General features: G+C 30.7%; 2 protein-coding genes across 3 annotated transcripts; both read left to right on the top strand.

Moving 5' to 3' along the window:
* The first annotated feature begins 32377 nt into the window (after positions 1–32377).
* On the top strand, positions 32378–33123 carry LOC129285520 (protein NSP-INTERACTING KINASE 3-like). The gene has a single exon (XM_054921257.1). The coding sequence runs from the start codon at positions 32379–32381 to the stop codon at positions 32889–32891; it is 513 nt and encodes a 170-aa protein (XP_054777232.1). The 5' UTR covers position 32378; the 3' UTR covers positions 32892–33123.
* LOC129285519 (receptor kinase-like protein Xa21) lies at positions 32932–45938 on the top strand. Of its 2 annotated transcripts, XM_054921255.1 has the most exons (6): positions 32932–33058; positions 34008–34374; positions 40665–40808; positions 41204–41422; positions 43599–45356; positions 45470–45938. In XM_054921255.1, the coding sequence occupies exons 2-6, from the start codon at positions 34209–34211 to the stop codon at positions 45829–45831; spliced, it is 2649 nt and encodes an 882-aa protein (XP_054777230.1). In that variant the 5' UTR covers positions 32932–33058; positions 34008–34208; the 3' UTR covers positions 45832–45938. The 2 variants fall into 2 exon arrangements, with proteins under 2 accessions (XP_054777230.1, XP_054777231.1); XM_054921256.1 differs by lacking the exon at positions 32932–33058 and having other exon boundaries at positions 33377–34374; positions 43764–45356.
* Positions 45939–72089: the final 26151 nt, after the last annotated feature.

The raw sequence follows: 72089 nt of genomic DNA, 5'->3' as shown, positions 1-72089 counted from the left end.
TAAATTGATTGTAGTGGTGTTAATGTTGGAAGGGAGGCTATTAAACTTATAGAAGGTCTTTTAAAACCTTATTATATTTTATAAGGTATTTAGAAGAAGAGAAATTTGGAAGGATTACATCTTTAGATTTAGGAATTGTCAGGTAAGTGGATAACGTCTCAATCAATTCATATATTAGCAAATTTCCTTTTATCAAAAATATGATTTTCAGTGATTTACAATTATTAATATATTTTACTTGTAAAAGCTATTTTTGATTAAAAAAATTGTTTTATTTTTTGAAGTCATGATATATACTTAATAGATTGATGAAAATGCTTTTACAAATTTCAGTACTCCTTAGTTTGATAAAGACAATCATGAAAATTGGCTGGTGAAAAAGTCTATCAATCATTAGTTGTGGATTTTTATGTTTAGAAGATTGATGTTTTAAATGATTTATACGAGTTTAATACTGAAAAAATAAATTTATATTTTAAAAGTGATAATTTTCCCCCATGTCTGAAAGTGGATTTAAAAGAAAATTTTATATAGAATACTAGTTGCTAATGGTAGTCTTGTCAGCCCTTGGCGCGCTATAGTTAGTAACTAACTAGTTTGATTTTCATGAGATCTGTTCTCACGTTTGTTATTCGTGAATCTTGTACTTGCGTCTGTTTTGTGGCTTTGATCACATCTAATTAGTTATCCTCGTGGACTGTGTATTCACGTCTGTTTCGTGGCTTCGACCACGTCTAGTTAGTTACCCTCATGGACTGTGTATTTACATTTGTTAATTATTTTGATAAGTCTCCAGAAATATGATTTTTAATTATTTGGTGATTTAATTTCATACTCTATTGGTTTAAATTAATAAATGGTTCTATGTTTATTTATTTTATTTATTTATTTGTCTTCTTAAGAAAGACTTTACTTAAGGCTGTATAGAATCTCTTATGTTCGAAGTTTATAGAATATTTTATACGAAATTTTTATCACTTTAATTTATATAATCATTGTCATTTATTAATTTTACCCTTTTAAATATTATTGATACTATAACGTTATTCACTAAAAAGAATTTATTTGTTCTTAGATAGCGTAATTGATTATGTACCTTTTGCTGACTTTTGAGGGCGCATTGCTGGATTGATTATAAGATCTTTTGAGGATACATTACTTTTGATGTAATGCTTAATTATATATTATATTTTGAATTTATGATTAGTTTCTTCATGTTAATTATAGAAAGGATTGTTATTTGTAATCTATCTATCTATTTGTTGTGGAGGAGCAGAGTTTCACAGTTATGATTTGGGCTATATATGGTAGAAACTTTGGGTGGTCCTAATTATAGGAAAAGTTTTGCTGAAATTTCTTCATGAGGTTTAGGAAGTCTTTTGTGAAAATAAAAATATTATAATAATTTCCAAATCATATTTCGTATAAATTTAGATATTAGATTTGAGATGTCTTAATTAAGACTTAAGGGATGTGTGTCTATATATACATCTCATGTCGATCACGTTTAATTTTTAGGATGTGATAGTTATATTTGAAAATGTTTTCTTTATAAATGAATTTTGTAGAAAGAGTTGGAATTATTTTGTCCAAATGAATATCTGAAAGTAACTGTTATGTTTAATTTATATGTAAGAGATAATATATTGATTTTAGACCCGTGTATGCTTGATTTGAAATGTGGGATTAAATCAAAACGTTGGTTGCTAATAGTAAATCTATTAACCCTTGGCATGCTATGGTATATCTAGCTAGCAGGGTACTTAGGAGGTGCTAACCCCATGTGATGGCCAACACATGTGAAATAGAGGGATGGTTATTCATGAGTATAGTACTCACGCTTGTTTTCATGGGCCTTATGCTTGTGCTTAATTTCATGAGATTTATGCTTGTGCTTGTTTTTGTGGCTTCGAGCCATGCTTATTGGTTATTTACCCTCGTGGATTGTGTGTCTACGCTTGTTAATCGTTTTGATTGAGTCCTACTAAAAAGTGAATTTTGAAAATTAATTTTTCTTAAAATTTGATCATTTGAAGCAAACTGTTACTTTTATCATATTTGAATTTTATATCAAACTACATAGTTCTCAAAGTGTTTAAACAAGTTGATACTTAAAGTAGAACTTGGAATTTTAATAAAGTTGTAATTGAATTCATGTATTCATAGTTTTTTTTTTTTTTACATTTACATAACTATTGATATATGTATAGAAGGTATGTGCTATATTACTTTCAATTGATTACTTTATTAAGTTTATAAGGAACTCATTGATGTACCTTCTATTATTTCCACCAACCCTAATTAGGATATTATTATTGAAAAATTATTTTGGTCTCAGATAGTGTAGTTGACATTGTACATCCTACTAACCACTGAGTGATTTTTGCAGAGCAAGGTAGAAATTTGTTTTGTAAATATATCTTTTTCATGTAATTATGAAATTTATGTATTATATTTTGGAATATGATTAGGTGCTTCATATAGGTTGTAGTTAGGGTCCTTATTTAGTTATATACTCTGCCTATTAGCTGGATGGAGCTTTGCTCCTAATTTTAGTAATATTTTGCTTGTAAAAATTGTATTGTAGGATTTTTGAGAGGTTATACTCATGGGGGAGGCGCTGCCAAAATTCTTACAAAAACATTAAGGCTTAAGGGATATGCGTTTTGTTCACATGTCTCGTGCTAGTCACTCCTACATTTCAGGGTGTGACAATCCTATAACCTTTGCTCCATGAGTATTAGTTCTAGATCTTCTAACTTCCTCAACTTTATCATGGCATCAATTTCTACTTTGCAGCTTCTCTTCCCTCACAATCATCTCCCCTTGAAGGGAAGTGGAGGAGGGCGAGTAATATGGTTCAATTTCAATGAAAGTGATGTTGAGAGTGGTGTAAAATTTTTTATTGAGAGGGTCATAGCACTTTTTCGGGATAGGGATCCAGTTTCTCCCAAAGAGCTTTCAAGATATGCACATACGCCATACAACTAAATACGAGTGGCTCATGATTTGGAACATGAGGAATGGATATAAGGGTTTGAAGTTTTTGAAGAGGGTTTGAAAACCAATGGCACTAGATGGAATCTGATTAATTAGGTAAGTAGCAGATCTTACCGCTTTACCCTAATAGTATGTGGCATGTTGGCATTAAACAAAGAGGCTCATGCTACCTCAAGGATTCAGTGGTTCTTGTATTCAGCCAAGCCATTTTGTTGCAGCATGTAAGCACAAGATGTCTGATGGCAAATACCTCTATCAGCTACAAACTCATGGAGTTTATCATTCACAAATTTAGTAGCATTGTTAGTTTGCCAAATACCAATTTTCCTATCAAATTGTGCTTAAATCATTTTATTAAAATCTCAAAATGCCATAAACATATAACTTTTATGAATAAGTAAAGACACCTAAGTTATACGAGTACATTCATTAATAAAAGTCACAAAGTAACAGGCATTGGAAAAAATGGAAACTTTTGTGGGACCCCAAACATCAAAATGAATCACCATCAAAGGTTTTGTACATTTATGGGGACTAGAAAAAAATGATGTATGGTGACTTTTAGCCAATGCACAAGTCTCACAATGTAGATGAGAATTATTCAAATTCAAAAATAAACTAGGTTTCAATTGCTTTAAATACCCAAAAGACAGATGATCTAAGCGTCTATGCCATAGCCATGCATCTACTTCAGCCTTATTGTTGCAATTAATAGAATTTGCAATTGGTTTCTCTAGAGAGTCATGTTCAAAGTAGTACAGATTGCTCACCCGAACACCATAGCCATTATCTTCCTGAAAGGGATGTCTTGAAACACACAAAAGGAAGGCTAAAATGTCACAGTACATGCAAGATTAAGAGTAATTTGGCTAATTGATATTAAATTATAATCTAATAAAGGAACCAATAAAACTATATCCATAGTGAAATCACGAGAAAGTGACACTGTCCCTGTCCTTTGATGCATGCCTCTCCTTCGGTTGCTGTGTTCACCACAAGAGCTGTATAAGGTTTAAATCTTCCAGGTTTCTTGCATCCATGGTAATGTGATTCGAGGCATTTAAGTCAATAACCTAAGAAGTGGATGAAGAGTACTTACCATGGTTAACAGCATTAGCAATAGGTGTTTTGGATTCATGTGGATGTTTCTCCTCCATGAGAACATTTACAGAATTTGCATTGACTTTCCTCTGTGGCTTTTTTGTAAAATCCTACCAATTAGGGTACCTAATAAGTTCATAACAATGTTGTTTGGAGTGGACTGTCTCGCCATAATGTGTACGCGTAAACGATTCACCCGTTCGCATCTTTGACTTCGAGGTGCAGTTGTTGAGGCTATTTTGCTAACAAAACATAAGTGTCACTGAGATGCCGTGGTGTGTTCATGGTCTAAGGCTGTTGAGCCTTTTAGCATACATAGGCATACGTACGTTCTAAATCAATTTGGGTTCTTTTTTGAGTATTTCTCCTCAACCTTGATCAAATTCAGTATCAAGACTGGCAAGAAATATATGAACGTGTAGACGAGTCATGGTAGTGTGGATGTGGAGAATGCCGCTAATAGAGGTGTCTCGTTCACAAGAGCGATGGTCAATCTCTTGAAACAGGGCCACAAGTTCATTATAGTAGACAGTTAAAGGGCAACCATTTTGGCATGTAGAGAACGTTCGCTGGTTCAAATCAAATAGTACGGTCTTGTCCGATGCATCATTGAAGGTTCGAGCAAGTGCATCCTAGATCTCCCTTGCGATGGTGAGTTGAATGAATCGTTGCATGAGGGTTGGATTCACAGCTTTGATTAACCAGCCACATACATGTTGATTGTCAAAAATCCACATGGTGAGTGCAGGTCATCGGTGGCTGGTTTCTTCATTTCTCTTGTAAGGTATCCTCCTTTATTTATGGCTGTCATACGCATCTCCATCAACTGAGCCCATAGTGTATATTTCTATTTATTGAGAATAATGGTCATAGGGAGCAAATCATGATCTGGATTCATTATAATGTGGTTTGGGTTACCAGAAAATACTGTGGTAGTCGTCATTGTGATGATGCAGAGTGCAGGAGTATTTGAACGAGGGAAAAACTGGGTTAATTTGTGATTTACTCTGATACCATGTTCAAAGTGAGGGAATAATTTTCATATGTATTATTCAAACTAGAAGAGAGATACATATATACATCAAAGAATAACTAATAGATCTTTCTATTATACTATATTTCCTATATTTGCCATGTTCTTTATATTAGATAATATATACAAATAATATCTAAACTATTTTTGAGAATATCTCGCTAACATGATGGCATAAGATGAGTAGATATTTAACATGAAGCTTGAGATTCAGCTTTTTAATAGAAGAAAGAATTGAAAAGATGGTAAGAGGCATTCTTCGAAAGAGGTGGCTGGTAAGAGAGATGAGAGAGAATTCTAGAGAGATAAAGAGAGCGAGCTCTAATATTGGTAAGAGGCATTCTTTGGAAGAGGTGGCTGGTGAGAGAGATGAGAGACTCACTAAGGACGAGGAGGATGCTATTGCAAGAAGTGTTAACAAGCTATATGATTGCTTAAGAAATGAAAGCAAAAACATAAAAGACAATATTAAAATGTTTGAAGCAAACATTGAGATACCTCCGGTAACCAAACAATCTGAGGTAACTAAATCGTGGTCTTAAATCTCTTATTAGGACCTTTTAATGGGTAAAGAGAGCATGGATATAGAAGAGGACTATGATGAAATTTTTAGAGAATGGTTGAAAGATGAGGATGAAGTTTTTCCTCCACTGTAAGAGGAACAACAGAAACTTTTCGACCAAATACCAAAAATCAAAATAGAGGATGACCAGTGGAAGAAGCTGTGTGTGCCATGGAGGGATGCTTTGATATTGACTTTAATGGAAAAAAGATTAAGATTGGATAAGTTAAGGAAAAGGCTGGAGTTCTTGTTGGGTACCACTAATTTCGAACTGGTTGACATAGCAAATAATTATTTTGTTCTAAGACCAGGAAGTGCTCAGCTCTGACTAAGGCTATTAAATGAAGGCCCCTGGGTGATCTAAGGACATTATCTAGCAGTGCAAAGATGGAGTCCGAATTTTAACCTATTTAATAATAAAGTGCAGAAGTTGGCAATATGGGTGAGGATCCCTATCCTACCTATGTATTGTTACACAGAAGATATGTTGTGGGAAGTGGGAAATAAAATAAGGAAGATGTTAAAGGTGGACAAAAACACTCTCGTTAGAGCCAAAGACCAGTCAGCGAAGGTAGAACGCGAAAGATTTGCACATGTTAGCTTAGAGATTAGTCTAAATAATCTTCTAGATTTGTTATTCAAAGGCAAGTTTTTACATTTAAGTATGAAGGTTTAGACGTCATTTGCTTTAATTGTGGTTAATATGGTCACAAGAAGGAGGTTTGTCCCCTACTGGAAAGAAATACGAACATGCATGAAGAGAGCAGCCCACAAGGAACTCCAGAGAAAGTTAACAGTGAGTCGCCAGTGATGTAAGGGCATAACATAAATCCGAGTCAAATTCCTCTTGATGAAGAGTATGGAATTGAGATGATGGAGAAGAAACCATACAGGGCATGGTGGACAAGGCCTTCCCCGTATGGAGGTTCCACACAGCTGCAAAGCAATCGAGGTCAGCAAAAGTAGGTATTACCTATCTCTAACCCTACGGCTGCATCAAGGTATGGAGTACTAGCTAATATGAATGAAGAGGGAGAACCTAGTACAACTAAGAGTTCTTTCATAAAAAAGCCTGTAGCCATAAAATGGAGGTGCAAGGAAGGACAGGGAGGCGTCAATTAATATGGAAAGGAGGCTGAAGGAGTTGTTGGGACGGATGCTCAAAATTGTCAGAGTGAGAAGAAAAGGGAGGAAGTAAAGTCAAAAGGAAACAAAAAGTAGGCCTTAGTCAAAGTAAAAAGGTAGACAATGACTCTAACTTGGGCTTGAATAGTCTAGAGTAGGTAAGAGAACCATTTCATTTCGGTGTAAATGTTTTTAATGGAACAGGTTTAAATACTGTGGGCCTAAGACAAATGAAACGTAGTAATAGGTATGAGGGAAATTCTCCAATCAAGATTAGCGGGAAAAAGAGAGGCCAATCAACTAGGCCCAAGGTTCTTTCACCTTTGTTGAAACGCAAGATAAAAGGTAGATAATGTAATGTTGTTAAAGAGTCTATTTCCCAAAGAGGCCCCCTATTCCTTGAAAGAGATGCTCAAGTACAGAGCAACACAGTGATGAAGCCCGATGTGATCAAGGCTCGTGTTATTCAAATTGAGAAACTAACAAAGAACCCTGATTTTTACTTGATGGAGGAGGAAGTTTCTTAGATAACCTCATCAAGGTTAAACCGTAATTAACTCCAAATCAAGGTATAATCTAGGGTTTAACCTTCAAAGGATTACCAGGAAGCCCAATCTCAACAATTTAAATCTCAAATATGATTTAATAAGTCCAAATTAGAGTTGTGAAATTAAGGCAGAAGCTTGAAAATCAATTGGGACCCAAAATTATGAGTTTTAAAACTCAAAAACAAATTTATCAAAAAATGACACGTGCGCCACGGCTTACGGCTTGTGCACCATGGTGTGTCTCCTTTGCGTCATGTGCCGCAATGTGAGGCACCATGCGCCGCAGCGCATTGTACGAAGTTTCACAGATCAATGCTATCATTTGACAGCACGGGGCGTGAACTTCTGACATATCCTAAATCTCCGTCCAATGTCTAATTGAGGTGGTTTCGATGTTTATACGGAGCTTTCTCCTAGCTTTAGCTAATGGCACCGACTTCACACTCAAGATCATTTTCTATAAAAATTTGGACACAAAACCCATTTTGACCACTTTTTTCACAAAATTTCACAAATGGGGTGTCCCAACTCAACCACTTGTGCCAATAGCTTACACCAACCATCCGACTATACTCAATAGACTCTTACAAACTCATGCAATACACCGCACACAATCAAAAACACTTGTATCATAAAATCACCACTCAACCCCGATTTTCTCAAAACATAAAGGGGGAGGAAAAGTTGCACAAAATAAACAATTTCATTCCAAATTTCTCAAAATACATATGTTTCTACTTGCACAAGTATTTTAGTCCTATCCACGGGTTTACAACTAAAACTCACTAACCTAGGGCACAAAATATACTAATTATACACAAAATCATGCAAGTAGTGCATAAAGCATGTCAAATAATCCTAGTTGGCAATTACATTAACAAATACACATGACAGTAACAAAAGAAAGGCATATAGAGGATTACTCCACAATCCTAGGCCTCTTTATGTTTTTTCCCAAATCAGATCTGATGAGTTATGAGTTAGGTCTTAAAAATATTGAGAATTGAGGGGTGAGTACAACCACTCAGTAACCAAATTTCAGTTAACCCATACAGTTTACATATTAATTGTAAATAGATGCAATTAGGCAAATAAGCACATATAACACATAACTTGGCCACTGTTCACAAAACTAACAACCATGTGACTGGGCTTGCCACAAAACGCTTATCATGTTATTTAGCAAAAACATAACATAAGGTCACAAAAATAACAACCATGTGCCCTTAATACATGCCGGACCACAAAAACTAACAACCATGTGGCTAGACTTATATGCATTATCATATGCCAATCTTATATCCTCTTGTTACCTTCGACACAAAACTAGTGGCTATCACGTGGCTGCGTCTTTCACGAACTAACCCAGCCTTCTACTTGTGAGGAGCTACCGGGCCAGCATGAACTCACTCACTTATGTAATCCGGTTTCCCTTAATACTAACAACCACGGGGTGTCGTACCCTTAATCTAGCCTTCTTATGAACCGATAGAGACTAGTTAGGTTCGAGTTCCATATAGAACAAGTAGGATAGTCCTGAAACAACCATGGGATAAGGGTTACCACTCAATTCCAATAGTCGATGCTAAGGTTAGTTTGCGATTCCAACAGTCACTGCTAATACCACGTGGATATTTAACCAATTTACTCCTCTCCCTAGGTGAACTCCTGCTAATGATCATGCTATGCACATTTCTCACATATTATGCATTTCAATAATAAATTCATGGTAAATAATCTCACATACTCATTTAAATTACTCCACACATTCAACATATTATATACCACACATTCACTTTTGTAACAACTTGCCACAAGTAAACTTTTAAATCACAAGTAAGTGGCATAAATCAACATTTTCTTTCCCAAAATCATTTCTCAAGTTAAACATTGCCAACATGCATCATACATTTAAATCATTCATCATATTTTACAAGACATAATTAATATTCAACCATAAAAGTTGAGTTTTCCCTGATTACCTCAAACCTTTAAGAGGTTAAAGGTTTACCCCTCACTATACCAACTTCCCAAAACTTCAATAAGCTTGAATGGTGCCAAAAATAAACCTCTTACATCCATATCATAAGAATATCATCATTGTCTAACTCTTGGAGCTTAATCAATATATATCTCCACACACTCCATTTTTATCAACTCAAAATCACTATCCATTCATACCCGATGGGCTCATAAGATTCTATTAATGCACCTTATCATTAATAACAACTCAAATCATTATTAATGCATATAAACCTCTTTCAACTACCTCATAAATATTAATTTTTGGATAATAAATGCTCCCATGGACCAACCACTTTCAAAATCATCAATGTGGTGTTCCAATACATTAAACAACTCCTATTATACTTATTTTACCTAATGAATTAGATCCATACTCTTATAGACTAAAAATCCATCTTCTAACTCAAACCCTACTAAAATATCATAAATAAGGGAGAGAAAAGAAGAATGAGGCACCATAAACTTACCTTAGGTGTTTGGAAGCTTCAATCTATCAACAGTAGAACTTAATGCTGTGTCTTAGTAGAGCCAAAGTCGAGCTCTTCATTTCTTCTTCTTTTTCTCTTCTATTTTCGCACAGCACACGAATCAGATATATCTAATTTTTGGCCATACGTCATAGCGCACGCTGCCCTCCACCATGGCGCATGGCACAAAGGAGCTCGTTACATTTAAATTTGTCTCTATGTGTTGCGGCGGACCAACCATGCATCGCGATGTGTGGCGCAGAAACAATTCTTTACTTTTTCTTCCTCTTTCCTTACTTGGGTGGCTTGCTATCAATCCGGACCCACTTCTAGGGCTAAAATCACAACAATTATGCCAAGTTAAGCCCCTCTAACCACACACCTCATTAATTCACTAATTACTCTCATTAGGTTAATAAACTAGGGTTAAATTTTTTTAGATGTTACAACCACTAACTAAGACCTCCTGAAGCACAAATGGGCATTCAAAGTGTAATTGCTCAGAATGATGGAATGATGGAAGGACAGGAACAGTATTTGAAGTGGAGGAAGAAGGGTCGACTAGTGATGTCACCATGGTTTATCGCACAGAGTAAGGTCGAGATGATTGAATCTCGAAGGTACAAGTTTTATTAGCCAATCATTTTTATGTTTATAGAAGTCCTTACTTGGAACTGTAGGGGGCAGCGGCTAAAACTTTCCCTATTAAAATCAAAGATATTCTCAAAGGTAAGAATGTGGGGATCTTGTCTCTTTTCAAAACAAGAGTTAGTGGAAAGAAAGCGGATTCAATCTGTGTTAAGCTGGGTTTCTCAAATTGGCTTCGTGTAAAAGCCACGAGCTACTCGAGTGGTATATGGTTACTCTGGGATAATAAAAGTATATCTATTGATTATTGTTTTCTAATACACAATTACTTCATGTATGGGTTAAGGTTACTGGAGATTATCCACCCTTCTAGTTGACTAGTGTTTATGCTGAGACTAATTACATTTTACGAACCCATCTCTAGGAGAGCTTAGAAGTTCTAAGTAGAAAGATCAATGAACCCCAGATAGTAGTTAGGGATTTTAGTGCTTATCTAACAGTGGATGATAAATGTAGAGGGGAAGCACCAAACCAAATTTCCATGAAATGTTTCAATAAGGGGATTTAGAAGGCAAATTTGTGTGAGCTAGAGACTGTGGGAGACCGTTTCACATGGGAAAATAACTCGGTTAAAGAAAGAATTGACTGGGTTTTTTCTAATTTTGCTCAGTCCTCTTGCTTTTGGAACATAAAAGCTTATCATTTGGGTAAGTATAGGTCTAATCATCATCCTGTTCATATCAAAGACTCTAGCTAGAACCACTAGCATATTGAGAAAGCTTTATTTCATTGCCAAGCTGCCTGGTTCATTTAGGAAGGATTTATTGATGTTGTTTCTAGATGGGAAAGAAGGTAATTGGAATAAAAAAGTCATGAGATTTGAACAGAAGGCTACTCACTAGAACAAATCTCGTATTAGTAATATTCTTAAGAAAAAGAATCACTTGTTAAGGAGATTGGAAGATATTGATGCTGTTAGAAATAAAAGGGATTCCCAATATTTAAAATAGGTTGAAGTGAATCTCTAGAAAGAGTATAATAAAGTCTTGGCTCAGGAAGAACTTTTGTGGTACCAAAAATCAAGATACAAGTGGCTTAACTGGGGGATTGCAACAGCAAGTTCTTCCATGCAACTGCTATCATTAAAAGAAGAAGAAACAAAGTTGAGGCCCTTAAAGATAGTGAGGGGATGTGGTGCTTCGATCAAATTAGGTTGAAAAGTGTGGCTTTGGTGTACTACTAAAGGTTCTACAAATCTAAACTGAATGAACAGCAAGGGCTGAAAATAGTTTCTTTATATCTAAATCTAAGCAGAGAGGAACATCTTACTCTTGCTTGTGAGGTATCAAATGAAGAGATTAAAAGGGCTACTTTTGATTTAAGAGCCTTTAAGGCTCTGGGACCTGATGGTATCCAAGCTATTTTCTATCAACACTATTGGCAGTCTCTTAGTGTTTCTATCTGTGAGTTAGTCAAAGATATTTTTAGGGACCCAATTAAAGTGGAGGAAATAAAAAAAATCACATTGTGCTTATTCCAAAAGGGGAACAACTAGAGAATATGAAATATTCAAACCAATATCCTTATGTAATGTCAGTTACAAAATTGTTTCCAAAGTCATTGCCAATAGAATTAAGGGCCTTTTGGATAAAATTATTAGAGCCTATCAGAGTAGCTTCATTGCTGGATGGCAAAGCAGGGACAACATCATAGGACAGGAAGTGATTAATACTATGATGAAAGGAAAGAGGAAAAAGGAGTCTGTAGCCATCAAAGTAGACCTTAAAAATGCTTATGATCGTCTTGAATGGCCCTTCATCCTTAGTTGTTTGAGAGAGGTGGGTTTTGATGACAAGTTGTGTAATATCATTATGGCCTGCTACCCTACGTACCAAGGTGTTATGGAATGGTGAGCCATCAGTAGAGTTTAAACCATCTAGGGGACTTAGATAAGGTGACCTACTTTGTCCATACATATTCACTATCTATATGGAACATTAGTGATGCAATCTCTAGGGGTGAATGGAAACTAATTCAACTTGTCAAGGATGGTCCTTCTCTTTTACACCTGTTCTTTGTAGACGATTTAGTGCTGTTTGGTGAGCTTCTTGACGACAGGTGCAAGTGATGAATAGATGTATTACCAAATTTTGTGAAGCTTCAGGGGAGAAGATGAATAGAGAGAAAATGAAGTTATTTGTCTCAGCTAACATTCATCTCAACATATCTTTGGAATATAGCAGAGATTTAGGAGTAGGGATAACGGGAGATTTGGGTAAGTATTTGGGTATTCCACTCATAAATAAGAGAGTCACAAACAACTTGTTCAATCCCATCTTAACTAAAGCCAGAAAGCACTTGTCAGGTTGGAAATGCAGATACCTCACCCTAGCAGGGAGGTCGATGTTGATCAAGTCGATAATTTCAACTCTTCCAAGTTACTATACATAGACTATTCTCCTTCCCTCAGGAGTCATCAATAACTTGGAAAAAGCTAGTAGGGAGTTCTTATAGGGTGAAACTACAAGGGCTAAGAAGGTACATCTTATGGCACGGGGAGATATCCAAAAGCTAAAAGAGTTCGGAGGCTTAGGTTTGAGGAATTTGAAATGACAAAATGTGGCTCTTATCTAGAAGCTTTGTTGGGGTGTGGTCACTAAGCCGGAGGTATTATGTGTCACGCCCTAAAAATAGAGAGTGACCGGCACGAGGTGTGAACTATGCCACATATTCTCGTAAGCCTTAATTCATAAGTTAATTTTATTTCTAAAATATAATCAGATCTATATCGATATTAATCATTATAACAAAGCTTCAATGTTTTGTAGAAATTTTGGCAAAACCTTACCTGTAAATAGGATCTCTTGAAAATTCTACAATACAAAAATTTCCATAAAAATCTTATATCAATTGGGAGCTCAACTCCTTCTAACCAACAAGCAGCATATATATATATATATTAAATAGAAACCCTAGCTATAGTCTGTGTAGAGCATCTAGTCATATTTTCCAAGATAAAATACACATAAATTGTCATTACATCAAAAGGAGGGACTTCCAACAACTCTCCACTCAGCACATGTAAAAGTTCTCAAGATCAATTTGCTGATCAACGTCAGCTAAGGTATCCGAGACCAAAAAATAATTTTCCAGTGAATAACGTCCCAACAATAAATAATAGAATATAAATAAAATGGAAAGTTTCAAATAGTTATGTAAGTTAAAGAGACAACAATTTCTATAAAAATTTAATAAACTTCATAATAAAATGACTCTATAAAATTTCAAATAAAATCTCAAATCATTGAATTATAATAGCAAATGATAATATCATTTAATTTCAAGAAAGCACATAATTAAAATAAATATTTATAAATAAATTACTAAATAAAAATCAATGAAAAATAAAATCACTAGATAATTGGATTTAAAATTATAGGAACTTATTAGAATAATTAACAAACGTGAATGAAAATAAATGTGGACACACAGTCCATAGGGTAAGTAACCAAATGCGGCTTATGTCACGAAAATAAATGTGTACACACAGTCCACGAGGGTAAGTAACCGAACGCAGCTCGAAGCCATGAAACAAACGTGAACATACAGTCCACGAGGGTAATACTAACCAAACACGGCTCGAAGCTACGAAAACAAACATAGGCACAAGACCCATGAATAACAAACGTGAGAACAAAGTTCACAAAAATCGAACTAGCTAGTCATTAACTATAGCGCGCCAAGGGCTAACAGAATTGCCATTAGCAACCAGTGTTCTGTATGAAATCCCATTGAATTCATTTTCAAACATGCGAGAAAGTCATTACTTTCACAATAAAATTTGTTCTTCTCAATATCAAACTCGCATGGACTATTTAAAATATCAATCCTTGTAAATATAAAAATTCACAATAATGTTTCATAAACTTCTTCACCAATTTCCAGGATTGTCTTTATTGAATAAAAGAGTACTAAAATTTATAAAACCATTTTTTCATCAATCTTGTAAGTATGTATCATGACAACTTCAAGAGCTCAAGAAATTTAATTAACAACAATAATCAATGCTAGAGAAACATATATTAATAAATGTAAATTTGTTGAAAATAATATTTGATAAAAGAAAATTTGCAAATATATAAATTGATTGGAGCATTACGCACTTACCCGTAGTGCTTCTAATGTTTGAAATTCACTTCTTACAACTCCAATCGAGTTACCCTTCTTATAATCACCCTATAAAATATAATAAGATCTTAATGATCTTTACTTTTAAACCAACTAGTCCCTTTTTTAAAGAGAATCCACTCAATAAGAATTAATAAAAAAAACTTTGAAGTTTTAGTAACAAATTTTTTTACCAAACATCTAATGTGCAACATCCCAATCCAATTCAATGTAACATATAACCTTTAATTCTCTTGCCCAACCATTTTTAATCATCCAAGTATGACTTCTAAAATAATAATATGCTTTATAAAGTTTCAACTTTGCAATTCTCAATAATCCAGAGTTCAGATAAGATCTCAATAACTTTTTAAATAAAATCCTTTGCAAGAAGGAAAAAAACCAATCTAGATTTACAAATAACAATGTCTAAATATTATCATTCATGTCACTAATTTCTTCCATAATCCTTTAGCCATACCAACTTATTTATTCTCTTAGGCTTTGCATCAAACACTTTTTGGTGCATTATTTTTGACCATACAATTAGAATTTTCTAACCTTCTATCTTTTATCCAACAATTTATCAATAATCATACTATCCCTAAAAATTTCAACATTTACATACAAGTTCATAACCAAATTCCTTTAATTTGCAACCTACAAGTTAAATTCATGGATTGATGACACCCAACTAAATATACTTCTCATAATAATTAATGAAGTTTCAAAAAAACATATAAAATCAAGCAAAATTCTCCTAAGGGGCATTTTATCGAACACCTTGTGAGCATGAATCCTTTAGCAATTACCAACTTCCTTTCCCTCAAATTTCATTTTGCAAATTTTCTAATATCAGTAATTAAAATAATCTAACTCTCCCAGTTATATCCTTCAACATATATAATTTTTTTATACTCGAGAGAAATCAAGTTTCCACTTCACACTACTCACGGTTCTGCAAAAAATGGAGGAAAAACTCACAATCTTAACCCATAAGCATGTCACGCAGCAACAAGGAAGTGAGAGATCAAAGCTTTTTACCCCCACAAACCACCAATAGCACAAAAAAGGAAGGAGAAGAACATGGTGAAGAACAGGGGAGGGAAAAATTTTATTTCCTGGATATAGCATTGATGGAGGAAGGAAAAGAGGAGGCTGACAAAAACCTCCAATAGCAATTACAAGATGCTTGTCCATACACCTCCCCTCCAACGACCTCCTCTTCTCACAAATGACATCGACGATGATAGGAGGAAGGAAGTTTTGATTTGTTACAACAGCTAGAAAGGAAAGAAATGAGGAATCACAGCGAACACTCTTAAGCATGCGGCGAGTTGATCGAAATGGGAAGAGGGCGAGGAGGTCTAAGAGAAACGTCGAGCACTCTCACTTTGCTAGAATGATCGAGAGAATGAGGAAGCAGAGGATGAAAATGAGTAATGCCCCTATGTATGTGTCTGCCCTCTTTTATTTATTTTTTTAAATAGGGGTAAAATGGTAATTTGCTAAAGGCTGAAGCAAAAGGATAAAATTTCTCACTATTGGCCCCTGAAGGTTCAAACGGTGGACCAATTAAATAATTGGTTGCATAATTTCCACTAAAACAACTCTTCTTGCTAAATTTGCTCCCAAAACTAATAAAAGTACTCTTAAAATATATTATTACCTCTTGAATTTTTCTTAAGAATTATGGGTACAAGTACTGAGAACAAAATACAAGTATATAAGGGCTAGTCTACTAAATGTTAAATGAAAAACGGGAGCATCTATCATATGGAGAAGTATTACTAAAGTCTGGGAGCCCTTCCAATAGGGTTTAGGGAAATACATTATATCAGGAAATCAGATTTCCTTTTGGCTTGATGGATGGCTGCCTAACAAACAACCCCTATTTAATTTGGTGCAATCAAATAGAGAGTTCATTGATTTAAATGAGATGGTTAGAGATTATATTCTTCCATCAAGTGGATGGGATGTTTTCAAAGTGGTACCTTGGTTACCGAGAGAGGTTGTGGATCTCATTACCAACATTAGAGCCCCGAGTGATGAGAGAGGGGAGGATAGACACATTTGGACGCATTCTACTGACAAAAATTTTTCTATAAAATTTGGTTATCTTTCTCTTATTGCAAGTGAAGGGGATAGCAAGGAGTCTTTGTGGGAGACATATTTGGCGTTGGAGGATACCGGAGAAGGTTAAGATACTCTTCTAGCAAATAGTGCATGATAAAGTCCACTCAACAGATCTTCAGATAAGTAGAGGATTACATGTCAACAAGTCATGTCCGTTTTGATATAACGAAGTAGAGGATACAATGCACCTATTTTGTGAATGCTGGCATGCTAAGAGATGGTGGAGACAATATGTTCATACAGACCTAAAGGAAAAGTTTTTCAAACTACCACGTAAGGAGTAGATAAGCTGGAATATGTCAGAGTGAGTAGGAAACTCTGTTATGAAGATTGTTCTATGGGATGTTTTTTTTTTTTTGCCTATAGTTGTTGGAATATATGGCGAAGCAGATGTTCTGTACTTTTCAATGACTGTGAGGGAGAAACCTATAAGAAGCCTCACGATTTCATCTATAAGGTGGTAGCTGATTACAAACTAATGGGCTAACTATAGTCTTATAAATTCAAGCATGGGATACTTCATGTGCAAGATAAGGCCTCGGGATGCGATAAGCTTGAAAGTAGACGGCTCTACACTTAGAGATGGGTGTAGTACTTGTGGTGGTGTCATGAAAGATACCAATGGATCATGGATAATAGGCTTCAACCAAAGACTTGGGCATGTTCTTGTTACAATTTCTAAAATTTTTAGCATTTATAAAGGCTTGGAGCTATGTTAGTTGAAAGCTTCAGGACTGTGGAGGTCTTTTGTGATTGTGTGAATGCGATATCAATGGTCACAAGGGACAATCACAACTATCATCCTTTCCAAGATATTATTAGCTCCACTAGAAAACTTTTGTATAAAAATGGTCTGTAACTTTTAATTTTATAAATAGGGATGAGAATAAAATGGCTGATTATCTGGCTAAGTCTAGCCATTCCATGTGTCAGTCTTAAACTTTTTTGATTTGCCACCAAATAGATAGTTACTTTTTGGGTGGCTGTAGGTTTGTTAGATGTTTCTTATTTTTTTGTCTAGATTCCTTGTTGTTTTAGGTTGCTGTTTTGATTTTCTTCCTTTGTGAATGAAGTTTCAATACTTACTCAAAAAAAGAATTGAAAAGATGCGGAAAATAAGTTGGAAAGGGTCTGCCACGCAACACTTACACAACTAGCACAATGCCCAATGATCAAGAAAGATTTACACAGCTTGCGCGAAGCCCATTGATCAAGCCAGCACTATAGATCAAGCCGGAACTATTCTTGTAAACAGTATTCCGGATGAGGAGCAGATATTGAACCATGACCTGCTTATGGCTTATACTATTTTGTTATATAAGATATATTGATGATATTAGAGAAGGAAAATAATATGATTTATTATAAATTTTATATTTAATTTATAATGATATATTAATATTAATATTTTTTTCTTTATTACATAATAACCTAATAAAATATTTTTAATTGAAAAGATATGTTAATTTGAATAAAATTTAAGGGAACAGTCAAAATTGAAATTTGAAGAGCACGAAAATGGAAAAAAACAAAAATCTAAACAACAAAATAATAATAGAATAGAGGGAAGTAACGATGACAAAGGCAAGTGACTCTTTTTTCAAATATATCGTCAAAGGCAAAAGCCTAGATTTGAAGAAAATGAACTTTCAAATGCTTGTTTAATTAAATAGGTACGTGATCACTAGGCCTCCTTGCTTTCCTTAGACTCAAGACTGATAAATGAGTCTAAATTCTGAAATATTGAGAAGAAGAGAGCCTCATCATCACATAAAGTGAAGATAAACCACATAAAGAGTCCAATTATGAATAAGGCCCTCAAAGTCCAACTGTGGAGAAGGATCATTGACACATAAGTGGTTTCAGCAAACACATTGAATGATTTAACGTGCCTTAGCTTTCGACCTCTTGGTTGCTTCCTACAATTTATTTTGTTGTTTACATATTATGAATATGAATTGTATGACTATTGAAACATTCCCAGTAGTCCATTTTACAGACCATTGAAACATTCAATATTGCGGCAAGTTTTTGGAGGTTCCAACTTCCGAATAATAATGGTGGGAAAATCTTGAATAGAAATTTGTTCGTTTTGATAGCCAATGTCACACAAAATCACCATCCCAAGATTAATGAAATCAAGCTTTTTGCTTTGTTTCAATGTCACAAAACAACCATCCAAAGATTTTTTTGAAAATGACATGGCACTTTGTGAAGTTAAGGTAGCATTTGAATTGATGGATTTGGATTTTAGATTTCAAATTTCACATTTCAAATCCATGTATTTAAAATTCTTTGTTTGAATAATTTACAAAATTTCAAATGAAAAAGATAAATGAGTTAAGATTCGAATCAAAACTAAAAAATTAGGAATGACAAGTTTATCTCTAATTTTTAATCAAAGGAGACAAGAATGAAATATGAGAAAAGATAGTAGAATCATAGAAGTATCAATAGAGAAAAAATGAAGAAAATGAGATGTTTGAAGTAGCTGAAATTTTGAATAAATGGGATGTAGAGGAAATTTGAAATTACCAAGAAACTGTAATAAGAAATAGATTTGGATTTACATCCAATCCAAATTCATAAATTTTTTATATCTGGATTTGGATTAAATTTAAATCAAAATTGCCATTACTCCAAACGTTATGAGAGTCTTTTTTGGACTGATTTTTTAATAGGTCTACTCTTTTAATTTGCGTATTTTTTATTACCTTTTGTTGTGTCATATATTCTCTGTGTATCATATATATATTGAACTCCATGTACGTATGAAGACTTCGGATACTCTAGGGAACCTTTGCATATGTATATCAAAAACTGATTTCGTATGGTTTATACAATTTAATTTATACAATTAGGTCTCATCTCAAAACCTTCAGCTTCGTTAGAAGCAATTAACTTCAAAGTTTTCTATCATCAATTCAGGAAACTTCTTGCTAGTTTGATTTCATATACACATCCATCCTTGTGAGTTGTAGAAATTTAAGAAAATTAACGTAATGAGCTGTGTGCCGTTAACTTATTTTATTTTATTGCACGGTTTAATATTTTTTTTAAAAAAAATCTGTGTGTGTTTTTTGTATTTATGTATTTCAATTATTGTTTGGAATCTTAATTTTTTTCTCTATAAAAATATTAACAAAAGGGTAATGTTTATATTTATGTATTTAGTTTTCAAATTAAACTAAACCAACCTCAATTTTCATGGAATCTTATCTTTCAGTGTCATTTTGAAAAACTTTTTTGTTTAAAATCGCAAATCTTATAGTAAATATTTAAATAAAAGACTGATTATGCACAACATAATGTGGCTTTTAAATGTTTTCGTGTTAATTATGATATGTTTTACTTCCTTTTATCTTTACTAATTATTGTATATTATCTTTCTTCTTTAATTTCTAGAGTCTACCAATATGATACGTCATTCACAAGCACACAATTTATAGAAAGCTGTGTTTTCAACGTTAATTAAGTGGTATTTTTCTATGTGAAATGGAGAGTGACTTTGATGCCTACTCCCTACAAGTCAAGCACGGCATTTACCATTTTACCATGTACCCACAAATGGATGATAGAAATCCAATCCAAGTGTAAAGAATTTTGAGACCAATCAAAGATTTTTTATTGCTACTCACAAGTCTGCCCATCGCTATTAACATTCATTTGGGATACCCTTTATAAATGGCCTACCAAACTTGACCATAAATAGAATAATACAATGAATTTTTTTAATAGAAATGAAAATGAAAATGAAAATATGGTCCAAGTAAAATTATATCCATCATAAAGGGACAAAGCTTTGTCAGTGACGTACCTTTTGGGTTACTCTATTAACTTATACAGTGATGTGATAATGAAAATATGGTTCTTGAAGTGATACCAAATCACTTTGCGGGACAAAGCTTCTTCTCATCACTAACATAGTTTTCTCTCTTTCCTTGCATCTTCTTTTGTGAGTTAACTTTTATGTAATAGTTATTTCTATCTTTACCCAACTTACAAGTCAAGCTTGCCTTACACTGCTAACACTAATATTTTTAAATTATTTTTATACTAATATTTTATTATTTGCTTTACTTGCACATTTTCTATCAAATAATGATGATTTCAATAAATTCATATGCATTCAATTATACAGGTAGTCCCGTAATGCTTATAAACTTATACAAGTTATTAATTAAATTAGGCACGTGTGATGAGAATGAGAGAAAACTCACCAGTTTCTTCCATCAATTTAAATTTCATGTAAATTATAACCAAACGTTTTATAAATAGTAAAATATTTACATTTATAAAACTACAAATGCTGAGTAATAAAGAAATGAATAATTGTCTCATCCAACAATTAAAAAAAAAATCATAATTGAAAGGACAATGTATCCACGCAAACTTTTTTTTCAATGCTCGCTAGACCTAACCATATCAATGAATAAAGCAATGAAAATGTGGTTTCAAAAGTGAATTATACAACACCCACAGGGACAAATTGACCACAAGTAAAATAATGAAGCCAAAAAAAACAGTGGTCCTTAATCAATGTGATAATGGAAGAAATTATACACCACTCAATTTTCTTTCTCTTCCATAGTCATCAACTTCTTTGAAGGGACAAATTAAATTTTAATATTTAATAATTATTTTTGTCCTCAACAGAAGATATATTGATTTGTGCATTTTCCTCAATTCACAATCACAAGTCAAGCATGACTTGAGCCTTTGCTTTCAAGGATTTAGAAAATTTCAAGCCTTGGAGTTGTGACGTCAAGTCCACTCATTAAGTCAATTAAAGTTTCAATTAATTACCTAACCAGCAATTCAAAAAAATAATAAAAATAAAAAACCTCGAAAGAAAGCCCTCTACTTTTGAAGACTTCAGGTGTTTTCATAATTGCAAACAAAAAAATTAAAAATAAATATGGTATCTAATATTTAAATTAAATTTTGAGATTAGAAAAAAATTTGAATTTTTTTAATAATCACAAACCAAAGATATAATTTTGGCACCTTTTATCTCCAAAAAATGAAAAATATTTATAAATCATAATAAAATATAGTTATACAGTTTGCGGGAAAACATGCCTATGTTTGCTGAATGGAAATAAGAAAATAAAAACATAATAGCCTCTGTTAACTCATTTGATTAATTCTTCTGTTTTTTAGTTGGATGGAATACTTTTAATAGGAATAGAAATAAGAAAATAAAGAGTACTCCTTTCGTTATTCAACAAAAATGTTAACAAAATGAGCTCTGGCCATCAAATCTCTGTTTTATTACCAACAACTTTGCATGTTGCTGAGGGTGTATGAATGTTTTTAGTTTAATTTTATCTTTTAAAATATTTATTTTTTTCTTAATCGTTATTTATAATTTATTATGTCTTATAGTTTAAGGTCATTCATTATATTGAAATTTATAGGGATGATCATAAACTTGCGAAGATCTTTATTAACTTGTTTTTTGTATGCTTAGATATTAGCAAATTATTTACAGTCACCAATAATTAAGAAGTGACTTGGGTATTATAATTGAATTTGGCGGGGAGTAATTCATGAATATATATATATATATATTGGCCTACAGTTACTTAGGAAAAAAAAACCAATTATTATTGTTGTTGTAGTTGTTGTTGTAATCAGAATCTTAAGTAGTTTTATATATTTGCTGTATATATTATTACTGGATATATAGTTCATAATTCATGAATATATTACAGCTACTCTGGAAAAATACTTATTCAAGAATTTTGTTCTAACTTTGTCTTCTTATATATTTTTATTTAGATTATTTTTTATTGATTAATATGGAGTATGGACCACTTACCACTTGCTTGTTTTCCTTTCCTTTAGAGTAGAGTACCAATTTGCACTAAAATGGAGAGTGACTTTGATGCCAACTACGTAGTCAAGCATGGTATTTTTCATACACCTATAAATGGATAATAGATATTTAATCCAAGTCTGAAGAGTTTTGATATCCGATCCAATCAAAGAATTTTCTTTTTTATGCCTACTCAAAAGTCTTTCCATTGTTAACATTTATTTGGCCTTGCCCTTCATATATGGCCTACCAAACTTTGAAACCCCGTTGGCTAGTAAATTATCAAAAAAAAAAAAAAGCAAAACAAAACGTGAGGCTAATAAATTATCGACAATTATTGAAAAGATTTGTGTTTCTTATAATTGATTCACCTATTTTCTATTTTCTCTATACTTCATTCTTAACATACATTCGTTTTTGTTAATGTATTTTTTTCATTTTCATTTATATTTTCTTATTAGATAAAAGAGAAAATGACATTTAAAGACCCTATAAGAGTATTACTTATAATTAAAGACCTTAAATATTAGAAATGTAAAAAGATAAAGACCAAAGTACTTACGTGGAATTAAATATATTTTGAGTTTGCTTTTTTCAGCACTGAGGTTTACTTAACTTGATGTGTTTGGTATTTAAAAAATAAAAGGTGAATATTGAACAATTTTAAACATATGGTTTTACAAAAATGTTACAGTTGAAAGTGATAGTCTAACGCGCATTCATTATATTCATATTGAAATTGATAGGGATGGTGATAAACTTGTAAAGATCTTCATTGAATTTTATTTGCATTTTTATATGTTAGTAAATTATTTATAGTCACCAATTAAGAAGTGATTTGGGTATCATAATTGAATTTGGAGAGTAATTCATGAATATACTGGCCTACAACTACTCAAGAAAAATGGTTATTCAAGAATTTTTGTTTTGACTTTGTATTCTTATATTTTTTTTATTTAGGTTATTTTTGATTGATTAATATGGATTATGTATAGACCACTTGGAACTTTCTGTTTTCTCCTTTTAGATTATTTCCATTAAGAAATTAATTATTCAAATGTTTGCTAAATGAAAGGAAAAATAATAATAAAATTCCTTTACAATATATAAATAACAATTTGATCCATTGAAATACCCTAATTTTCATAAAGTCCTAGGAACTTTTCTATCATTAATGAATTTATATAAATTACCAAATTATCCTTGTTGAAAATAAATGATTCACAGCTTTCCTTTTTATATTCACAACTTTTCTTCTTAAATTCGCAACAATGTAACAACAAATCCCAACTTCACATGTTAAATTCCTTATTTGTTGTTGCATTGTTGTGAATATAATGAAAAAAGTTATTAATTATTTATTTTTAACAAAAAAAAATTTGGTGATTTATATAAATTTATTAATGACAGAAAAGTCCCTAAAGACTTTAGGGGAATTATAACATTTCGAGTGACCAAATTATCATTTAGATACTTCAGAGAGATTTTATTATCATTTTTCATTAAAAAAAATCCAAACCAAACGCATCACCCTCCTTTCCTCTCTCATGCGCAGTCTGATATGCACAGTCACTTTCAGAATTATAATGATAGCAATGATGGAATGAGTGTGGCAAGTTGATGTGACCAGGGTCTGGAGGAATACAGATTATGAAGCAAGAAGTGGAGGACACTGGCATTATATTCCTAATACACAAGTAAACATGTGAATGAAAAGATAAGTGCGCATAATTGTAGTATAGGTTTTAGGACTGCAAGTCGGGCACGTTCTTATGGTCAGCTCAATACTCATTTAAATGTTGGATTATTTTCCAGTAATGTTACGTTATTGAATTGATGTAAAACTACAGTACGTCTCATTATAAGCCAGCAACGTCCATTCATTTCCAAATTGGAATATAAATGGCCACTATGTCTATTCCCATTATAGATTGGGTTCATTTTCCGTCATCCGTGATGTATAACGCATAAAGCCCTTTTCTCTGTCTTCATTTTTATCATTTTTTTAGGGTAAGTGTTTGAACCGAAAAATGAGTAAGGCACAAAAGCTAGAGCCAATAAGAAAAATAATGTATGTACAAAGATGATTATTTTATGAAGATCATTGACTAAGTAATCAACAAGGAAGGGAAGCCTTGTTCGCATCTCCACTGAGGGGTGCATGATCTGGATTGTCCAGATTAAAATTTAATATCTTTTTTTTTATTTTACATTTTTAAAATAAAAAATTTATATAAATTATAAATTTTTTTAATAAATTTTTTATCAGTTTGGACAGTCCATATTTAATATGAATATTTCACATTTAATATTAAAAAAATTATAAAATTAAACATGCATTGTGTAAAATATATCTGTATAGTTAATTTATAAAAATTTTGATGTGACATCTTTATTAGGTTAAACTTTGAGAATGTTAAAAACAATTATTATTTCCTGCATCTAAATCCATTAAAAAAAGATCTAAAAATTTATTAATACTTATTAGATAACTAGATATCATATATACATGAACTTCAGGAAAGTATGACGGTATGAAGACTTTGGATACTCTAAGGCTATGCCATTAAAAAATAATAACAAGAATATATAATACAATATTTTAAAAAATATGTGTGTGTGTGTGTGTGTGTGTGTCTAATTGTTTTCCCCAAAACAATAACAAAGTATATATTCAATGCGACTGTTACATACTGCTTCGGGAGGTTCTGCTATCTTCAATAAAATCTTTCACAACTTCAATTCTATGTGCGCATCAAACTTCCAATAATGTACTAAATGAGTTAAGATTTGAAACGAAAATAGAAAATTATAAATGATGAGTTTATTTCTATTTTTAATCGATGAGAAATGAGAATAAAATAAGAGAAAAGATACTAGAATTATAGAAGTATTAATAGTGAACATATGAAGAAAACGATATGCTTGAAATAACTAAAATTTCAAATGAGTAGAATATAGAAATAATATGAAATTACAAAGGAATTGTAATAAGAAATGAGTTTGAATTTGAATTAAATTCAAATTCAAATTTTTTGTATATCCAAATGAGGGGTTTGGATGAAATCTAAATCTCCATTAATACAAATGCACTATAAGAATATTTTTTGACTGATTTTTTATAATTCTTCTCTTTTGTGTATTTTTTATTTACTTTTTTTGTGTATTTTATTCTTATTGTATCGTATATACTTGAACTCCATGTATGTATGAAGACTTTGGATACTCTGTGGAGCTTTGCATATGTATATCAAAAACTGATTTAGTATCGTTCATATAATTAAATTTATATGATTAGGTCTCATCTCACACCTTCAACTCATTAGAACCAATTCACTTCAAAGTTTTGGATTTGAATTCTTGGAAGTTGGGAATCGTGAATTTCTGTGAATTTTTCTTTTCTTAGTATTTTCTCTTATTTTATTATTTTTATAAAATATAAAATCTTCTCTCTCCTTAAAAAGGAAAATTTCAAAGAAATTCACCAATCCCACAATTCAGAAGAAACTTCTTGCTAGTTTGACTTCATATATACACCCATCCCTATGAGTTGTAGAAATTTAAGCAATTAGTATTTATGTATTTCAATTGTTGATTGGAATATCAATTTTTTCTCTATAAAAATAACAAATTGGTAATGTGTATATTTATGTATTTACTTTTTTTTCTTTTGGTTAACTATAGATATCCACCTATTGAAGGCAACATGTTCGAGGCACTGTCAAGAACTATATGTGAACACATCTCCCAATGGGAATTCAAACTAACAATGGGCAATGTGTATATTTATGTATTTAGTTTTCAAATTAAACTAAACCAACCTCAATTTTCATAAGATCTTATCCTTCAGTGTAAGTTTACAAAAATTTTTCTTTAAACCATTGCAAATCTTATGGTAAATATTGAAATAAAAGACTAATTATGCATAACGTAACGTAGCTTTTAAGTGTTTTCATCTTAATTGTGATATGCTTTACTTCCTTTTATCTTTATTAATCATTGTATATACCTTTTTTCTTTAATTTCTAGAGTCTACCAATATGATATATCATTCTCTCTCACACACACACACAAAAACACACACTTGTATATAATTTGTAGTGTATTTTCAACATTAATTTAGTAATATTTTTATTTGTGAAATGGAGAGTGACTTTGATGCCTACTCACTACAAGTCAAGCATGACATTTCCAAGTCTAAAGAATTTTGATATCCTTTCAAAGATTTTTTATGGCTACTTACAAGTCTTCCCATCACTATTAATAATCATTTGGGGAACCCTCTATATATGGTGGCCTGCCAAGCCTGACCATAAATGAATAATACAACGAAAATGAAAATATTGTCCAAGAAATAAAATTATGTTCATCATAAAAGGACAAAGCTTCTTATCACTGACATACCTTTTGGGTCGATCTACTAACCTATACAATGATGGGATAATGAAAATATGATTCTTGAAATGATAACGAACCACCTTGTAGGACAAAGCTTCCTCCAATCACTAACACAATTTTTTCTCTTTCCTTGCATCTTCTTTTACCGGTTAACTTTTATGCAATATTTATTTCTATCTTTGCCCATAACTCATAAGTCAAGCATGCCTTACAGTGATAATACTAAGATTTTTAATTTTTTTTACTAATATTTTATTATTTGCTTTTCTTGCAAATTTTTATTAAATAATGATGCAATTTCAATAAATTCATTCATATTGAATTATACAGTCAGTACCCCTAATGCTCATAAACTGATACATTTTATTAATTAAATTAGCCACGTGTAATGAGAATGAGAGAAAACACACACATAAATTTCTTTCATCATCAGTTTAAATTTCATATAAATTATAACCAAGCATTTTATAAACAGTAGAATCTCTATATCTATAAAACTATAAATGTCGAGTAATCAATCAATGAATAATTGTCTCACCCAAAAATCAAGAAAGAAATGCATAATTGAAGGGACAATGTATCTACACAAACTTCTTTTCAATGCCTGCCGGACCTGACCATAAATGAAATAATACAATAAAAATGTGGTCTCAAAAATGAAATTGTACAAGCAAGGGAAAATTGACCACAAATAAAATAATGAAACCAAAATAAAAATGTGGTCCTTAATCAATGTGATAACAGATGAAATTATATAACAAGCAATTTTCTTTCTCTTCCAATATTGCATTTACTTCTTTGGAAGGATGAATTAAATTTTAATCTTTAATAATTATTTTTGTCCTCAAAAGAAGTAGATATATTAATTTGTTCCCTTTCTTCAATTCATAATCACATGTCAAGCATGACTTGAGGCTTGGCTTTCAAGGATTTAGAAAATATCAAGCCTTATAGTTGTGACGTCAAGTTCACTCATCAAGTCAATTAAGTTTCAATTAATTACCTAACCATCAATTTAAAAAAAAAAACAAGAAATCTAGAAAGAGAAGCCCTCTACTTTTGAAGACTTTGTGTGTTTTCATAATTGCAAACAAATAATAAAAAATAAATATGGTATCTAATATTTAAATTAAATTTTGATAATGAAAAAAAATGAAAAAACATCTGACTTTTTTTATAATCACTAGCCACAGATAAAATTTGGCATTTTTTTATCTCTAGAAAAAGAAAAATAATTATGAATCATAATAAAATATAGTTACACAATTTGGGAAAACATGCATGATGTTTGCTGAATAGAAATAAGAAAATAAAAACTTAATAACCTCTGTTAACTCATTTGATTAATTCTTCTGTTTTTTAGTTGGATGGAATACTTTTGATATGAATAGAAATAAGAAAATGAAAAATATTCTTTTGTTATCCTACAAAAAAGGTTAACAAAGTGAGCTGTGGCCATCAAATCTTTGTTTTATTACCAATAAGTTTTCATGTTACTGAGGGTGTATGAGTGTTTTTAGTTTTACTTTTAACTTTTAAAATATTTATTTTTTTGTAATCGTTATTTATAATTTATTATGTTTTATAGTTTAAGTTCATTCATTATATCAAAATTGATGTGGATGATGATAAACTTGCGAAGATATTTATTAAATTTTTATTATTTGTATGGTTGGATGTTAGTATATTATTTACCGCACCAATAATTAAGCAGTGATTTGGGTATCATAATTGAATTTGGGGAGTTACTCATAAATATACTGGCCTACAGCTACTCAGGAAAAATACATATCATCATCATCATCAGAATCTTAATTAATTGTATATCTTGCTGTATATATTATTATTGGATATATAGTTTATAAATTCATGAATATACTTACAGCTACTCTGGAAAAATATTTATTGACGAATTCTGTTTTGACTTTGTCTTCTTATATTTTTAATTTAGATTATTTTTGATTGATTAATATGAAGTATGTATGGACCACTTAGCACTTGCTTCCCCCCTAGATTATTTCCATTTTGCATGGAAATAGAGAGTGACTTTGATGCCCACTCAAAAGTCAAACATGTCTATGAAGAATTTTGATATCCAATCAAAGATTTTTTTTTTCTTTTATGCCTACTCACAAGTCTTCCCACTATTAACGTATATTTGGGGTTGCCCTCTATATATGGCCTACCAAACCTAACCATAAATTTCTAAATGAAATAATGCAATGAAATGAAGATATAGTCCAAGAATGAAATTATGTTCATCATAAGGGACAAATTAAGCTTCTTACCACTAATGTAGTTTTTGGGTTGTTCTATGACCTATACAAAGCTGCTTCAAATGAAAATATTGTTCTTAAAGTGATAACAAACCACTTTTTGGGATGAAGCTTCTTTGCATCATTGACATGATTTTCTTTCTTTTTCATTGTATCAACTTCTTTTACAGGATAATTTTATGTAATAGTTATTCATATCTTTACTCAGCTCACAAGTCAAGCACACATGCATTTCATAATTTAAAAGTATATTATCAAACACAATATACAATATTTTTATTTTATATTAATTTTTTCTTCTTCTGGATCATATAAAAAATAAAAATATTTTTAACTCATATTCAGTTTGATAAAGATTTGTATTTCTTGTAATTGATTTATCCACGATGTATTTTCTCTATAAGAATTTTGATATTAAAACATCTTTTGATATTCAATCTAGGTCTGAAGAATTTTGATATCCAATTAAATATTTTTATGACTACTCACAAGTCTTCCCACTATTAACGTTCTCTTCGGGTACCCGCTATATATGGCCTACCAAATCTGACTATACTGAAATTATGCAATGAAAATGAAAATATGGTCCAAGAAAATGATATTGTATACTTCGTAAAGGAACAAAACTTCTTATCACTAGCATACAATGCTGGTTCTTGATGAAGTGATAACAAGCCATGTTTAAGTACAAAGCTTCTTCCCATCACTAACAAATTTTTCTTTCTCTTTTATTGCATCAAGTTCTATCTTTACTTAGACTCATAAGTCAAGCATGCCATGCATTTCATTAATACTCATCCATGTAGAAATAAAATTCTATTTTTTATAATTGAAAGTTTATTATTAATAACAATATTCAATATGGTTTATTTTATATTTTACTCTTCTTTTAGATTAGATATAAAAAATATAAAAATATTGGCACTCATATGCATCACTCTCCCACCATTATAACAGAGACGGAAGACCATTGGTTGAACGGTCTTCAGCCCAAAGGACTAATGTGAGTCCAATAATTAATATAAAAAATAGGATAAATTATAAAATACTCTTCTAAACTTTGAACCATATACACGTAACTTCTTTAAACCTTGAAACTTTACAATGAACCTCCCTCAACTCTTATATATTTGCAGATAACTCTGTATAATTAAATTTATACATTAATTTTTATACATAACTTAATGTCTAGGGAGCTTATCCGTATATCAATGAAAGTTTGAGAGTTTAAATACACTCAAAAATAAAGTTAATGGGGGTACATAATTAATGCCAGGGCTTATTTGCATAAACTTGAAAGCTCAAGGAGGTTTATTATTAAGTTTTAAAGGTTAAGGAGGTATTTTGTGCATGGTTCAACATTTAGGGGAATTGTGTGTAATTTAGCCTAAAAAAAATTAAAAAATTTGTGTTTCAATAGTTGATTCTGACTTTAATTGGTTCTTTTAAGGCCAAAGTACTAATGTGAGGCTAATTAATATCAACAAATCTAAAAATATTTGTGTTTCCATAATTGATTCTGACTCTAAGGCCTTACAGACTTGACTCCGAATTAATAATACAGTGATAATACTAAATTTTTTTTAATGCGTTCAGAGTCAGAATATATGTATCGCCTGTCATCATTTACTTGTAAATTTTCTATCAAACAATTATGATTTAATAAATTCATATGTATTAAATTATATAGTCAGTGCCTTTTTTGGGCAAATATCAGTGCCTTGAATTATCTACAAGCTTATAATATTATACATACTATTAATTGAATTAGCCACGTATAATGATGAGAATGAGGGAAAACACGCACAAATTAAAAAAAAAAAAAAAGCTAGAAGGAGAAGCACTCTGCGTTTGAAGACTTTGGCCGGGTATTTTCATAATTGCTAAAATAAAACATAAAATTTTTTCTGATATATAAATTAAATATTGAGAATTTAAACAAATATTAAAAAAACACTTCTGATTTTTTTGTGCACTGGGATTCTCCTATTAGAAATAATCATGTTTTGAGACATGGTTGGATATTAAATATGAATATTTCTTCTTATGAGAATTCAAATATTGGTTCGCCACATGTGAAAATTTAGCTCCTTATATTAGAGCATTGATACACTTCTAAATTTTTTGATAATCACAAGCCACAAATATTTTTTATCTCCAGAAAACGGAAAAATATTCATAAATTATGATAAAATATAGTTAACCACTTTGGGAAAACATACCTGATGTTTGCTGAAATTTGTTCTGCAATACCAGGAGATCTTGTCGGATATAAGATAGATTTTTTTTGGGTCGATGTATAAGACAATATCTAAAAAAATTTCATATGATAATTTCAAAAACTTTAAAATTTAATACTTAAGTATATTTATATAACTTTGTTTAGTTTCCAATATATGTCTCTTTTTTATTTCTTTTATCTTTTATTTATTTTGGGTTATTACAGTAAATTTCAATCATGCAATTCTTTTACCGCTCTAAAATAAATAATAATATAAAAGTCTCCTTAACTCATTTCATTAATTCTTCTATTTTATTGGATAGAATACTTTTGATAGAAATAGAAATAGGATTAAAGAATACTCCTTTCGTTATTCACTAGAAATGTTAACAAAGTGAGTTCTGGCAATCAAATCTCTGTATATTATTGGATGATAGTTTATAATTTAGTTTGATTAGATGGAAAAGTTAATTTGGCTTTTATTGTGTCACAATTTTTTTTTATTTTGACATTTTTCTTATATTTTTATTTAATTTTTTTAATTGATTGACACGAGACCCAGTTATATAACTTTTATAATTGGAAAGTCTTTATATAATTAAATAACAAATGTGAAATATATTTTATCTTTAAATAACAATTGTGAATATATTTTATCTTTCTGTTTTGGCCCATATTGAAAAATAAACATATTGTCAATTCAATTTAATACGTAGTTATAGATGGACTTTTTTCCCACCTTCTCTCTCTCTCTATAATGTGTTGTTAAATATGATCGAATTTATTCAGTTATCCATCAATCAAAGCAACGTGTGTTAGCACGACTTGTCTTGACTAGAATTAGAGAACTATAAAACGGGTGCTAATTCCTCAATGCACAAGACTCACAATTTTGACTGATATGTTAAACATGGCGAAACCTTCTTCCTTTGTTTTCCTCTTCTTACTTCATTGCCTCATGCCCTCCTTAGCTTGGACTGATGCAAGCATCACCACCGACAAATATGCACTTATTGCCCTTAAATCCTCTATCACTTCAGATCCATACAATTTCTTAGCTAATTGGTCTACCTTTTCTCCATGTAATTGGGTTGGCGTTACCTGCAATGCTCATCATGGAAGGGTCCATTCCTTGAATCTTGCTGGCATGGATCTTAGAGGCACTGTATCTCCACAATTGGGAAATCTTTCATTCCTTGTTGAACTTGATCTCAGTAACAACAACTTGAATGGTCAAATGCCAGCAGAGTTAGTTCGATTACATCGACTAAGACTATTCAACTTCAGCTACAATGACTTTCATGGACAAGTTCCAGCATGGATAGGAGATTTATCTATATTGGAGCACTTAAATCTTCGAAATAACACCTTTGATGGATCTATTCCACCATCTCTATTCAATCTAACAAGGTTGGAGACTTAGATTGGAGTCTAATTTAATTGAAGGAACCATTCCTGTTGAGATAGGAAGACTTGAGTGCTTGAAAATTTTACAACTATCGAGAAACAAACTTTCAGGAATCATTCCTCAAGCAATTTCCAACTTATCTTCACTTGAGTTATTGCATTTGTCTTATAACACTTTGTCAGGTATGGTTTGGATTATTTTAAATTTCTTTATTTGTCTTTGCTCTATATTAGGTTGGCAGGATATTATCATGGAGGAATCTAGGTTTTTCTCAATTTCTGTTTTTTTTTTTTGGTATTTATGTACATTTCTTTTTATGTTTTGCCAGCATTCTTTCTGATCTCTTTTAAAAGAAAAAAATTGGCATCCAATTTTTTATAAAGCTAATAGACACACCATGGGAAAGATAATATTGCTATAATGATAGTCCAAATTAATAGATCTAAAATCAATGATTAAAAGTAAATGTTTATTATTCTTTTCATTAAAAACTTTTGAATGGTCTGTTTTTCATTTAAAATAATGAGTAACCCTTGCAAGGTACAAATCTGGAACATTTAATTTTGATTTGGATAATTTAAATTATATTTTAGTTTTAATTTTTAAAAAGCATGTAGTTAGCAAAAATGATTTTTTTAGAGTCTCCCAACAAATTGTTTTGATAGGAATGATGAAAAGCAAAGGCCAAATCAGATTTCAATGTGTTTCTTAGATTTTTTTTTTATCATAGTTAATTGAAGGAACTTAGAATCTGATTTCTTGAATGAGTCGAATACATCTTACAAGATATAGAGGAATTTGCCAAAATAATTAATCCACCAAATCCGGAAAAGATAACAGTAATAAATCTAAATTAAATTATCCTGATTTCATATATCCTGTGATATGAAACAAAGTAAAATAATAAACTGAACTGAAGCATAAAACAGTGTAATAGGCCCAATACGTAATCCTACATATCCAAATAATTTATTCCATGGTGGTTCCTGTTTTATAATAATTGTAGTTGTGTTTAATCATTTGGAATATATTTGTGTTTGTTCTATACTACTATGTATGTTTTTATCATTTTTATTAAAAATATAAAATTGTTACTTAAATGCTCTTTTTGCTCCCTTCTAATATTTCAAGGAGACATTCCCAATAAGATTGGTGATCTTTCACAACTAAAGATGTTGTATCTTGGAGTGAATCAACTTGTTGGTTCTATACCATCTTCATTATTTAATAGTTCAGTGCTACAGCACATTGAAGTTGGAATAAATCAATTATCAGGAAGTCTCCCAACAAATGTGTGTCTTGGGCTTCCAAAACTTGAATTATTTTATGTGAATGGAAAATGATTTGTCTGGCGAAATGCCTTCCATTTGGCATCAATGCAAGGACTTGAAATATCTATTATTAGGTGATAACATGTTCAATCCAGGAATTATTCCAAGTGACATTGAAATTTGTGACCAACCTCCAATCATATATCTTCACAACAACAACTTGAAAGGTAAGAGTCTTAATTATAAGATTGTCTTAAAATTCTACTCCAGCATTTTGATACGCACCAATGAATATTGATAATTCTACTAGATTACTTTTATAGGCATGGAATATGATGCTTTATATGTCAATTAGCTCTTGATTAGATTAACTAATCCCAAAGTGAATACGAATAAAGTGACATATATGATATATAGAAGTTGTAAAAATGAGAGGAAAGTGAAGAAAGAATTTTTAATTCAGATGGAAGCATATCAAAATCTATAAGCTAAGTGTGTAATTTGTTCATAGATATACCCCATATCCATATGGGTGTGTAACATCTCAAATAGAAATAAATTTGAAGTAATATATCCATTAGTTTTTCATCATTTCATTTATTGTCCATGTTTTTGTCTTGGGATTTATATGTGTGCATTCATGAGACACATTATTATGGTGAAATAAAATTTCAATTCAATTATATTTGTAGAAAACATCAAGTAACTGCACATTTTAAAAGATTTGTAATATTTGATAATATAAAAATAATAGAAAGGACAGTTTATCCTAATTCTTCCCCTTTGCCTTTTATTTTTCTTTTTCTTTTTCTTTTTTTTTTGCCTGCATTTTCTTTTCAAAGGCAAGTTTTCTTTCCTTTCCTTTTCTTTTTTCTTTACAAATATAAGAAAACAACTTGGAAGGTATTACCTTTTAATTATATCCATGATATGTCTATATACATGGATGTGTTTTGAATTTTTGGCTCTAATATACAGGCTTCTAGCAATATATTTAAAATAGGCTTTTCTTGTTTCTGTTCTTATTTTTTCTATCATGTTTTATGTTGCCAAATTCACTTTAACATGTATTTTGTCTCTTGTATTGCTAGAAAAACATTTATATTTTAGAAAAACCAAAAAAAAAAAATCTCATATGCAAAGTAAAAAAAAACAAAATGGTGACAGTAGTGTTTACATATATTGATGCTTGATGTGATGAGAAATTAATATAAATTTTTTAAATATAATGTCAATTATATCATAACAAAATTGACACTTCACAATTTTTTTTAATAAGCTGACACTTTACTATTTTTATCACTACTTCTAATCTTATATCAATAATTACTGTATAAAAAACTTAGATTTTTTTTAAAAGTAAATCTTCTATGAAATTTTTTTGGGCTGGATTAGATCTCTTGGATTTGTTTAAAGAAATTCTTTTAAATCACAGTACTTCATGTAAGCCCACATATTCCAAGCCCAATTATCACATCTTTTGGCACATTAGTTTTTCCCTCGCATACAAATTAGTTCATAGTTGTATTTTTTCTTTTTTTTTCATATTTTTCCCCATAATTTTATATAATAAGTATTTCATTAAAAATTATTTTTTTATTTTTTAAAACTTATAACAGAGGAATGAAAAAATTTATAATAGATAACGATATATAAACAAAACAAAATGGTAAACAAAACCCACATTTATCACAATCTATCATGTAACAATAAAGAAAACAAACACAAAACTCTGAAATTAATAACAAAGTACATAACGATATATTCTCGATACTAAGAAAATAAATAAAATGCATCATTTTAATTCATTTGCATTTAGAGAGGAGCCCTACATGTTTGATTCAAAATTATACATTCTAGAATTAAATAATACATTTCAAATTAAAAAGAAGTTAAATAGGATAAATACTGAAAAAGAAGATAAGTAAATAAGGAATGATGAACAGAGAGAAAAATATAAATTTTAAAATGACTAGGAGAGAAAGTAAAAAAAAAAAAAGATATATCATTTTATAAGTTAAATCGGGGGAACAAATTTTCAAGAGTGATTTCAACAATAATTTCCTAATCTCTTGGATAGAAATAAATTTGAAATGAGATCATTTTGTCTTCACACACACATATCTCGATGACACACACTAATGCAATGGTGAAATAAAATTTTAAATCAGTTAAATTTGTGGAAACTTTTTCAAATGCAAAACGTAGCTACACTTCTTTAAAAGCATTATATTTTAAATGATTTATTACTTACAGGTGACAATAAGATTTTAGAAATGTTTATTTTGATAATTTGTAATATCTACATTATTTGTTTTCACTATAATGATATAATTGGATATATAGGGATAATAGAAAGGACCACTTGGATTTGATGCTTCTCTCTTGCCTTTTATTTTTCATTTCCCTGCATTTTCTTTCCGAAGGCAAGTTTTCTTGTTTTTTATTACACAAATAGAAAACAACTTGGAAGGCATTAATTTTAATTATATCCATTATATGTCTATATACATGGATGAGTTTTGAATTTTTGTTTCTAATATACAGACTTTTCTTGTTTCTGTTTTTAATTTTTCTATCACATTTCATGTTATCAAATGCATTTTAAATATGTATGTACTTTGTCACTTGTATTGCTAGAAAAATATTTATTTTGCATCAATAAAAATAAAAAATCTCATATACATAGTAAAATAAAATAAAATAAAATGGTGATAGTATTATTTACATATATGCTTGATGTGAGAAAAATAATATATTTAATAAATATAATTCCAATTATATCATATGAAGATTGACATTAGTAATTATCATTTCTGATAATCTTATATCAATAATTACTGTAAAAAAAAGCTTAAATTGTTTAAAAGTAAATCTTCTGACCACATATTCCAGGCCTAATAATCACATCTTCTGGTCCATTAGTCCTTGCCTCATACTTCAAGTCCATATACAATCAATAAACATTTTTTTCATAGTTGAAGGAACTTAAAATCTAATTTCTCGAATGAGTTGAGAACATCTTACGAGATATATAGGAATTTGGTAAAAATAATTAACCCACGAAATATGAAAAGATAACAGTAATAAATTTAAATTAAATTATTCTAATTTCATATATTCTGTGATATAAAACAAAAATCAATTATAATTATTTCATTAAAAAAAATTTATATTTAAATCATAAAACAGATGAATTAAAAATTTAATAATAGACAATGACATATAAATAACTATAGAAATCAATTACATATAATGTTATAGGAATTGAATCAAAGTTTTCAATACAACAAAAAAAAGAAGTTAGTTTAACCATATCTTGGGCTAAAAAATTATGGCTATTTTCCCCCCGAACCAAGTTAGACAGTAATCATTGAAATTAAAATGAACAAAAAAATGGTACACCGACCTGCATATATCACACCCCATCCGAGAACATTAAAGAAATCAAACAAAAAACTCTGTGAAATTAGATAACATAGAACAAAACAACTAATGAGATATTCTCAATAATCAGCAAATAATAAAATGTATCATGTAATTCATTTAGGTTGAGAGTGAAACTCCACTACATGTTTAATTTAAAATTATGCTATGTGAAATTAAATAGCAGTTTTCAAGTTAAATTTAGTCATATACTCATTAATGAATAAATGTCTAATTTGACAAAATTTAAATTTTGGGAGATAAGAAATAGGATAAATACTGAAAAATAAGTTGAATAATAAAGAATGACGAGGAGAGAGAAAAATATACAGTTAAAATGAATAGGGGAGAAAGTAACAAAAAAAAATCATTTTATAAGTTAAGTTGAAGGCAACAAATTTTCAGGAATGATTTCAACAATTTATCTTCACTCGAGTTATTGAAATTGTCTTATAACAATTTGTCAAAAGACAGGCTTCAAAAAGTATTTTAGATTGTTTTAATATCTATAATTGTCTTTGTTCTAAACTCATCTATTTGGTTTGCTGAATATAATCCTTTAAAGATGATGCAGAGGAATGTAGGTCTATTCTCCACTAGAAGAGTATTGTGGTAACGTAATTTTGATGATATATCCAATTCTCAAGTAAAAAAGATTTTTTTTTATTATTCACTCTACTACATTTGCATCATATTTGTTTTGAACTCCTGGAAGATTTCAAGTGAATTAATATGATTTCATAAAGCTTTTTGTGTTTCATTCTACTATTATCTCTTATTTTTTATTCTTTTTATGACACCTATACCTGTTTAGTGTTAAAAAGAATTGTGAGAGCTTCTAACTACATGCTCACTTTAATGCAAAATATAAGTGAAATTCTATCATCTTTCTTCAACGTTTCTTCTTCAATAGAAAAAGATATAGCGACAAACAATTTATGGTTAACGCACGCCTCCCTTCATTTTATGCTTTCAAGGACATTTTGTATATTATTTTACGGCTTTGTGTGGGTGATAAATATAGTGCTTATTCTATACTTCCTCCAAAAGTTTCAATTGATGATATTTTCATTCCAAAAGTATAGGCTTGTTTGCTTTCTTTGAGAGTGGCTAACCTCAGAAGGAATCATTTAACTTTCCAAAAGAAATGTGTCACCAACTCCCTTACTAGAAGTCTTTGTTGATGATAATTATTTAGAGGGATGCATTCCAAAATCAATATGTAACTGCTCATCTTTAAAAGAATTATACTTGTTCACCAACTCATTTATAGGCATGTAGTTGTGTAAGTGCATTTTTTTCTAATCTTTTTCTCCCAATAAATTAAATGTAAAAAAGAATTTATTTTTCATCATCTCATTCATACTATACATTCACGTAATGGGTTGATTTTATCCTTAAAATAAATGTATATTATTCTGTCATTAAAACTTTCTTGAAGAGTTTTTCAAAATGAGTAAGCTTTACAAGGCACATATATGAAATTTTCAATTTTTTTTGGATAATCTAAATTACATATTAATTTATGATTTATTATTATTTTCTTAAAAATCTTTTAGTTCTAGATTATATTATTTAATTGCAAAGTCAATTATGAATTAAATAATGATAGAATTATATTTGGGTGTTGATTATGTCAAGTCATTTGTACCTAAATAATATTGAACAAACACATTTTGTGACGTGTTTAATTGTTTATGTTCTTTTCATCTTCTATAAAATAAATTTGAAATGATTTTTTTTTCATCGTTTCATTCATTTTGTGTGTTCATATTGTGTTTTTTTATGACACACACTCATGTAATGGTGAGGGCACAATTTTTTAAAGAAAAAAAAATCGTGAAATAGTCAAACAAAATATTGAATCAATTTGTGAAAAAGCATTCCCAATGCAACTAAGTAACTGGACACCTTTGAAAGATTTTATAGCATATGGGTGAAAAGCTTCTAAGAACAATTAATTTTTATTATTTGTTTTCTCCATAACGATCTAATCTTAATATCTTATAGGGATTATAGAAATGATCAACTGGTTGGGTTTTGATGCTTTTCTCTTTCCTTTTATTTCTTATTTCCAGTCCTTGCATTTTTCATTTTAAAAGGAAGTTTTTCTTCTTTGTTTTTTTTTTTAATATACAAACATAGACAATCCATCTAAATTTCTCAATGAATTACATTAAAACACACACTCACATCCCATACATGAAAACTAATTTATTCTATGGTTATATTTGTCTTGCCAATTAGGGGTCATCGCTTTTAAAAAATAATTGGAGCTCTATATCATCATTTAATTAGAGCGTGTTAGTGTTATTTCTCAATGTGAGCAATTCTTCAATGGTGTTCTAAAAAATATAAATTTATTTGATATTCTCCTTAAAAAAAACATGTGTTTGAGCCTCCAAAACTTGAATTATTTTATGTGCATATAAATGATTTGTTGGGTAACATTATCCTTGGATGGCTCCAATAGGGAATATACATCAAGTGATAATTGGAATGTTTTATACTTTTTTGATCAAATGGAATGTTTAAAGTTTATTATATCCTCGATATGTTCATACATATTCATGAATATTGAAATATTTTTTAATATACATTCGCTATTAATATTCTAAGATAGAATTTTTAATTTTGCTATCAAACTAGTTAGATGTTTCCCAACACTATTCATGTGGGTGTGTAGTTTTTTATGAATTATTTAATTCATTACAAATATGAAAATCATAGACACACATATGGTAATATTTTTGTGACAACTATTATTATCTGATTTAACCTCATATCTAACATTATGGACAGTATCGATTATATATAAAAAGAAGAAAGAAATCTCGGGCCAAGGCCTGGTGGAAATCTTTGTGTATATGTGTGTGTGTTTATTCTATTTATCATTGTCAGATTAATTTCTTGACTCCTAAAAAATGGCCATCAATTAATATAGTTTCATATAGCTTTCTTGTTTCATTCTATCATTATCTTGTTTTTATTCTCTCCAAGATCAATTTAGTGTTAAATGATTAATCAGAGTCTTGTACTATCATATCTTACTTTAATGTAATTTTAGTTGTTCACTTTTAAATTGTAACAGGTGAAATTCCATTGTCTCTCTTTAGCATTTCTACTCTAAGAAATGTAGTTTTAGCCAAAAACAATTTGAATGGTAATCTTCCAATACTAGCTGGAAATGAGACATTGCTAGAAAAATTACAACTGCAGTACAACTCTTTTACAGGTATGCTCAATCTACCCATTCTTTACTTTTATTCTTTGACAAACTTTTCATTTATTATTATGATTATTCTATATCGTTAGCAAAAATTTTGATTGAAACCACTTTAAGAGTAAAACTTATAGTATACTTGATACATTTAATGCGATCCATTTTTCTTAATTAACCACTAACTTCTAATTTTTATGTCAAGAAAAGTTGTTGCACACATGGCTCTTACAAAAATCCATTTAATTTTTACGTGAGGTAGCTGCAAAAAGGTTATTGTATATTTTCTACTAATGTTAGGCCTTTAATGATCAAATTTCCATGTATTATTTATATCGTTGTGTGAGAATTTGGGGTATTACCAGTCTTATGCATACTAACAACAAACAAACATTTTGTACTTTGTTTAGGTGGAATTCCTTCATTTATTTGGAACATGTCTTCTTTGAGAGTGGTTAACCTTGGCATGAATCATCTAAATGGTAATTTGCCAGAAGAATTGTGCCAACAACTCCCTTTACTAGAAATCTTTGATGTTGACAGTAATCAATTAGAGGGAAGCATTCCAAAATCAATAAGTAATTGCACATCTTTAAAGAAATTGTATTTGGATGGTAACTCATTTACAGGTATGTATGATGTACTTATATTTATGTTTCCATTTTTTAATCTCTTTTATGAATGGAGTAAATCTAAAATAGGATTTTGTTTATCAACATTTCATTCATGATTTCTTCTTGTTCATTCATATTGAAATGGAGTAAATCTAAAATTCCATTGCTTTTGTTGTAAAATTTTATGCGTCTCCTAATAACTTTAATTTTATATTTTTTCTCCACTTATTTAAGAAGACATTTTTTTTATCTGTCTTAACTTACTTCTTTTTAATTTTTTCAATTTTTTTAATCTTGCATATTCATTAAATCTTCTGTGGTTGAAACGACTATTACTTCAAATTATTTTTGTTATATTTTACGTAAGTTTAAGACATATTCTTAAACATGCTAGATTTAGTAATATTTGATAGTTTTTGTATGATAAAGTAAATTTTATATAAATACATTAAAATACAGACAATTTTGGAGTTGCATTTTTCTTATTCATTATATAAAAAATATTTAAATACGTATGCAAAATAAATTACAAATTATAATATTGAAGTAAATTACAAAAATTAAATGCCGCCCAAAAACGCTAGTTCAACCATATTTGAGCTAAAACTAATGAACCAGAGTACGAGATGTTTTCAATAGTCAGACAAATAATTAGATTGTTTCACTTTAATTCATTAATGTTTAAAGAGGAATTGTTCCGCACCTTCAATTCTCTAGAAAATTAATAAAACTTTTCAAATGAAAGTTTTTCTTATTATAAGTTTTGAACAATTATCTAGTTTGAAATTAAAAGATGTTGCAAAATACATACATACATACACACAGAGAGATGTATATATATATATATATATATTTATATTTATAATAGGAATAATGGAATTTTAGTCCCTTAAATTTGCTTCAATTATCAAGTTGGTTTTTTAAGTTTAATTTTTATTGATTTGGCTCCATATGTTTGCCTCAGTTAATGATTAGTTTTTATTATTTAAAGAGGAGATAATGCTATTAAAATTTGCTGACATAAATAATAAAATATTAATGACAATAAATTAATAAAAAGAAGTATAATTATTTATGTAGGAAAAAATAGACAGAAATTTTTTTTTTAAAAAAAGACAAAATGCAGCATAAATGACTAGATTGATAAAAATTAAACTTATTTAAGCACTATTTTTTTTCCATTTAGGTACCTATACATGCCATGTTATCAACATATATTACATAAATAGAGTAATTTAAGAGCTTATTTGTGTTTTAAAACTTAAAGGACTAACACAATAATTTTAAAAAAAATATAAAAAACTAAATTTATAAAATTAAATTTGAGGAACCAAATGAATAACAGACATAAACTTGAGTGGCTAAAAGTTTTATTATTCTTAAATGGAACAAGTGGACTTATTATGTATGATGTGGAACTTTTTTATTTGAATTAAGAAAAGTATACTTGATAATTTCTCACTTCAATTGTACCAAAAAAAAAAACCAGCCCAAAAGTAGTTTAATTTTATTTTTAAAAATTTTCAATAGTTCTGTTTTATTTTATAAATTTAATAATTTCCAATCAAATAATTATTAAACAATTACAATAAGAATTTCCCGATACATGGCATATGTATTGTTTTTTTGCCATATATATATACATATATATATTATGCAAGCACCAGAAAAGGAAATGTTATTGCCCATCTTTTTTTTCTTCCATTTCCAAGTGTGTCAACATTGAAAAGATTTTATCTTGCTCTTATTAACTTTAAAACTATGTTTTCTCCCTTTATTAAACAGTACATCCTTTCCCCGCTTAGTTTTCATTTTCAAAATTTTCAATAGTTTTTGTTTTATTTCACAAATTTATTGATTTCCTATTAATAACTATTCAACAATTACAAAATAAAAACTTCAATTTTAAAATAAATCTTCTATAATCATGGATCTCAAACATAGTTTATGATTTCCCTATTTTTTATTTTAAAAACATACTTAATTATGCAAAATTAATTAGCAAAACGCAAATATTTAAGCTCTTGAACTACTAACATATGTGTAGTTTTTTATGTTATAATACATATGTAAATTTTGGCTAAAAAAAATATATTGAGTTTTTTATGTTATAATATATATATACATATATTATGCAAGCAACATTGAGTGGCTAGGAAGTGTTGTTAGCTATCTTTTTCTGTGTTTCCAGGTTTTATACCCAAGGAAATGGGCAGTTTAGCTGAACTTGAAGTGTTATCTATGGCCATAAACTATTTGAGTGGACCCATTCCTTTTAATATATTCAACATTTCAACATTGACAAGCTTACGCCTTGACTCTAATTCGCTCTCTGGTCTTCTCCCATCATATTTAGGAATGGGCCTTCCCAACTTAATAGAACTACGGCTGACGGGGAATGAACTAACTGGACAAATTCCAAACAGCATATCAAATGCTTCTAAGCTCATTTCATTAGATTTGTCATTGAATAAATTTAATGAAGCTATACCTAATATGCTCGGAAATCTGTCAAACTTGATACAATTATCTGTGGATGGGAATGATTTGAATGGGTTGATTCCTCATACAATTGGCAAATTACATAGCCTCCAATACTTAAGTCTTAGCAGCAATGGATTGCAAGGGTCCATTATAGATGAACTTTGTCAACTCAAAAGTCTAAGTGAATTGTATCTTGCCAACAACATGTTTTCAGGAGTGGTTCCAAGATGCCTTGGGAATACTTCTTTACGGAAGTTGAATTTGAGCTCTAACAAATTGATTTCTCATATACCCTCTTCCCTTTGGAGTCTCAAAGATATCTTGGCAATAGACATGTCCTCCAATGCATTGAGTGGGACAATTTCACCAGAGGTATCAAACTTGAGAACAATTATATTATTGAACTTGTCACGAAATCAAATTTCAGGAAGCATCCCTACAACTATGGGTGGCTTGCAAACTTTGATAAGCTTATCATTGGCCCAAAACAAATTACAAAGGCATATTCCTAAATCACTTGGTAGCATGGTAAGTTTGGAGTCCATGGATCTTTCTCATAATTACTTGTCTGGTGTGATTCCAAAATCCTTAGAGTTATTAGTTCATCTTCAACACATTAATCTTTCTTATAATTTATTGCATGGAGAAATTCCAAGTAGGGGGCGGTTTCAGAATTTCACTGCTGAATCTTTTATGATGAATAATGGTCTTTGTGGGAAGTCCCTATTACAAGTTCACCCATGTAGGGAAGAACACAAGCACATATCAAATAAAGTGAAGCTATTGATAAAGTGCTCATTGCCTATCATATGCATGGTTGTCATTTTGGTTGTTTTAGGCATTGTCTTTTTAAAGTGTAAGAGAGATCATGTTAATGATTCAACCAACAGGGATTTAATAGATTTTGACATTCCAACTAGGATATCCTATTATGAGCTCTGGCAGGGAACAAATGGATTTGATAAGAGTAATCTTCTTGGCTTTGGAAGTTTTGGATTGGTATACAAAGCAACTCTTCCAAACTCAAAAATAGTTGCTGTCAAAGTATTTAAGGTAGAAATGGAAGAAGCATTAAGAAGTTTTGATATTGAATGTGTTGCCATGTGCAATTTACGCCATCGCAATCTCATTAAGATCATCAGTTGTTGCTCAAATGATCATTTCAAATCTCTAATAATGGAATTCATGGAAAATGGGAGTCTTGACAAATGGTTATACTCTCATAACTATTGTTTAAATGTCTTGCAAAGGTTGAACATAATGATTGATGTGGCAGCTGCTTTGGAATACCTTCACCATAGTTCTTCTACACTAGTTGTTCATTGTGATGTGAAACCAAGCAATGTTTTATTAGATGAAGATATGGTGGCTCATCTTAGTGATTTTGGTATTGCTAGATTGTTTAGTGAAGGACAACTAGAAATTTATACCAAAACTTTGGCTACAATTGGCTATATGGCTCCAGGTAATGGTATAATAAAATTTTCTGGACTTATTGATATGTTCTTTTGTTTGTTATGCTTTATAAAATTTTAGACCATTTTATTTCTAAAAATTTGTTTGTTAACTATTCAACAGAGTATGGATCAGAAGGAGTTGTTTCTGTCAAAGGAGATGTGTATAGTTATGGTATTTTACTAATGGAAATGTTTACAAGGAAGAAGCCAACGGATGAGATGTTTGTTGAAGGATTAAGTTTGAAGCATTGGGTTAGCAAATCAACACCACATTCAATCACCAATATTCTAGATGCCAATTTGCTACTCAAAGAACATCAAAATATTTGTAATATATTACCTTATATGTCATTAGTTTTTGAGCTAGCATTGAATTGTTGCCATGACTTACCTGAGGCACGACTTTCGATGGCTGATGTTGTGGTGTCATTAAAAAAAATCAAGGTTATATTTATGGAAAATGTTAGAGGCACTTCAAGTTGAATAATTGTTAAAACAAATTTTAGCTACTATTCCTTTAACGTTTTTTGTAAATTCTTTTTGGAATATGTACTCTTATAAAATGGAGTGATGTGTGTTGTAATAATATATGATGTGAAATTTGAAATTTTCTTAATTGATTATATGGGTTTTGGATTTCTTCATGTTGTTTCTTTCTTTCTTTCTTTTTACTTTTTGGCATTTTGTTTTTCAATAATAAGAACCTAAATTCTACATTTTGTATTCACTAATTATTTGATTTGGGAAGAAATGGTCTTCTAAATAAATCAAAATAAGCACTACAATTTTCTTTTTCTCATTTACTATTCTCTAAATAATTATGTATTAGAAATCTCTTGTGAGAAGAACTTGAATAACTAAAGCAGTATCATTAACTCCAAAGAAGATGTTTAAAGAAGAACATATTGACAATTTATTTTGTTTATATATCTCATTGATTTTCGCAATTATGAATCAAGTGATCCATGACATGCTATCACTCAAACTTTCACTTTGGTTTTCCAAGTTTATTCTTTTTAATAAAAAAGAATCAATACTTTATCATTCAATCAATCTATTGAGAAGTTTTTTCAAAAATATTCAATATCTTTAGTGAGTCTTTAAAAAAATTGCACATTAATTCATATATTCCAATATGAAGAGTATTTATACAGGATATATAAGTGACTAAAAATAAAAATGAATCTATGTACAATAATTAATATATATATATACAATGGAAGAATAATGTCATATAATATCAGCCTATAAGAATAATATCATATAATATTAGTCTCTACTACCCCCTGCAATCTGGAAAATGTATGTCACACATATCCAGCTTAAATAAATAAAATAAATTAGTAAAATAGAAACCAAAAGGTATGAAACTTTGATATAGTTTTTCTTATCTTAAAATAATGAAAAAATAATGGTAAAAAATGTTGAAGTAACTACAAAATTGATGTCTGAAAAGAAAAGAGTACTAAAAATTAAAGGAGCAATATCAACCCTCTAGATGGAATAAGAAATTAATTATTGCTCTTTTATGTTCAAAAACTCATATACATTTGATAGGAATTAGTCGCTTATTCTCAAAATTAAACTAAAGACAAGCCTAATGCAATATAAGGCCAACCCTAGGTCATCTCTCAAGGAATGGTCTTAGTCTAATTAAAAGTTATCTAGTGGAATAAATCACCCAAAATTATAGGAATTTAGTTACCTAATTATCTAAACTAATTACCTAATGTGCAGGTAATTAAAATGCTAGTGAAAGTGAGTGAAATGAACTTTCCTTTTCACAAGAGTAGAACCCTATAGACTAGTTGATTTTGGACTCATTATCTTCTCATGATTAGGTTAAATTTAGCTTCCCTTTCCTATTGTCTAAAGCTGTCATGACTTAAGAAAATGATCCTAAACCAATTAACCTAATTAGCTAACTTCCCTAGGTCTTAGATTAAAGTCCCTAGTTCAATTAACCAATTGGTGAAGAATTAGCCAAGTGATTCACTCAAAATCTTCTCTCAACAGCCATGGCCAAAACATTAATGTGAGTAACCATAAGATTATGTCAAGCTACTCAACAATATAAGTATTAACACCACAAGATTATGCAATATCAACACATGTAATTCACTAAATGAAAAACACAAGATTATGTGCTCAACATGAATCAATCATGGCAGCCTAAAGAAGAAATTAAATGAAACAATCATCTTCTCTTTACATCAACATCAAATTCAAATTAAAATTTACAAGCCAAGATGATCAAACCCTAGATTAAGCAATCTAATCATCTAGTAAAAAGAACTTAGCCATATTGAAGCTTAAGACTCATCCTCCATCTTCATCTCTCTAGGATTCCACCAAAAAACTTAGCCAATCTTCATCATCTTCAAGAACCCTAGGTTGGAAGCTTGTTGATTGAAATTCATCGAACTTGGGATGAAGAAAATGAGCTTAGAACCTTGTGAAATAGGAAGGGATGGAACAAAAATAAAGAGAGGGGAAGAATGGTGTGAGTTTTGTGAAAGTTTAGTGGCTGAAAATGGAGGTTATAGTGCTGGAAAATGAGGAACAAAAGAAAGAAAATGAAGAACACTATGGACAAGAGAGAGAGAATGTGGAAGATGAATGAGATGAGTGTTGGATCTGAATTAGGGAGCTGAATGGTGTGCCCAAGGTGTTTCCCATCAGCTGATCCTGATTAAAAAAAATAAGAAAAGAAAATAAAAAGGAAAATGGGAGCCTTATCACACTTGGAAGGTGACAATCTTCTATTGGTTGGTAGATGATTATAATGTGTGTGTAATTTCCCATGTGTCATCCACATTTTCAAGCTGATTTAATCCCTGAATAAAGCCTCATTCACGTGCAAACCATCATCTTTGACCTCAAGGAGTGTTGACTTTAATTGCCCAATTGATGCACAAGTCACATGCCACCTATGTCACATAAATAACATAATTTAATTAAATAGCATGTGATATAATAAAATCTAATTAATTTTCAGAATTAAATTCATAATTATAAGGGACAATTTATTAAATTAACCAAGTTCTAGGATGCACAAAATTATATAAAAATTTTCACACAAAGGCAAATAAAAAACTAGGTCAAACTAATACGCTTAAGAAAGTGTTGACTTTTTTTAATTACTCCCAAAATAAAATAAATTTTAAAAATATAATTTTACCACTCATCAACTGGACATAAAATGCACTTTGTCAATTTTTCTTGTACATTTTCTCAAAATTTTATTTTTTGGACTAAAATGCCCCTAGTGCACTAAACCTAGAAACTTAGGCAAAATTTCAAATCTAATGCAATGTGTGCACTTTGAGGTAATAAATCATTAATAAAAAGGTCTTAATTGACAAATAAAAGCGGATAACAAATGTATTCTATAAACATTATATAAAACATTGAAAGGTGCAGCACCAAGAGGCTTAGTATAGATGTCAACCTACGTACATTCTTTGACATTCCATAACACATTCCATGTCAACCTACGTACATTCTTTGACATTCCAAAAAAAAAAGGGAGGTCATATCAATAAGGTTGGATCTAATGGAAGGAACTAGTCTCTCACAACATGACAAACCAGAGTTTAAATCTCCGTTGGAAGAAGTGCTTATATTTAGTATCCAACCGTGCTTCAAACAAAATCACCTCTAATAGAAGGATATTTGTGAGCAATTTAAAAAAAAAGGAGGTCATCCCTAAATAGAATATGAGAAATATTACTCCCCTTTCTACCTACCACAAATGTACAAGTGACATTAAGACATTAATGCCTAATTGCCTATGGTAAATAAAAAAATTATTGTGATAACCCAACTTAAAAAAAGATTTAAATTAAATTATAATAAAATATAATAAAATTAATAGAAGTAAGGTTAAATATAATTATAATAAAGTAGAATAAAAAATTATTCAATTTAAAATCCTATAAAATGATCTTATCAAATCATTTAGATATCCATCCCATAACTGATAAGATTTCATATAATATGTCAACGAAATAATCTTGAAATAGGTTTAAAAAAAACTAATAAAGAATCAACAATAAAATAGACTTTATCAACATTTATATATATATATATATTAAACATAATTAATAGAAAGCCCTAACCTTATAACTTTCTACTTCTATAGTTTCAATTGCCATCACACCCATTCATGAGCTCAATCACAATAGAAAGTCTTTGTAATAACCAAAATTTTTTAAGTAAAATTAAAATATGTAATATTGTGTTTTAATTGTAGTTATATTAATTTTAGGAATATATATATCAAGACAAAGAGTTTGTCTAGTGGCTACTATGTCACACCTCGATACTAAGGATATGATCAGCATGGAATATAAAGTGAACTCACATTCCATAAGCCTTGATTAACTAGAAATTAAACTAAAATAGTGATATATGCAAGTTATATATATAATAGTAAAGTTTGTAAAGTTTAAAGTTTTTATAAAAATTTTGGCAGAGTCTTCCCTAAAATTTAGACCTCCCAAAATTTCCACAACAATGACAGAATCTACCAACTAGACTAGCAAGGAGTCTAGCTCCATTCCAACAATTTTGACAATAACAAAATAAAAATAGGGTCTAACTATGGTGTACGTGGATCACTAACTTATAATTTACAAAATACAATATAAGATTTTACCAAAAAGAATAATCACCATATGCTTTCTTTTTTCAAAAAGCAAGAAGGACCACAATAGTTAGTTGGAGGTGCAGGGTCAGCTATGATATTTGAGATTAAAAACTTTACCGGTGAGTAGTGCTCCGTTCAAGATTATAATAAATAAAATATAAAGATAATAAATAACAAATTTAACTTCAAATAACTTAATGAAATAATGAATTATCCAAAATTTGAAATAAATAATGATTTTTCATAAAAGTGTGATTGTGAATTGAGACAAGGCTGATAGAATCACATATGTGTATTAAAAATTTTACTACTCATAAAATATAAAGACTTACAATAAACACAATTATACAAAGTACTTTCAGAGAATTTCTAGAAAATGATAAATTTTAATTTGAAATTTTAGGAGGGTTTTATCATAACGAATAACAAGCATGGACACACAGTTCACGAGAGTAAATAACCAATTAAGTATAGACACACAGTCCCCGAGGGTAAGTAACTAGTCAAGCACAGACGAAAGCCACGAAACAAGCACGACAAAAGCCACAAACCAAGTGTAGGCTTGAAGCCTACAAATATAAGCCTGAGTACGATACTCATAAATAACCATCCCTTCGTTTCACATGTGTTGGCTATCACACGGGGCTAACACCTCCTATAAGCACCCTGCTAGTTAGGTGTACCATGGTGTGCTAAGGGCTAACGGGACTGTTGTTAGCATCCAGTGTTCTGAACTCAGTCCTTCTCAATAAAATCAACTATATATGGAGCGAGAAAACATTTTCAAAATTTTTTCTACCAAAAACCATTCAACCATCATTTTCTATTGCCCAATTCAATCATTATTTCCTCCATACATGAGTTATTACATTAAAATTTTATATCAACATAAAATTTAGTAATTAAACGACTAAAAATGTACATCATTAATCATTTGTATGTTTCTCCTGTTACTTATCAACAATTTAATTCATTCATAAAATCAAGACATTTTTATTGATAAGACATTTATTAGAACAAAAATAGGATTAATGATGATACTTGTACAATTTATAAAGGATTAATAGTAAAATTTAAATAAGGATTTTATAAACAATTTGCTAAAGATTTATTCAGAACGCTACCCACTCACCTAAGTTTCCAAAATCTTACAGTCCAACTCTCACAACTCCTTGCTTATTCCAATGGTGTCCCAAAATTAATCTAACACATAACCCAACAATCTTTTTGTCATTATGAATATTTATAATTTCTCTAAGCTTTATTATAAACTCTAACAATCTTATTCCCACTTATCAACAATTTAATTCATTCATAAAATCAATAAGACATTTATTAGAACAAAAATAGGATTAATGATGATACTTGTACAATTTATAAAGGATTAATAATAAAATTTAGATAAAGGATTTTATAAACAATTTGCTAAAGATTTATTCAGAACGCTACCCACTCACCTAAGTTTCCAAAATCTTACAGTCTAACTCTCACAACTCCTTGCTTATTCCAATGGTGTCCCAAAATTAATCTAACACATAACCCAACAATCTTCTTGTCATTATGAATATTTATAATTTCTCTAAGCTTTATTATAAACTCTGACAATCTTATTCCCACCCATAAGTCTTTTAAGTATACTTACAATTACCAGAAGAACATGCACCATACTAAATCATGAAGGAAGCATCCAAGTAAAACTAATAATTTCCATCTTCTAATTTCTTTTGCAAAGTTCTGGCTCAACATATATTAAAATAGTATCTGATCCACACCACCCAATTATTTCTACCACCTTCAAACCATAATATAGGGAAACAGAGTACGCTTTCAGCCAATGAAGAAAGAAGAGTAAATCACACAGCATACTAAAACCTATACTCACGAAAGAAAGGAGAATCAATATCTTACCTTGACCAATACATAGTAGTAGTTGCTACACACACACGACTCATGGATAGCAAAAAAAAAAAAGAGCTATAACCTCATGGCCCAAGAGGAGGAGACAGAGCAGACTTTATGGACTAGAAAAGAAGCAGCAAAATATTAAGCTTTCTTCATGCATGGACGTTCAATAGATGAAGTTGAAGGAAACGAAAGCTATTTTCCCATTCACCACCGACAACCCTTTTTTCAGAAAAGAATGATAGAAAGCTGTAACTTTCTCCCTCCAATGTGATAGGTGAACAAAGATAGAGAAGAGGAAGAAGGTGATAGCCAAACAAAGATGGAGAAGAGGAAGAAAACAACCCGATGGCCAAGAAAGAAGGAGAGTATTGCTCACCTCTCGTTGACCCAAACAACATGGTGACAGGTAAAGAGAATCAGCAGCTCACTCCACTGTGGTTGGCAAACACAAATAAGAAGGATGGCAAAAAATGAAGCAACAACAGCGAAGAAAACACCCAATCAATAGCTAGCTAAGAAAATTGATAAGAATAAGAGAGATAAACCGACTATGAAAGTCTAGAGAAGTGTATATGGGTGGTGGAGATAAAAAAACACGATGCTCTATTTTTTATTTGCGTGAACGAGCTGATTAAATGCAAAATAAGAAATGGGAAAAATTACAAAAAAGATCACAAGAAAATTACAATAAAAGGCGCAAGAAATTTACAAGAAAGGACACAAAATTTTTTATAATTTAAAAGCAAACTTCTACTTAGAAAATTTGGACTCTGGATCCTTGTGAAAGTTTCTAGGCATAATTTCTTGAAACTACTTCTTTCTAATTACTATAAAACTTATTTAAATAAAATATTCATTAGGAAAATTTTTTGTTCAATTTAAAATTAAGGTTATTACATTCTTCCCCCTTAAAAAATTCAGTCCTCTGAATTTGAAAGAATACTTACCTTAATTTTGGAATAAATGAGGATACTTCTCTCGCATTTCACTCTCTATTTCCCAAGTAGCTTCTTCGATAGAATGATTACGCCATAATACTTTCACAGAGGAGATCTCTTTCAATCTTAGTTTCTTTATCTGCCTGTCAAGAATGGCTATTGGAATTTCCTCATTGGATGTCTTGATTTATTTGGACTTCTTGGGTTTCAACAACATAAGAAGGATCATACAAATACTTCCATAGCATTGACACATGAAACACGGGATAAATGCCATCTAACTCTGGAGATAATGCAAGATGATAAGCAACAGCACCCACTTTTTCTAATATTTTAAATGGACTAGTGTACCTTAGGCTAAGTTTACCTTTCTTCTCGAACCTCATAATACCTTTCATAGGTGATATTTTTGAGAAAACTTTATCTCCCACCATAAATTCTAACTCTCTATGATGACGATTTGCATAAGACTTTTGTCTACTTTGAGCTGTTAATAATCTTTGTTTGATGACCTACACCTTCTCTTTAGCATCTTGCACAAAATTTGGTCCCATAATTTTAGCATCTCCAACTTCAAACTAGCCAATCAAAGATCTACACTACCTATAATATAAGGCCTCAAACAATTCCATTTGTATACTTGCTTGATAATTATTGTTATATGCAAAATCCACCAATGCTAAATGCTAGTCCCAACTTCCTCCAAAGTCTAAAACACAAGATCTCAACATGTCTTCAAGAATTTGAATTGTTCTCTTTAACTAAATATCTGTTTGCGGATGAAATGCAGTGCTAAGATCTAGTCAAATTCTTAAAGCTTCTTGAAATGACCTCTAAAATAGTGATGTGAATTGTGGTCCTCTATTAAAAATTATAGAAACTGAAACTCCATGCAATCACACAATTTGATTAACATATATTTGAGCATAATCGCTAGCCAAATATGTTGTCTTAACCAGAATGAAATGTGTGGATTTGGTCAACCTATCGACAATCACCCAAATAGAATCATACTTCTTAATGGTTCGAGGTAAACCTATAACAAAGTCTATTGTGATGTTTTCCCATTTCTACTCTGGGATTTCTAGTCATTGGAGTGGCCTTGCTGGCTTCTAGTGTTCCGTTTTAACATGTTGACATACAAGACATCATGAAATAAAGTCTGCTACATCACCTTTCATTCCATCCCACTAGTATAGTTGTCTTAAACCTTGATACATCTTTATTGACCCTAGGTGGATTGTATATGCAAAATGGTGAGCTTCTTCCAAAATACGTCTTCTCAACTCTTTAACTTGTGGAACACAAATCCTATTATCACGCCTTAAAACTCCCTCCTAGTCAATAGTGAACTCAGCATACTCCCACTTCTCAACCAATTCCATTAATTTACCAAGCTTTGGATCCAAATTTTGAGTAGCTTTAATTTAATCAATTAAAGAAGAACGGGCTTGCATGTAAGCCAAAAATACCCCCTTTTAGCAATTTAAAATTCCACTCCATTTTGCTTAAGCTTATGAATTTCCTACACCAAAGGTCTCCTTACAACAGTTATATGTGCCAAACTACTTATAAATTTTCTGCTTAAGACATTAGCTGCAACATTTGCCTTCTCAAGATGATACCGAATTGTGCAATCATAGTCCTTAAGTAGTTCCATCCATCTCCTTTGCCAAAGATTAAGATCTTTTTACTTAAAGATGTATTTAAGACTCTTATGATTAGTAAAAATTTCACATGTCTCTCCATATAAATAATGTTGCCAAATTTTCAAGGCAAAAACAACTGCTGCCATTTCTAAATGGTAGGTTGGGTAATTTTGTTCATGTTTCTTAAGTTTGCTGGATGTGTATGCAATTACTTTCCCATTTTGCATTAAAAAATAATAAAGACCAACCTGAAAAGCATCACAATAGATTGCATATCCACCTGTCCTAAATGGCAAGCTTAACACTGGTGCAGATGTTAAACAGTCTTTCAACTTCTGGAAGCTTTCCTCACATTTATCACTCTACACAAATTTCACATTTTTTTGAGTCAACCTAGTCAATGGTATAGCTATTCTTGAAAAGTCTTTAACAAAACAATGATAATAACTAGCCAGGCCTAGGAAACTCTAAACTCTACAACCATAGTAGGCCGTGGCCAATTCTAAACTGCCTCAACCTTACTTGGATCTACCTGTATACTATTTTTAGACACAACATAGCCCAAAAAGGTAACTCAATCAAGACAAAATTCACATTTAGAAAACTTTGCATAAAGTTAGTGCTCTCTCAATGTCTATAACACTAGTTGCAAGTGTTCTTCACGTTCTTTTACACTTTTTAAGTAGACCAAATATCATCAATGAAAACAACTAGAAACTTATCTAGGAATGGTCTAAATGCTCGGTTCATCGAATTCATAAATGCAGCTGGTGCATTCGTCAACCTAAAAGACATTACTAAAAACTCATATAGTGGCCATACTGAGTTCTAAATACTATCTTTGGAATATCTTCTTTCTTAATTTTCAACTGGTGATATCCTGAACGTAAGTCAATCTTTGAAAAACATTGAGCTCCTACCAACTAGTCAAAGAGATCATCAATACGAGGCAACATATATTTATTCTTTATAGTAACCTTGTTAAACTGCCGATAATCAATATAAAGTCTCAACGACCCATTCTTCTTTTTTACAAAGAGAACTGGCGAGCCCCAAGGAGAAGAACTAGGGTGAATGAATCCCTTATCTAACAACTCTTGCAGCTGACCTTTCAATTCTCTTAACTCTGATGGTGCCATTCTATAAGGAGGGATTGAAATTGACTGAGTACCCGGAATCACATTAATAGTGAATTCGATCTCCTTGTCTGGGGGTAATCTAGGAAACTCTTCTAGAAAGACATCAAGAAATTCTCTAACTATTAGAATTTGTTTTATATTAGAAACTAGTTTATCAACATCCCTTACCAAGGCAAAGTACCCTTAGTAACCCTTCATCAAAAGTTGTTGGGCTTTCAAGGCTGAAATTAAACCAGTCGGTCTATTGATTTAACTCCCTTGCAAAATAAAAGTGGTTTCTCTAGGAATTTCAAATCTCACCACTTTTAAGTGGCAATCATCAATAGTAACATAATAAGAAGCTAACCATTCCATGCCCAAAATTACATTGAAATCAATCATATCTAAGATTATCAAATCAACTAGGGTTTCTCTACCCTCAAGAGATACTTCAAAAGATTTGTATCCTTGTGTAACAACAAGCAATTCTCCTACTGGAGTAGCAACCATAAAAGGGTCATCATGTTTGACGGTTTCTTTACCCAGCTTCTTTACAAAGTACACAAAAACATATGAATGTGTTGAACCAATTTCAATCAATGCATATGCACTTTTATAACATATAGAAATAATACCTGTAACCACATCATTTGAAACTCGAGCATCCTATTAGGTTATAGCATAAAATTGTGCTTGTCCTTGCCCTAAAAGTTGTCCTTGTTTCCCAAAAATTTTTCCCAACATACCCCTTCTAGCAGTAGTAGAAGGTGCCCTCATAAAAGTAGTCAAACACAGAGGTGGTCAAGTAGATCCTTAGCTAGACATTGATTGAATAAGAGGACAATTTCTTCTTAAATGACCAATCTGTCCATATTCATAACAAGCACCAAATGTCTTGCAACAAGATCTAGAAGAAAATCCCCACAAGTAGTACAAGGAACTCTAGCATAGCTCAGCTAAATTGAAGTTGGCTGAGATTGTGGTCTAGGACTCCCAATATTATGTCTAGAAATTAAGGCGCCAATAAAAGGAGGGACATAAGATTTGAGCATTTGTCATTTTCCATGAGAATAAAATTTCTCATGAAACTGATCACTTCTAGAGGAAGAGCCTTGAAATTTCACCTTATATTCTCTCTTAGGCTTTTTAGAAACTACCTTGTTTTCTTAATGTTTCAACTCAATTCTGAGAGCAGCATCCATGGTCTATGAATAGCTGGTAAATAGCTTTATCATAGTAGAAACTGGATCATGTATCTCTTGAGGTAGACCATAAATAAATCTGCAGATCCCTTCTTTCTCCGAAGGCACTATATGAGGAGTAAAAGAGGAAAGCTCCATAAATTTTCAATCATATTCCGATACGGACCCAGTACATTTCAAATTTAAAAATTATTCAATCTTGGCATCTCTTTTACTTTGTGGAAGATAACATTTAAGGAATACATCTTTGAATTCTTCCCAAGATAAAGATGGCACCTTTTATCCTTAACACCTAGAATAGGTTTAACCCATTCTTCCACTACCCTATTAAGTTGAAAAATTGCAAACTCTATAAACTATACATTTGGGCACCTCAAGGTTCGACACCTCTTTTCAACGCCTTCAAGGAACACCATTAGATTTTCTTTCTCATTGGTTCCAGAGAAGGTAGGAGGATTTAGCTTAATAAAATCAGTCAAATTTGCTATGGAAACCTCTTCTTTAGTAGCACTAACAGCTTCTCTTTCAGTGCTAAGTGTAGATGATGAAGCACCCTCATGAGATTAAGGGTTCAAAGGTTCAGCCTCAAATACAAATTCTTGAATATGCCCATGAGGTCGACCATCCCTAATCCTGACTCTTCTAAGACCCTGTCCACGACCAAAAAGGGGTAGTTTATTTTTTGAAGTAGAGGACCTGTCAGACGTCCTACTGCTAGTAGAACTCCTACCAAAGGGGCGACTCCTAGGTGGCATTCTTACTATACTAGGAAACATAAGAAATGTTGAGTTTAAAACACAATAGTTATATAGGAAGCACGATAAATAAGGAAGGAAGTAACTCTTTTTGGGACATCCTAATAGGACCTTTAATGAAATATCAATTATTATTATGCTCGGGTTCATAATAATAATTGAAAATCTAGAGAAGAATCCTTGCTCCATGTAACTAAAATAAAACCTAGGCTCTGATACCATTTGTCACATCCTAATACTAAGGGTATGATCAGCATGGAATATGAAGTGAACTCATATTTCATAAGCCTTGATCAACTAGAAATTAAGCTACAATTATGATATGTGCAAGTTATTATATAATAGCAAAAGTTCATGAAGTTTAAAGTTTTCGTAGAAATTTCGGCAAAGTTTTCCCTATAATTTGGACTTCTCGAAATTTCAACAACAACAACTAAACCTGCCAACCAGACTAGCAAGGAGTCTAGATCTATTCCAACAATTTTCACAATAACAAAATAAGACTAGGATCTAACTATAGCGTATGTGGAGCACTAGCTTATAATTTACAAAATACAATATAAGATTTCACCAAAAAGAATAATCACCACGTGCTTTCGTTTTTCAAAAAGCAAGAAGGGCCCTCAATGGTCAGTTGGAGGTGCAGGGTTAGCTACAATATCTGAGACCAAAAAATTTATCGATAAGTAGTATTCTAATCAAGATTATAATAAAGAAAATATAAAGATAATAAATAACAAATTTAACTCTAAATAACTTAATGAAATAATGAATTATCCAAAATTAGAAATAAATAATGATTTTTCACAATAGTGTGATTGTGAATTTGGACAAGGCTAATAGAGTCACATATGTGTATTAAAAATTTTACTTTTCATAAAATATAAAGACTTACAATAAACACAGTTTGATAAAGCATTTTTAGAGAATTTTCAGAAAATGATAAATTTTAATTTGAAATTTTAGGAGGGCTTTATCAAAACGAACAACAAGTGTGGACACCCAGTCCATGAGGGTAAGTAACTAGTCAAGCACGGCTGAAATCCATGAAACAAGTGCGACAGAAGCCACAAACCAAGCGCAGGCTTGAAGCCTATGAATACAAGCCTGAGTACGATACTCACGAATAACCATCCCTCCATTCTATATGCGTTGGCTATCACACGAGGCTAGCACCTCTTATAAGCACCTTGCTAGCTAGGTATACCATGGCATGTTAAGGGCTAACGAGACTGCCATTAACATCTAGCATTTTAAACTCAGTCCTCCTCAATAAAATCAAGCATGTATAGAGTGAGAAAATATTTTCAAAATTTTCTCTACCAAATACTATTCAACCATCATTTTCTATTATCCAATTCAATAATTCTTTCCTCCATACATGAGTCATTACATTAAAATTTTATATCAACATAAAATTTAGTAATTAAATGACTAAAAATGTACATCATTAATCATATGTATGTTTCTCCCATTACTTATCAACAATTTAACTCATTCATAATATCAAGACATTTTCATTGATAAGACATTTATTAGAACAAAAATAGGATTAATGATGATACTTGTATAATTTATAAAGGATTAATAGTAAAATTTAAATGAAGGATTTTATAAACAATTTGCTAAAGATTTATTCAGAACGCTACCCACTCACTTGATTTTTCAAAATCTTACAGTCCAACTCTCACAACTCCTTGCTTATTCCAATGGTGTCCCAAAATTAATCTAACACATAACCCAACAATCTTCTTGTCATTATGAATATTTATAATTTCTCTAAGCTTTATTATAAACTCTGACAATCTTATTCCCACCTATAAATCTTTTAAGTATACTTAAAATTACCAGGAGAACATGCACCATACTAAATCATGAAGCAAGCATCCAAGTAAAACTAACAATTTCCATCTTCTAATTTCTTTTGCAAAGTTCTGGCTCAACATATATTAAAATAGTATCTGATCCACACCACCCAATTATTTCTACCACCTTCAAACCATAATATAGGGAAACAGAGTATGCTTTCAGCCAATGAAGAAAGAAGAGTAAATCACACAGCATACTAAAACCTATACTCACGGAAGAAAGGAGAATCAATATCCTACCTTAACCAATACATAGTAGTAGCTGCTACATACACATGACTCACAGATAGCACAAAAAAATAAAATAAAAGTGCTATAATCCCACGGTCTAAGAGGAGGAGACAGAGCAAACTTCATGAACTAGAAAAGAAGCAGTAAAATATTAAGCTTTCTTTGTGCATGCATGTTCAGTAAGTGAAGATGAAGGAAATGAAAGCTATTTTCCCACTCACTACTAAGAGCCCTTTTTCTAAAAAGAATGATAGAAAGCTGTAACTTTCTCCCTCCAACATGACAGCCAAAGAAAGATAGAGAAAAGGAAGAAGGTGACAGCCGAACAAAGATAGAGAAGAGGAAGACAACAACCTGATGGCCAAGAAAGAAGGAGAGTATTGCTCACCTCTCGCTGACACAAATAACATGAGGACAGGTAAAGAGAATCAGCAGCTCACTTCACTATGACTAGCAAACATGAACGGGAAGAATGGCAGTAAATGAAGCAACAGCAGTGAAGAAAACACCCAATCGATAGCTAGCTAAGAAAGTTGATAAGAATCAAAGAGATAAACCGACTATGAAAGTCTAGAGAAGTGTATAAGGGCAGTGGAGATAAAAATAAGGGAGAATTACAACCAGCCCCCTCTTAAGGAAATTAATCACGGACAAGGATCACCAACAAGTCTTATTCAAGAAAAAACAAGTCATGTTCCGCATTTTAACAATAATCTGTTCTACATTGGGCCTTGTCCGTAATTAATTCCCTTAGGTAGGGGCTGGTTGTAATTCTCCCTAAAAAATGTGATGCTTTATTTTTTATTTGCGTGAACAAGCTAATTAAAGAAAAAGAAGAAATGGGAAAAATTACAAAAAAGAGCATAAGCAAATCACAATAAAAGGCACAAGAAAATTACAAGAAAGGACACAAAATTTTTTATAATTTAAAACCAAACTTTCACTTAGAAAATTTGGACTCTGGATCCTTGCAAAAGTTTCTAGCATAATTTCCTATAAACTACCCCTTTCTAATTACTATAAAACTTATTTAAATAAAATATTTATTAGGAAAAATTTTTGTTAATTTAAAATTTAGGGTCATTACATACTATATAACCCCCTATTTAATAAGTCCCAAGTTCAAACCTTCTTGCGCCAAGAATGAAATTTTTATTTTTTGCTTTAGCTTTCATCAAATGACTCTTTTGCCCTTCTACAGAAAAAAAGAGAGAAGAGACGATAAAAAGCTACAGAACATGATTCCCATTTTCTCAATCCTCTTCTCTCTCATATTTCAAAAATTCCAAGTCCAAGAGAGAGGAAGAGTTCTCATCCTCTCCAGCCTCCTTCCACCACCGTTCAGATTGTCAACGAAGCAAGTAGCTGTAGTGGTCCGGCCGCAAGTCTTGGGTCTTTGTTTCACCATGGATTTTGCATCTTCCTCGTTGCCATCTGTGCTCTCCTCTGTCGTCCCCTATTTTGCACATCTCTAATTAGCATTCTTCTTCTTCTTCCTCCTTGTGCAGCAGCAGTAGCTTTTTCTTACCTAGCTTTCGTTATTTGATTAGAGGTAAGGATTTATAAATCTCTTCCTCCTTCCTCAGCCCTCTGTGTGTGTGTTGAAGAGATTGTCACTACAATGTGAAGGTGCTTCAAACTCTCCTTCTTGTTGAGCCTATGTTAGTGGTGTGTGACTAGATGACTGAAGTTGTAAAATTCTCTCCTCTACTACTGCTGTACATGACCATATATGAGTGTATAGGAAGGGGAAGTTTGATTTAAGTTGGAAATTGTGGCTGTATAAAAAGGAGAAGAAGAAGATGTTGGTGTGGGTTAAAGTTTTAATCGAATTTGATTGGATTATTGATTACAATACTGAATTGTAAAATTTTAGGAAAGTGAAATTAAAGAAGGAGAGATTAATATTAGCTTAAGGATTAATGCCCCTGTGGCTTTCCAGAAAATGCTTGTTAGAAGAGTTTTGCTTGATTTTGGATATTTCTAAAATTCTATTGATTGTGATGAGAGGCATGATGGATTCAAATTTTATTTGTTGAGGTTTAACTTGAGCATTGTTAAGAAATTGATTTTTAATTTATTGTGTGGTTTGTTGAATTTTTGGAAGTTTTATATTTTGTAATTTATAAATTTATAACTAAAGTATTGTTTTATCATTTGGTATTGAGAATGTATTTAAGGTGTTTGAGAAATTGGGTAAAAGAAGCATGATAAATTTAATTATGGATGTTTGGAAATCTTGCACACAAGGTATAAGAAAACCAAATTTCATTTAAATAGTAGTTATGATTAGAATGATATGACGTGAATTGGTAGTAAGTGATGATGCTTGAGAAATCATTAAGATATGAATTTTGGTTTTTGGATCTTTGAATACTTGCAATTTGTAACTTCTCCCCATACCAAACTTTTATCCCAGTATTTTATTGGTGTTAGAAGGGGTTAATAAAATCATCACATCATATCAACACCAATTATAGAAAACATTTAGTTTAAAATGCTTGGGAACCCAAGACTTCTTTAAAAAAACAAACATTGAAAACAAGTACACATCAAACAAAGCACAGTGAAAGATAGTTTCTTGCATTAATCACTCTCAACACATAATTTAAAATCAAAGGAATATTACTAGAGAAGGGGCCTTGTGCCGTGGCATGTGCCACAAAGCCATGGGCTCCTCCTCTATGCCATGCGCTACGGCACACATGATAGATTTTTTTGTCATTTGATAGTTCACTGAGGTGAATTTTTAGCGTGCGTCATTTTCATACACAATGTCCGATTGGAGTGATTTTAGCACCTACACGAAACTTATTCGACAAGCTAACTAATGAGATAAGTTTGGACATAAACTAATAGTCCGATCTAGATTTAGAAACTTGAATGCAAAAAAATTACTTTTCTTTGAAAATTCAAGCACCCAAGTGTTTAAATCACACCCTTTGTCTCATTAGACTATTTTGGGCTTAGACCAAAGTCTAAAAGGATCATTTACACCTGATTGACCAACATATTATTATATAAACACATATATCAAGATTTGGCAGTCAAATCATCCATTTACATAGAATAGGGCTTGTTTTCCACAATGACACCATAATATACTTACTTGGCCAATCCTTTATTCACCACAAAATCATCACTACAAACATATTCACATTCGTACACATCCATGTATCACAATTCTAACCCTAGATCACTTTTAGTAGGGAGTCTCCTAACAAATATGTGTCTTGGGCTTCCAAAACTTGAATTATTTTATGTGAATGAAAATGATTTTTCTGGAAAAATACCCTCCATTTGGCATCAATGCAAATAATTGGTAGAGTTACAATTAGGTGATAACATGTTCAACCTAGGAATCATTCCAAGTGATATTGGAAATTTGACAAACCTCCAATTCTTATATCTTGGAAAGAGCAATTTGCAAGGTAAGAGTTTAAATTATATGATTGTTTAAATTTCTAGAATTTGATAAGACATTAGTGAATATTGATAATTTTGCTAGATTACTTTTAAAGGCATGGAACGGGATGCTTTCTTGTGATCAAATCATAATTAAAATTTCAATTAGCTCTAGATTAGATTATTTAAACCCAAAGTGAATATGAATAAAATGACATTTATGATACAAAGAACGGTAAAAGTGAGGCCAAAACGAAGAGAGGATTCTTTGGGAGGAAACGTTTCTGAAGCTATATACAACTTTGAAAGAATTAATGTTGGGTGCTACCTCTTTCATATAATGGGTTGTGTATATGTGTGTATTGATGACCTGCATTCATGTAACGGTGGGGGGCGCAATTTGCTTAAAAAAACATCAAATAGTGAAATAGAATATTAAATCAATTTGTAAAAAAAAAAAATCTTGGTGCAATAAGTAACTGGACAAATTTAAAAAGATTTTATAATTTATTGGTGACAAGTTTTTAATAATATTTAATTTTGGTGATTTGAAATATCAATATTTGCCTTTTATGTTTCATTTTTTTCATGCGTTTTCTTTTCGAAGGCAAGTTATTTTATTACGAATATTGACTATCTATAAAAAAATTATCAATGAATCACAAATTAAAACACACATACACACACTAATTCACTAATACTTAAAATATGTCCAGTTACGCATTAAAAAAAAAAACACACACGCGCACACACACACGACATATAATTGTAGCTCTATATCATCATTTAGAGTGTATCAGTGTTATTTTTAAACATGAGTAAGTCTTAAATGATTTTATAAAATATATAAATTTTTCTAATTTATATATATATATATATATTGACTTATGGTATGTGAAAGAAATTATAATTATCAACATACTCTTTATATCTCTAATATTTTAAGGAGGAATTCCATCTTCATTATTTAATCTTGTTGCTATAATGCATTGATTCCAAATTATTTATTTCACAGTCTCCCAACAAATGTGTATTTCAAGTTATATTTGTGGAAAATTTTCCAAATGCAAAAAATAACTACACATTTTTGAAAGGATTATATTTTAAAGGATTTTATTAGTTAGGCTAATGTAAACATTTAGTCCTTTAACTTTACATAATATTTTATTTTAGTCCCTTAAATTCATAAAGTGTCTTTTTAATCCTTTAACCCTAACATTGTTAGTTTTATCCTAACAAACTTTTACAATAAACTTTTAAATATTGACAAAATATTCTTAAATGATGACATATTAAGTTTAATTCTTTTACAATAACAATGATTGATACAAAAAATAGTCATTTGAAATGAATGGTGTTAGGGTTAAAGGGTTAAAAAGATACTTTACAAAATTAGAGGACTAAAATTATACTTTAGCCTATTAGTTATTACTCACAGATGACAAGCTTTTAAGAATGTTTAATTTTAATGATTTGTAATATCTACATTATTTGTTTTCACTGTAATGATATAATTTGATAGCAATAATAGAAAAGATCACATGGATTTTGATTCTTCTCTCTTGCCTTTTTTTTTTTCATTTTCCCTACATTTTCTTCTGAAGACAAGTTTTCTTGTTTCTCATTTTACATATATAGAAAACAACCTGGAAGGCATTAACTTTAATTATATCCATGATATGTCTATATACATGGATGAGTTTTGAATTTTTGTTTCTAATATATATGCTTTTTCCAATATACTAAAACGGGCTTTTCTTGTTTCTATTTTTATTTTGCTATTACATTTCATGTCATCAAATTCATTTTAAATATGTATGTACTTTGTCACTTTATTCCTAGAAAAATATTTATTTTGTATCAATAAAAAATATTTCATTTAACAAAAAAACTCATATACATAGTAAAATAAATTAAACATTGCTTGATGTGAGAAATAATATGAATTTAATAAATATAATTACAATTATATCATAACAAGATTGACATTTTATTGTATATTAGATCCAAATTATGCAGCCAATTCTTAGAGAAGCGAAAATAAGATATGGGCCAGAGCAGGCGATTCTAGGACTGCCACTACCACTGAAGTCACCGGTGAGAGATTTTGTCAAAAAATTTAAAATCAGATAAGAAATAAACCGCCGAGAAATGAATGTTTGAATTGGATTTCCCATGATTCCGTTGCAACTAACCCGAAGAAATGGAAACAGAAGCACTCCAAACAGAGCGTCACCAACAAAGGGGGGAGAAAAAAAGCCATGAGTGACAAGAAAAAGGAAGAGTAAGAAGAAGAGCATAACGCGGCAAAGGGAAAAGCTAGAAGAGGAAGGGCGAGTGAAATGGGGTTACCGGAAAGAGAGAGAACAGAAAAGACTGGGAATGGTGAGGAAGCAACAGGTGCAACTGCAATGCTATGGCAGCAGATAGAATCGGCAGAGGAGGATTTTGTGCAATGACAAGAAGGCGAAGGGGAATGAGAGGTCAGAATGAGGTGTGAGGTAAAAGGGAGGACGTAAGTAAAGCTCCAAAAACCCATCATCATGGAGCTCCGTTCAGCAGGCATGAGTTGAGGGGAGGAGCTGAGAAGGTGGCCAAAATTGAAGAGCTAAGGGCGGGAGCTGCGGGAGAATTACAAAATGACGCACGGGAGCTGATGTCAATTGTGATATTGAGAGCGAGCTGAGCAGCGACTTTTGGCGACAGGTCCTTATTAAACCTGTCACCATAGATCATCCAAAATGAAATTGGGGAGAGCTGTGCCTGTAGGACATATGGCGACAGTTTAACAAAATTATTACAGTAAATATGAATTAATAATTATTGTTATTAATAATTAATTAATTTAAATTATTAACTAGTAATTTGAATATATTAAATTCTCTTAATTAGTTCATAATTTAATTTTACTAATTAATTTCAGATTTTAATTTATAATTTTAATTAATTTAATTAACCTACTTTATTAATAACTTAAGTTTTCTAACTTTTTTTAATTTAATGATATTTAATGTGTCTGAATTTAGACAACTTAAGTTTAATTAAATTACTTAATAATTAAAATTATATATCATTAAATAAAGTTTATTAATTGATTAATTAAGTGTCTTAGACACATACAATTTAAATGAAATTAATAATTTATATTTATTATTAAATTAAGTAATTAATTGATCTGTAAAAGAAGACCTATGGCAACAGGTTTAATGTGGACCTGTCACAATAGATCTATTTTAAAAAAAAATTAAAAAGAAATTAGAAAAGACATATGGTGATATGTCTTTTTTTTAAATTATTACAGTAATTATAATTAACAAGTATTGTAATTAATATTTAATTATTTTCAATTATTAGTTAATAATTTAAATATATCAAATTTTCCTAATTAGTTAACAATTTAATTTTACTAATTAATTCAATTTTTAATTAAAGACCATTTAATTAGTTTCAGATTTTAATTAATAATTTTAATTAATTAAGTTAATTTAATTTATTAATAACTTTACTTTTCCAACTAATTTATTTTTTTAATTTAATGATATTTAATGTCTCTAAATTCAAAAAAATTAAGTTTAATGAAAAAATTAAGTTTAATTAAATTACTTAATTAACTAAACTTATATAATTAAGTTAATTTTATTAAATTATTAATTAAGTGTCTCACATACATTTTAATATATATTAAATTAAATAATTAATTAATTAATTTTTTTATTAAATTAAGTAATTAATTAAAATTTTTAATTAAAGTGGAAGGATTTAATTTAATCATTTATGGTGACAGTTATTACTTATAACTGTGGCCATAAAATCTATATTTTTTTATTTACAAGTTTGCCACTATATCATTTTATTACCACAATTATTTTGGAAATTATAGTAAAAAGTGTGTCATTAAAATTATTTTATTACCACTAATTCATTGTTAGCATCCAATAGTTTCTTCAAATAGTCAAAAATCTTAACTTTAAAAGAGGTATTGCTTTGATTGTCTCCACTGCAATAGAGAAAAAATATATTAATAAATATCTTTATTTTTATTACAATGAGATAAACTATTGTGGTCAATCAAGTTGGAAATACTTCATAGCTGCCATTCTATGCGATAACTCATTTGCAATGTCATATATATAAAGCTGTGCAAACTTGGGGGCAGCTCTTCTACAAGTAGCATACTACCTATTTGTGAACATCGTATTTTGTACGAGCATTTTTTAAATTTAATAATAAATAATCAAAAAACATATAAAATTATAAAAATGAAGTCTAATCCTTTTTAGGATTATGTTTTTAAAAAAAATTAATAGGGTTTAATTTTATTTTGCATAATCTTTTGTTAATTAGGATTTTGTTTCTTTTAGTTCATTAAAATAATCAAAAAAATGTAAAAATACAAAAATAAAATGTAATCCTTTTTAGGATTATATTTTAACAAAATAAAAAAATCTTGTTTAAATCTTTCAAAATCTCTCCCAAATTGTTCCAATCATTCAAAATATTGGGAGTCAATTTTTGAGAGTTACATTTTCTCTCCTTAAATTTTATTTTCCACTTAAAATATATATGTGTGTGTTAAAAAAAAAACATAATAAAAATTAAAAAAAATATAAGAGGGCCGGATCACAGCCCTCAAAAGGACAGTATGCATGCACACGGCAGAACGGACAAAAAGAAACATGCAACAGCAAACACACACGAAAGCAGAAGCACACGAATACCAGACATGATAGAAAGAAAAGGAAAGGAAGAAGACGCATGCAGGAAAAGACAGAATAGAAAAAAAGAAAGGAAGCACACACACAGCCAAAAGACTCAAACCTTTTCGGCAAGATCAGAGGGGACGTGACAGAACAAAAAAAGAAGAGAAGCACACACACACAGCCACAGCCAGATGAGGAAAAAAAAAAAAAAGAAAAGGCAGTGCCTGCTAGACACGCGAAAGAACGAAGAGCAGAGCATACTTTCGGCCACACAAAAGGTAAGTTGTTTTATTTTTCCCTCTTTTGGTTTTGAATATAAGAGAGATCATGAGAGACCGAGGAGGGGGGAGCTGATTCTGGGCAAAGAGATTTTTTCTTCTAAAGAGAGGGAGAGACCGAAAAAAACAGAGACGGAGAGGAGAAAGAGAGAAGACGGAAACTGGTCAAGAAACAGAGAGAAAAGAAAAGAGAGAAAAGGAAAGAGAGACCAAAAGAACAAGGAAGCATGCGTACGCATGCATGAGGCCTTGGAGCAGAAGAGGCTGAGATCAGAAGAGAGACCGAGAATGAGGAAGGAGCATGAGAGACTTGATAGAGATAAAGAGCAAGAAAAATAGAGCATGGACTGCATGAGAAATAGAGCACTGAGAAGAGGAGGAAGGAGAAAAAAAAGAGAGAGACCGAGAGGGAGAAACAGAGATGAGAAAATGCAGCAGAAAACATAGCACAGAAGGAACGAGCGTGAAAAAAAAAAAACGGACGAGAGAACAATGGAAAAGGAGAAGAAAAATGAGGAAGAGGAGAGAGAGACCGTGAGGGAGGAATAAGGACGAGAAAACTGAGTGAAAACAGAGCAAGAGATGCACCGGAGACGGATCGAAAACGATTTTTCTCCCTTCTGCTAGATCATCTATGGAGTTTGTGGAGAGGCTTCAGTCCTTATTCTTCATTTGTCTGTTTGTGTTTTCTTTTCTGGTGAGCTGAACCCCTCCTCCCTTCTCTTCTTGCAATAGATATGTGAATGAGTTTCTACGTTGATTATGCTATTAAGGGACTGACTCTTTAGAGGAATTCACTCGTCTTGAAACTAGGAGATTTGGATGGTTTGAAAGTTTAAATATTGATGATAGATATTTTAAAAAAATATTTGAAGAGGAAATAGCTTTGTATTATTGTGTGAATATTGTTTCCTGTTTGTTAAAATATATAAAAGGAGAATTGAAAGAATTCATATGCTCATTAGACTAAGGTTAAATTAGATCTAAAATATACCTTTTATAGCATGAAAGAGCATATGAACCAAATCTAATTTTTTATCTCTTTATTTCTTAAAGTTGAGACATCAGCTTGATTTTGATTTATATGGAAAATAAATTGGGTGATTGATGGTAATGATAACATGTGGATCTTGTTAATTTTAATTGTTGGATGCTATTATCACTACTTTCATTATTTCCTTTCAAAAGCCTTATTTGAGCATTAAGCCTATTTAAAGGAAAAAAAAAACCTTAAAGAATACGTTCTTAAGTCAAAAGAGGGAGTGGAATGTCAAAATAGTTTATCTCTCTCTTCTTTCCATTGTCTTTATTACTTGAATTATTTAGCCAACCATAATATTATGCACCGATTGCAAATGCAAATATCTTGATTATCTATTTATTGTGTGAGATTTTAAAAATCTCCATAGGCATTTAAAATGATTCTATATCATGAAAATCAATAAGATTTCACAAGTATGAGGATTAATTTTGTATATAATAATATGGGTTTCAAAGCCCCATCATTAAAATTAACTCTTGTTTATATATAATTTAAATCAATAAAATATTTAAGTCTAATGAGAGATTTCAAGAATCTTCATTGAGATTTAAATTAAGTATATCATTATGTGGGATAATAAATCCTCATAGATAATGTGATTATCACTTTGTATACAGTAAATAAATAAATAAATTTTGGTTAATAAAATTAAATGTTTTTTATATAATAAAATTAATTAATTAAATTAATATATTAAACCTTTTGGTCATATGAGATTTTTGAATGTCTATAGACCTTTAGAATAATCATCTTACCATAAAAATTAATAAGACTTCACAAGTATAGTGATTAAGATTTTTATGTTTAAAAATGTAAATTGTATAATTACACATTAAAAATGTACTTAAAATATTTACATTATTTCACCCTTTTATCATGAGAGATTTTGAAATCTTCGCAAATATTTAGAATAACTGTATTATCGTATGAGCTAATAAGGCTTTGCAAGTATAGCAGTCAAATTTCCTAAGAAAATAATAAAACATGAAAAATAATTTTAAAACTCTTTTCTTTATTTCAAAAAATTCAAAAAATTGAGAAAATGATTAAAATTAAATCACTTTTTGCAATTTAAAACACACATATCAAAATTTTAGAAATTGTTTTATTTGTAAAATAGTAAATTATTTTTTAATTAGTTTTCTTCAAAAATATTTTCACCAACAACTTATAAGCCCGAACTACGTGGACTTTGGTTCCTATCACAAGGTATGTAGGCCTCAGAATCAAATTTTGAGTTAAGTCCTCCCTCGTAAATCAATAAATATTTCTCACTTAATTCTTATCATTTTATATCAAACACATGAATATAAAAGGGATAATTAAAATAATTTTAAAGCCATATTAATATGGCACAATAAACTTCAGGTAACCGTTCTCATGAATGGGTGTTGTGGGGTGCCTAACACCTTCCTCACACTCAATCGACTCCCGAACCTATTTTTTGTTTTCACAGACCATCCTTATCCACCTTTAATCAGTTTCTCGAGATCTTCCTCAAAATCTTGGTGGCGACTCCCATTTCTTCGATCTTCCTTTCGAAGGCCGAAACCTCTGCTTTCACACCATCCGCATTGCATTTCTGGGTGTGACAATTGGTGACTCCATTGGGGAGAGATTAGAGAGTCAAGCCTATATAAGTTTGTTGTGCCCCAAGTATAATATGTTGTTATTATTATTATTATCCCTTTTAATTTGTGTGTGCCTTTTTCCCCCTCTTTTCCTCTTTTCTCTCTCTTTATTTTTTATAACATGTCTTAGGATAGATAACATGCTGAATAAATCCTAGGACAGAAGACTTTTATTTGTACATATAATTGCCTCTTTGTTTGATCTGATTAACAGATGAGGGTTAGGTAGCATATGGGAATATGATAACATGCTTGCATACTCTTATCACACATTGTGCACTTACATAATTCAACACACACATTTTGAGCCCTATACCTGGGTCTGTGAATATCATAGGTTAGTAGAGGTTATTAGTGGTTTTCCTGAAGAGTTTTTTGAACTCTCGAAGGTTACTATGAATGCCTCACTCAAGCTATTACTTACTTAGTAAATTCGATCCCTGAAGAGCTTATGTTCTCGGAGGGTCAAAATTACTAAGTAAGGTCTTCACCATGTGGTGAGGGCATTTTAGGAACCTTCTATCTATCAGGACTATAAATCTACCCTGGAGCTGTACGTTTTAGATGAAAACTAGTAGCCAACCATTTTAGCTCATACTTGATAATTATAAAGATAAATAGACTTAAGCTTCTTAAATAGGACACAAAGTGAGAGGATGTTTTATTGCATCATTATCATCATGACATATCATTTGTGCATGTTACCTTAAGGACAACAACTGTTAGGTACCTTATGCTAGAGCGAGTATTGAATGTCATTACACTAATCAATGTTAATGTGTCACAAGGATGGCGCTAGCATTAAATAACTAAGCATTGCCCATGGGTCTTTGACCCTAGTGACTATAAATTTATTTCATAACATTGAAGAGTTGATGCATTTTGTCAGCTAACTCCTATTAAACAACTTTTCTTGTTGTAGGCTAAAATAACACATTTTATTTTGAAAGTGAAACATTAGCCATGTATTAGTTTTGACTGTTCATAGGTTAATTATTAATTCTTTCCCCCTATAGTGCAATAAGCACCTAAAGGAGATTGAAAACTTCTCATTTGCCTAAATGACAAATTAAGCTTTGTTTAACAAGAATTAGTTAACTCTTGTGCATAAATGATTGAAAACAAACTATCCTTAATTTTTTTCCTTAAAAAAAACAATAACAAGTTATAAGGCTATTAATCTCATGACTTTAATCATGTAGGGATTCTGGTCCCTTGTAGGTTAATAGTTATTTCTATTTCCCTATAATGCAATAAGCATATGGAGGAAAGGAAATTTTGTTTGGTATAAATGAGGTAGCCTTGTAATTACTTAAGAGAATGCATAAAATTACGACATTTTTAATACCTAAACCCTTTTATAGGAAT

This window comes from Prosopis cineraria, unplaced genomic scaffold, assembly GCF_029017545.1.
Source record: "Prosopis cineraria cultivar Desert tree isolate PC_DT_omini unplaced genomic scaffold, ASM2901754v1 PC11, whole genome shotgun sequence".
Taxonomy (NCBI): domain Eukaryota; kingdom Viridiplantae; phylum Streptophyta; class Magnoliopsida; order Fabales; family Fabaceae; genus Prosopis; species Prosopis cineraria.
The sequence above is the reverse complement of the archived record's forward strand: the minus strand, read 5'-3'. Positions and strand labels throughout refer to the sequence as shown.

What these genes read in the sequence shown, in the direction of transcription:
- LOC129285520 (XM_054921257.1), top strand. Translation starts at nt 32,379, where the DNA reads ATGGCGAAACCTTCTTCCTTTGTTTTCCTCTTCTTACTTCATTGCCTC.
- LOC129285519 (XM_054921255.1), top strand. Translation starts at nt 34,209, where the DNA reads ATGGAAAATGATTTGTCTGGCGAAATGCCTTCCATTTGGCATCAATGC. An exon ending in TCACAACAACAACTTGAAAG is followed by an intron (nt 34,375 to 40,664) that starts GTAAGAGTCTTA and finishes AAATTGTAACAG; the next exon opens with GTGAAATTCCATTGTCTCTC. An exon ending in GGATGGTAACTCATTTACAG is followed by an intron (nt 41,423 to 43,598) that starts GTATGTATGATG and finishes CTGTGTTTCCAG; the next exon opens with GTTTTATACCCAAGGAAATG.